Source organism: Trachurus trachurus (assembly GCF_905171665.1).
Source record: "Trachurus trachurus genome assembly, chromosome: 5".
Taxonomy (NCBI): domain Eukaryota; kingdom Metazoa; phylum Chordata; class Actinopteri; order Carangiformes; family Carangidae; genus Trachurus; species Trachurus trachurus.
The window spans coordinates 1,674,465-1,746,553 of record NC_139896.1 but is presented as its reverse complement, the minus strand read 5'-3'; the positions used below and the strand labels follow the sequence as shown (position 1 = coordinate 1,746,553).

Genomic DNA, 72,089 nt, shown 5'->3' with positions numbered 1-72,089 from the left:
GTTTTCGTTTTTCCACTGAGGTCGGCCGATCTTGCCGCCTCCAAAAGACCCAGACTTCCTGTAAAAGGGGATCAGACTCCTGCAGTGAACGAATGTCTGAAGGAGAGTGGGACGGAAGGGCAGATATTACAGACTGGATCGCCGGAACCACTCCTGGGTTCGGATGCGCAGCTTGTTGAAGTGCAGCTGGAACTGAGGTACCTGGAAGGACCTGTTCAACCAAGCTAGAGCCTGAGACATACTGCCGAGAAAGTGCATCCGCATTCCTATTACTGCGGCCAGATCGATATTTGAGTTCGAAATCGAAAGCAGCAAGTTGCGCAGCCCACCGATGCTCAGTGGCTCCCAGTTTGGCAGATTGCAGATGGCTCAACGGGTTGTTATCAGTGAAAATGACACATTTATGACCCAACAGATATTCACGAAACTTTTCTGTCATGGCCCATTTAAGGGCAAGAAACTCCAGTTTCATAGAACTGTAGTTAGACATGTTCCGCTCGGTTGGACGGAGACCTCGGCTGGCATAGGCTATTGGCCTAATGCTACCCTCTTGGTCTTGGGACAAGACAGCTCCTAGACCACTGTGGCTAGCGTCAATCTCCAGGATGAAGGGGCGGGAGAAGTCTGCATAAGCTAAGACCGGGGCCGACACCAGCTTCGCCCTCAAAGCATCAAAGCTCTCCTCACACTGAGGTGTCCATACAGAACAAAGATCTTGCTTCTGTCCCCTCTTGCACCGTGTTCCGGCTACCTCGGCCACTAGCTTATGCAGCGGGGCTGCCAACTTCGCAAAACCCTCAACGAAGCGCCTGTAGTAGCTTGCAAAGCCCAAAAACGAACGCAGCTCTGATGCATGGCGGGGACGCTGCCACTTGGCGACCGCCTCAATCTTTGCAGGGTCAGTAGAAACACCGTTCCCAGAGATGACATGCCCAAGATAGCCGACCTCTTTCTGAAAGAAAGCACACTTCCCGAGTTTGGCCTTTAAGCCTTCATTCTGCAGGCGACTCAAGACGACTTCCAAGCGCTGCAGATGTTGGGCAATGGAGGATGAAAACACAACAATGTCGTCAAGATATAGAAGAAGAGACTGACACTGTTGGTCTCCAAACATTCTTTGCATTACTCGCTGGAAAGTACTTGGGGCATTACACAACCCGAATGGCATCCGATTCCATTCAAAGAGGCCAAAGGGTGTGCAAAAGGCTGTTTTCGGTTTGTCCTGCTCCGTTACCGGGACTTGATTATACCCACTGGCCAAATCCATGGTCGAAAACCAACAAGCACCAGAGAGGGCATCAAGACTTTCCTCTATACGAGGGAGGGGGAAAGCATCTTTCCTCGTTTTGCTGTTAAGGAGGCGATAGTCCACACACATGCGTAGGCTGTTGTCTTTTTTTCTGACCAAGACAATTGGAGAAGCGTAGGGACTACTGCTCTCCCTGATCACGTTGGCCTCCAACAGCTGATTAATGTGGGCCTTGGCCTCCTCGTACTCTGATGGCGGAATGCGTCTGTATCTCTGTCGCACAGGAATGTTATCAAGCACTGGTATGTCGTGAGAAATGAGCGTGGTGCAGCCCAGATCACCATCATGTGCCGAAAAGACAGAGCTGTACTTGTGCAAGAGAGACCGCACCTCGGCTTGGTCCTGTTCCGTCAAAGCTGACAAATCCACCTCCTCTAACCCACTCTGCACAGGGCCACCAGCCGTACAAGAAGAAACTGTGGCCGTGGTCGACCTCACCTCTGTGACCCCAGTGGGTAAACTCACGACTTGGGTACGGCTGAGAGTACCCAGGCTAGTGCGTGGGTAGAGGAGAACTGCAGTAGTCCCTACATTGACTACAGGGATGTAAGCGGTACCACTGACAACTTGGACAAGACAAGGAGAAGCAAGAAGCCCCGCTGGAAGTCCAGACGCCTGGGGTTCAAAAAGCACAGCTGAACTAGACGGCTGTTCTGGACAAGTGCTGGCAATGAACTGAAGGACCCCACCAGGCAAGCGCACTGCCTGTGGGCCTCGGACCTTGGCTGTACCAAGGACGTCTGTTGACCGTGAAGTAGTGGATTGGTGACATTGTTGCAGGGCCTCAAGAACTGAACCAGGGGCCTGGTTAACTACAGGCAAGCTGAACAGTCTAGCACCATGTGCCCCAAAGAGCTCCCGGTAACACCGCTGGATGACATTCATCCCCAAGATCCCAGGGACAGAAGCCGACGCACCAGGCGGATCTCGTACCACCAATATCCCACACCCATGAAATACCTTGTCACACAGTGTCACGTCCAGCTCAAGGTAACCAATGTATGGGATTGCCAAGCCGTTAGCCGCTCGGAGTTGGAGCCAATGACAAGACTGAAGGCGGTCATGGCCCCAAGGTGCAAAATGCTCTGAAAAGAAGCTCTCCGTTATAGTGGACACCATGGATCCAGTGTCTATCAAGCATGGGACCGTAATGCCACCCATCAAGAGGTCCAGGTGAGGACAAGTTGACATTAATTTACCCACAGTCCCTCCTTTTGAGCCCATCGGTTCCCCACCTGAGCTGTGGCTCAGCAACTCAGTGGGTTTCAGTTTTCCGACCCAGAAGAAGGAGAAGGTCTGGTCACATGACCTCGGCCGAAGGCAGAACTAGCACGAGCATGAGGATGGGCTTGCCGGCTATGACACTGGCTAACATGGTGCCCTGGTTGATGACACCTACGACATACTACTGGACCCGCATGACCCTGGCGAGGTGGCAACGAAGAGGTCTGCAGTGAGACCACCGTCTGAGTGAGCTGATTGAGCTGCTCCTGCTGTCGTTTTAGCAGTTCCTTCAGCTCACCCAGTTCGGGGTTCTGTGAAGTGGCCAAAGGTGGATGGGGGCTGCCCTGTACGCCATACTGCAGACCGTACATGGCTGGGAGTGAATGGCTACGCTCCCTGACGCCACCTGGGAGTCCCTCTCTTTCCCAGCGGATAGCTTCTGCACGCACGTCTATCAGAGTGGCTTGAGGTTGACGACGGACCAACTGTTTCAGCTCCCTACGAAGGGCACCATCAAGAACGTGTTCCACAAATTGGTCACGAAGCAGAACTGCTGAGTTAAGAAGACCATCAGGGGCCCGCTGCTTTACCTGCTCCATAAGGGCCATCAGAGCCAAGGAAAATTCTTGCAAGGTCTCGCCTTCCTGCTGAGTCCTAGCAAAGAAAGCCTGCTGCAAAGCTATATATGAACGGGTGCAACCATACAACTCTTTCAATATGGCAAGGATCTGTTCAGGGTCTGCTTGCTCAGCGCTGGTGCGATATTTAATCTCATCTCTGGCCTCTCCCTCTAGATGATCAAAGATAAAGAGGGCCTGATCAGCAGTTGCCAACCGTCGAGAACGCATGCAGGCTTGAACTTCTTCCGCCCAATCCGTTACATTTATGCCAGTCTTTCCATTAAAGGTTGGGCACCTACGGTCACGAGGCACTACCACTAATCGCTCTGTTATTGTAGTGCTGGCATTGGCCAATGGAGTGGTACTCACCGGAGCAGGAGGAGTCGGAGCAGTACTCGGGCCGGCCTGTGAAGCATCCCTTTCCCTGCAGAGCCGCTCATTGTCTGCCTTCAGCTGCATGACCAGTTCTTTGAGCTGTTGCAGTTCCTCCTCCATGGCACCGGAGGGTGAGCTGCAGGAAAACCTGCTAGAGAAATTTAGAAATCTGGTGTTTAGAGCTGGGCTACCTACTGCTGTTCTGTCTCTATAACCAACTAAACACACACAAAAAAAAAGAAACACAAGCTCTAAAAAAAAAAAAAGAACACTAAAGCTCTCACTGGATGCTACAGATGCAGCAAACCCTCAAGAAAAAAAAAAAGGAAAAAGAAAGAACAAAGGAAAAAAAAGGAATTCACGTCTGGCTTCAAAATGTCATCCTGCCAACAACGCCAAGTTGTGGCAATGCTACGAGGGAAAAACTTTGAGAGAGAGCCAACAACGCCACCTAGGGGAATTCCACCCCCAGGAATTCTAAACCTATAGCTACAATTCTATAACACCAAAGGACACACAGGTTTAACAGACACTGGCTCAGACGTGATTCCAAAAAAAATACAAGTTTTTATTATTAACTATTGTTTTTCTTTTTCTTTTTTTCAGAGTACAGGTTCACAATAAAATCAATGGACAAAACAACATTGTACAATATATGATAGGGCCATATAAAAGCGTTGCTTAGGTTGTCAATAAAGTGCTAGGGTACAGGGCTGGGGGCTCACCGGGCGAAGATGACTGCTGAGGGAGAGGGGAAGGGTCCTTATGCTACACCACACGTGAAAACCACACAAATAGTCCACCACAAAGTGCACTACTGTACAGGAAAGTGAAGGGAAACGCCACCACCGGGATCAGCCAGTCTCTTGCACCAGTGGCTCCGCCAGCACCTGTCCAAAAGAAAGAGAGACAACTATTAGGCCAGGCAATAAAAGATGGGGAACCTGCACAATACAATATACACATACACACACACACACACAAGCTCTTTAGGCTCCACTCACACAACCCCTGATTTGATTAATTCAGAAATTAAACAAAAGAAACAAACTTTACAGATCCAGAAACGGGGTTCACTGCAGGCAAAAGGCCTGCACACACACACAGAAAAACAAAAAGAAAATACAATAAAATACTAAATAACAAAAGAAACTTTGGAAAATAATGAATAATCAAAATAACCCAGACAGAACAGCAGTAGGACGCCCATACGAGGCGTAGGGGCCCGCGTCAGCTGATAGTTGGCGGGGCGTGGAGGCTTCAGGGCTCCGACACAGGAGGACACACACAGCAACAGACAGCTTTAACTGTTAACAATCAAAGGTGCAAGGTCATGGTTAATAGCAGCTAGAAAAAGGCACATGTACCACAAGCACAAAAAAAACAAATGAGACGGCCTACCGTAGGAACTGAATGCTGTGTACAAAGCCAACTTCAAGGCCACGCTTGGCTCACCTCCGACTTCGGCCGACAAAACCACTGCAAAGTCAATAATTTATCAGCCATGCTACTACACAAATGCGCCGTGCAATGCAACCAACAAACATACCTCAATTTAACCAAGGAAGCGAATGCCGTGCTGCTCACAGAACGCTGTGTGGCTCACGGGGCTGCGCGCACACACACTGCCAGGACAACTCTCCCCTCACTCAATCTCCAGCCAGAAGACAGGCCGACCGCTGCAAACAGAGCCTGTCAGCTACCATACAATTGCACGCCAAGAACCAATGCTGTTGCAAAACTTACCTGAGGGTATGAAAATGCACTGGCCTGTTGCCTTGCTACACGAACGCCACCACAGCCACACCACCGACGCCAAGTCTACTACTGAGAGCGAAGGAGTCCGCACACCTGCATCCAATGTTCCAATTGTCCCCCCGGCGCCGCCCCGTAATCAACGTAAAGGAGGACGGCGACGCACGGTGAGCAGAAAGCAGGAGGAGGGGGTACTACACCCCAAATACAAAACGGGGGTACTACACCCCAAATACAAAAAAAAGAAAAACATAAATAAGCAACCTGCTCTACCACATTAGCTTAGCTGCTGCTGTTAGCTCTGTCCCTGCCGGCTAGCAGTTAGCAGCAGCAGCAGCAAAGCTAAACCCTGACTAATTACAAAAACATGCACATAGAAATAATAATGTTTGTTCACTAATTAGCCTAGTTTTATAGACTTAACAAACCTCAGATTAGTCTAAATGGTTTTGGCAGCCCGTACACATGGTATGCTACCTACGCCGGTGGCTAGCGTTACCAGCTAGCTAGCTGCTTGCTAGAATGCTACTGAGTGAAGTTGAAAACCGACTTCCGTTGTGGTGTGACGCAATGGATCATGGGAAAATAAAGTGGTGAATAGAATAACTTATAACTCTTAGTTAGTGTAACTTAACTAGTATAACAGTATTGGCCGGCGTGCATGTGGCAACGACTCCAGCAGCTGGTCACTGGACCTGAGCACAGATACAGATGAAGGATGGACATCCTTCTGTTTTATGATTTAGTAGCCTACAAAATGAACGGAAACACCTTAAACTGCAAGAAAACACTTCAACACACCAATAGCCTTTGATCACACAACAGCACATGATGTCATTATACGCACGGCTTTTTACTGGATTTAAAGGTCTGAGATGGAAACGCACTTGAACCAACATTTCTCACATTAATATTTTCATAGATATTTAGATAATTCGATCAACAAGTGGGTGGAAACATGGTTTGTGTGTCTGTGGGTTTAGATGTGACGGCCTCGGCCCTGCAGGCTCGATGCAGCTGGGTGTGTCTCTGCACTCACATTATGACACACACACATGTAAAGATCATCACGGCTGCTGTTACAATCAGTTAAATCATTACATGAACTGATCATTAGGAAATGACTGAAACCAGGGAAAGTTCCTTTACTCATCATGTGACATTTAGGCTATAGCCTAGATGTAAACATGTTAGATAACATCCTGAACATGTCTACATGGACTAACATCATACTGACAGGCTTCATAGATAACATATGTCTACAATATAACTATTTACATTATAAATCATATCTTTGTGCTCATAATTAGTTGGTTTAAATTCCAAAGACTCTGATCTGATCTGATGAAGTTCAGCTCATTTACACTAACAGATGTTTAAACCTTCAGTTCCTCGGTAAAACACTGCCACTATTTTTTAATGAATGTTATCGAGACAAGATGATTATTATTATGGTTATTATTATTATTATTATCATTATTATATTACATTATATATATTATATCTGTTGGGGAGGATTCATTCTATCAATCACTATTATAATACTATTATTAAAGGTCCAGTGTGTAAAATGTAAAACGGTGGCCTCCGAGGACCAAACAACTAGTTTACTGTGAGGACTGGGAGTATTTCAGGAGCGATGAGGTGAAGATCTAAACCATTTTACCACATGTCTGCTGTTTTCTCCTCCTTCTTTTCTTCTTTTTTTTCTTTATGAACATGAAACTCTTGAAACCTGCTCTCTGGTTGGCTGGATTTTCCCTTCAGGCTGCCGTACAAACATGGCGGCGCAAGATGGCGACGCTTTCTAAAGCAAGACCCTTGTTATATGTACACTGCAAAAACTCAAAATCTTACCAAGAATATGTATCTTATTTCTAGTCAAAACAAATCTCATTCTACTTAAAATAAGACTCATCACATTTAAAAAGTAGCTTGTTTTTAGACACTTTTTACTTCTTTCAAGCAGATTTTCACTTGAAATAAGTAGAAAAATCTGATAGTGGAGCAAGTTTTTCTTCCTTAGTACAAGCACAAAAAACCTCCTTTCACTGGCAGATTTTTCTACTTATTTCAAGTGAAAATTTGTTTGAAACAAATGGAAATTATCTAAATCTATTCTTATTTTAAGTGAAAAGAGTTTAGTTTTGACTAGAAATTAGATATTTTGACAAGATATAAGACAAATATTCTTGGAATGATTTTGAGTTTTTGCAGTGTAGATATAAAAGAAGAATTATAAGGCTACGGAAACCAAACAGGTTTTATTTTATAGCGATTATAAACTGATACTAATATATTCATGGGGAGTAGATTCAGATTTTAACCATAAACCTTGATTATTATTACAGACTGGACCTTTAAATAGTCGTAGCTACATCTAAATGAGAAGTTTAAAGTCATTTATTCTTTAAAACCTGCAGTTTCTTTCTTTCTTTCTGTCTGATGAACCTGAACGCAGCATTCACCCTCACATCTGCTACAGACTGTGTGTGTGTGTGTGTGTGTGTGTGTGTGTGTGTGTGTGTGTGTGTGTGTGTGTGTGTGTGTGTGTGTGTGTGTGTGTGTGTGTGTGTGTGTGTGTGTGTGTGTGTGTGTGTGTGTGTGTGTGTTTAGACCAGGAGCTCTGACGAGGTGACAAAACCTCACTCCAGAAGACGGATAATGTTTGTCCAGTAGGAAAAGCCTAAAACACACACACACACACATGTGCAAACACACACAGGTCACACACACACAAAGAGCAGAGCAGATGGAGGGATGAACGGACAGAGAGAGAGAACAAGTGGAAACAGAGAGAGAGAAGTTGACAAGCACAGACACACACACTGAAACTGTGACGCATCACCGCTGTGTGTGTGTGTGTGTGTGTGTGTGTGTGTGTGTGTGTGTGTGTGTGTGTGTGTGTGTGTGTGTGTGTGTGTGTGTGTGTGTGTGTGTGTGTGTGTGAAGCAGTCACACGAGCTGCGCATGTGTGACTGCAGCGTGACGTAGTTGTGTTGTGACAGGGTGATTACTATGGTCTGTTGATTACACAACAACCAACAGCCTGGAGGCAACAAACCACACACACACAGACACACACACACACACACACACTAGGATGAACTGTCACACACAGACCTATGGGTGTGTGTGTGTGTGTGTGTGTGTTCTACAGTATGAGTGTATCAGACAGTGACAGCAGCGACAGACAGACACAAGACGTCATTTCACACATTAAACCAGTTAAAAACCAACCAAGCCTCTTTTCTACGCCTTTTCTCAAAATTGCATAATGCAATACACATTTTACATTTTCAAGCAGCATAGCTACACTAAAAGAACGTTGTCTCTTGCAAGTAACATCTCATCTGACCCCTCTCACGTGTTATTGGAGGAATATCAGCTTCTGCCATCAAACAGAAGGTTTAGAGACTGAACAGACTGAGGAACTCTTCTCTCCCTCAGTCTGTCAAACTGTTAAATCAGAGTTTGGGCTCTAAGTCGACTAGACCCTAGGGTTCATGTACAGACTGAGCACTGGCTGTTGCACCAAAGACACTTTGTAATGTTGGATTTATGTTGTGAATGGAGTTAGGAGGTAGTTTGTGTTTTTCTTTAAATGTGACGTTTGAGGGTAACATTTATGCTTTCTGTCAATGTTATGCTTTTGGTATTTTGTTATTAGTTGTGTGAAACCTTGGACGTCATGGGACGCAAGACAAATTTCAGAGTGATCTGACAATAAAGTATAATCTTATCTTATCTTAATATAATGCACTTTGTGTTTTTGCATGTAGCCACTCACCTCTGAAACATCCCAGAAAGACATTACTATCCCATCACAGAGAGAAACTAACACTTTGTCCTTGTTGTGATGATTTCTTTACTAAAATAAACGGTGGAGCAGAGCAGTGGTGATGTCCAAAATATCTCTGACCGTTTATTTTAGGATGTTTCAGAGTTGGGCTATCTGAGGTGAGAGGCTACATGCAAAAACACAGAGTTTATACTCAGTATAACTGTACAGTTTATGAGTTCAGTGGTGTCTCTAAGGATTCCAGTCATGTACCAGAGATATCTGATTGTTTTCTGAGTGTTTGTTGTGGTTGAAAGAATTGCCCCCATGGGTTAGCGTTGTCGCTATCCCTAGCGCCGGCCGGGTAGCCATGGTAACTCCGGTTTGCCTGCATCAGGATTTAAAATAAAGGAGGAAAAGTGCATCCCATAAGTAAAAAAAAAAAAAAAAAAAAAGGTCTCCAGCTCTTTTTCCTCCTTCTCCTTCCTCCTCCTCCTTCTTTTTCTTCCTCCCCCTCCTCTTTCCTTCCACTCCTCCTCTTCCTTTTCTTTCTCCTCTTCCCCATTGCCCAGCTCTTTTTCCTGCTTCTCCTCTTCCTCCTCCTCCTTCTTCCTCCTTCTTTTCCTCCTCCTTCCTTCTCCTCCTCTTCCTTATCTTTCTCCTCTTCTTCACTGCCCAACTCTTTTTCCTCCTCTTCTTCCTCACCCTCCCTCCTCCTCCTCCTCCTCCTCCTCCTCCTCCTCCTCCCCCTCCTCCTCCTTCTCCCCCCCCCTCCTCCTCCTCCTCCTCCTCCTCCTCCTCCTCCTCCTCCTCCTCCTCACCCATCTGAAACTATACCTTCAGTGGTTCAGATTAAACTCTTCATCACGTCTATAAATCAAAGTTTCCCCCCCAAAGAAAATCTGCTCAGATCTTCATCACTCAGCTCTCAGCTCCTTATTACACATTCATCTAGTGTGTGTGTGTGTGTGTGTGTGTGTGTGTGTGTGATTATGTATAAAACAGACGAGGCTGGAGTTCATTCAACAGCCTCTTGAAGACAGAAAAAAAAGACCTTTCACCCATTATGAGAAAAATCCTCAAGAGCCTTTTATTACCCCACTGCCCCCCTCTTCTTCCTCCCCCCTCCTCTTCCTCCTCCTCCTCCTCCTCCTCCTCCTCCTCCTCCTCCTCCTCCTCCTCCTCCTCCCCCATCATGCATCACTGTAAAGCTCTTTACTGCAGAACTCATTTATCAGAGCAATGAAAGAAACACATCTCACTGTGTGTTTTAGTCTATTCAGCGGCTCATGTCGGGCTGAAAAGGCAAAGTGCAGAATCTGTTGAATTATGAACAACTACCAAGTCTATAACTAATTAGATAAAGGTGGACTGAATTAAATGTAGTTTGTAGTTTGTCTTTCTGACCAATTATGACAGTTTTATGGCAAATACTGCACATTTGCCTTAGTTTTGGTGCAGATACTGCACATTTGCTTTGGTTTTGGTGCAGATACTGCACATTTGCCTTGGTTTTGGTGCAGATACTGCACATTTGCCTTGGTTTTGGTGCAGATACGGCACATTTGCCTTGGTTTTGGTGCAGATACTGCACATTTGCCTTAGTTTTGGTGCAGATACTGCACATTTGCCTTTTGTTTTGGTGCAGATACTGCACATTTGCCTTAGTTTTGGTGCAGATACTGCACATTTGCCTTGGTTTTGGTGCAGATACTGCACATTTGCCTTGGTTTTGGTGCAGATATGGCACATTTGCCTTAGTTTTGGTGCAGATACTGCACTTTGCCTTGGTGGTTTTGGTGCAGATACTGCACATTTGCCTCGGTTTTGGTGCAGATACTGCACATTTGCCTCGGTTTTGGTGCAGATACGGCACATTTGCCTTGGTTTTGGTGCAGATACTGCACATTTGCCTTGGTTTTGGTGCAGATACTGCACATTTGCCTTGGTTTTGGTGCAGATACTGCACATTTGCCTTGGTTTTGTCGCAGATACTGCACTTTGCCTTGGTTTTACTCCAGTGGAATCCTCGAGTAAATTATAGGATGTAGGGAGTACAGTTACTCTTTGCAGATATTGCACTTTGCCTTGGTTTCACAGTGCTTTTTTGGATGGACAGCAAAATAAAAAGCCGAATAACTTTGGAAATGTTAGCAGTAGCCTACCAATATCAAATTCTACCAGACTGAAGAGAATATGCCTTTACACTTTTGATTGTTCAAAATGCAGATACTGCACATTGCCTTAGCATTGCTCTGAGCTCTGTGAACACGCAGCATCGAGATGCAGCAGAAACTCATTACAACCAGTCAGTGACACTGACAGCAGCTGGAGGAGCGAGCAGCTGCAGTCACACCTTCCTTCCTCGCCCTTTTACTGCACCGCGGTCTGCAGCAGAGTCACAGCCCAACAGGTCTGAACACGACGAGTTCAGCTCCAGGTAAAAAACCCTCACAGGTGGAAACAAAAAAGAAAAACACTTAACACGGAAGCTGGAGGAGTTTAAATGGAAGAGTGGAAAACTTCAACTGACACAGTGAGAAAAACCTGCCTCATTTAAATTAAACTATGTCACATGATCCCAGTGTTTTTGCCGGCTGACGCTCCACACACACTCATCCTCAGCTGATCACACACACACACACAGGTTGTTGGTGTTAAACTTAAAGGTCAGAGGGATTTAACACAAAGACAATAACAACAACCTGGAAAAAAGCCTTAAATCCTCTGTGAGCAACATGAACTCTGACATTTACAGAACAACGATGTAAACTGGACTCTCTCTGCATGTTCAATACGTGGCCTCATCTGTTTATTACTAATGATGAGACCTAATCAATGATCAATACAAACCACTGAGCCTCTACTGCCCCCTAGAGGCTGGTGGTGGACAGACAGCTCTGTGCAGCTCTGGGAGATTTGCATATTATTATTTCCCTCACACTGGTTTTCTGCTGACCTTCACATCAGTTTATTCTAACAAACTATTTAAAGGTTAAGCTTGATACTATTAATATCTGTGGAAACTTTAGGATCCCTATGAGAGTTATAAATAAATATATGCAGGTTTGAACTAAGTCATAGATAGATAGATAGATAGATAGATAGATAGATAGATAGATAGATAGATAGATAGATAGATAGATAGATAGATAGATAGATAGATAGATAGATAGATAGATAGATAGATAGATAGATAGATAGATAGATAGATAGATAGATAGATAGATATAAGCCGGTGCATATTCTCATTTGTCCAGGTCATAGTATTTCAAAGGAGGTTAAATGGAAAGCAACTGGACTTAGTTATTTGTCTAGGAAGACGTTTCACCTCTCATCCAAGAGGCTTCATCAGTTCATGTAGCAGCTGACCAGGCTGGGACTGGTCCAACTATCTGGTGTGGAGACTCACTATTTAACCTCTTGTGTGGGCGTTTCACAAGGGTGATGATGTCACTGGTTCCCTTTTGTGCTCCAAGTGCCAACGACAGTCGTTGGAGTGACGGTCGTTGGTGCGAAGTTGGTTTCGACTTCGTTAGTGCCCTATTGTGTTCTAACAACAGTCGTCCCAGCCTGGTCAGATGCTACATGAACTGATGAAGCCTCTTGGATGAGAGGTGAAACGTCTTCCTAGACAAATAACTAGTCCGCAGTTGCTTTCGATTTAACCTCCTTTGAAATAGATAGATATACTTTATTGATCCCAATCAGCAGCAGCATTACACAAACACACAGACACACAGTGATGATAACAACATATAGTATAAGAATATAAAGAATAAGAATATAAACTATACATAATAAAATAGTAAAATATAAAGAACAAACTATACTATAGCAATAGCAAATAAAATAAAATGTGATGTACAAAAGTATATACAACAACAAATTGGCAGCCTTGATTTTAGTGCAAGAAGAAAATGTGCAATGTGTGTAACTGTGTGTAGAAAAGTAAGGTGCGTAGTGACGGTAAGTTACGACCAGAGTTTTTCAGCTGTTATTATACAGTGTGATGGCATGTGGCAGGAAAGATTTCCTGCATCTGTCCCTTCGACAGCGGAGCTGAAGCAGCCTGTGCGAGAAGCTGCTCCGCTGTCTGACCACTGTGTGATGGAGAGGGTGCTGGTCATAATAGAAATACTGTGGAAAAACCTTTACAGAAATCAAAGACAAAATAAAATTCTTTCTAAAACTCTGAACCACTGTCACATCAAAACATGTTTCTATTCTGAATTTATTTTATTTTGGATCCAAAATATGAAAAGAACATTTGTGTTGGATGTAAACCTCCAGCTGTGGCTTCACTTTATTTCAACAGCTGCTGGTTTCTGGAAGTAACCGAGGCCACAGAACATAAAGATTTAAATACGTCAACTGAGTGAAGTCAGACGTTAACATCAGGTCCAATATAAATCTGGAAGATTAATAACTACTGTACTTTAAAATAAGAGTCAGTAAAAAGCTGACAGGATGCAGCTGCAGACTCAGTCCACAGCTCGACGGCGCCACCTGCTGGACTGAGGTGGACAAGAGAACAACAACATGTTGTTGTCCAACAGAGACAATAAACTGTTTAATTCATGTGAAATATAATTTTATCCATCTGTGAAACTTTAAGGTTTAAACAAACCTTTGACATTTCTCTGTAGAACCAAAGTTGCATCATTCACAAAAGCAGGACACCTGAAGCTGGTTATTTATTTACTTTAGTTAGTTTCCTTTTCTTTCTTTTTCTTTTTCTTATGTATCTTATTTCATTTAAATTCATTAAATTAAATCTTAGGAAATATTTTAAGATCTTTGTAATAGAAACCTGGGCACTTTAATATGTTTTACCGTATTTTGTATCTGTAAATGACGTAGTTTTGCTTTTTTCACTGACACCTTTTTCAAATACGTTACACTTACAGTAACTTAGTCATTTTAAAGGGATAGTTCAACATTTTGGCAAATTGGCCCATTGCCTTAAAGGACAATTCCAGGCGAATTCAACTCGGGGGTGTATTTTCATATCATTTTAGGTCTAAAAGAATGAATCTGAAGATTTTCAGTTTAATTGCTCCTGTTTAGCGGTAGTTGCATCTGTCCCCGCATCCCCACGGCAGCAATGAATGGGAGTGGATGTAAGTTCCGCTGTTTAGGCTGTTTCCAGCCCTCAAAGCCGCAATTTTTTTCCACAGACAGCGTCAGATGGCGACTCAAACATGCACCCAGAAGTTTATTTACTTCAAGCAAGCCGACATGTTTGTAAAACTAGATCTAATTCAAAGTCTCCCGGAGTCCCGCGCGAGACCCAGTTGCAGTGCCCGGTGTATTCAGGTGCAGTGGGAAAAGCTACCGTTTGTGTCATAAACACAGGAATATCAACTCTTGACTTGCTTCAAGTAAAAAAAACTTCTCGGCGCATGTTTGAGTCTCCATCTGACGCTGTCTGTGGAAAAAAATTGCGGCTTTGAGGGATGGAAACAGCCTAAACAGCGGAACTTACATCCACTCCCATTCATTGCTGCCGTGGCGACGCAGGGACAGACGCAACTACCGCAAAACAGGAGCAATTAAACTGAAAATCTTCAGATTCCTTCTTTTAGACCTAAAATGATATGAAAATACACCCCCTAGTTGAATTCGCCTGGAATTGTCCTTTAATCTCTATAGTCTAAATGCAGAGACTGTTTTATGAAAAACTGTCCCTGAAGGCAACGTGCATCAGTGGTTTTGCATGAATTTCCCTCTAAAACAACTCGTTAACGTTACCAATTTTTGTCACGTAACGTTGTGTTATTATCTCATAGCGTGGTGAATGTGCAGCTCACAACTTGTCCACCAGAGCGTTGTGGAGTTGTTGGATTGTGTATTTGATGAGTTTGATGATGAGGGAAACCAAGAAATCCCATAATGAGCCTCTGTAGCGTAGCTCTGAGCAGCTCACAGCTCTGCTCCGCCGTTCTAAAAACAGCTTGCACCGACAATTAAAGGTAACGAACCTACTGCTATGACTATAGGGATTATGGCAATGGGCCAATTTGCCAAAATGTTGAACTATCCCTTTAAATGTGGTAATTGCGTGTCTGTTCACTGTCTATTTGTGTCATTTTCTGTATCAGGTTTTCCTCTGCATTTCAGATTGTGTCTGTTGTGTTTTACCTGTTCAGACTGCAGATGGAAACTAGCAGCTAGAGCTAAATCTGGTGCAACCAACTCCTCATTTCTTGCAAATGTTTATGTCATTGCACAACTTAGTCCCTTAATTAACTAAACTAAAACTCATCAGTGTGTTTTTATTGCTGACAAATGTTTGAGTTGTGATTGTTGTTTCTGTTTTATAATGATCAGCTGTTTTCATTCATGTAATCTAAAGATCCACTTTAACTAATGATGTTTCCAACAACACCATGTGTGTGTGTGTGTGTGTGTGTGTGTGTGTGTGTGTGTGTGTGTGTGTGTGTGTGTGTGTGTGTGTGTGTGTGTGTGTGTGTGTGTGTGTGTGTGTGTGTGTGTGTGTGTGTGACAGAGGACAACAGATGAAAGTGATGTTACCTCATTATCTTTATTGCAACATTGTTTACAGTACAATAACTGCCAGCAACATATTAAAATATATAGAGATACAAGAAAATAGACATGAATCGATCGAAGGACAAAAAGGTTTAAAAGCACTTTGAAAATGATTACATTTATATTTTTAATTGGACTAAACCTTTAATTATTTCTATTTACATTATACAAACTAGATATGCATATAGAATATAAAGGGTATACATTTATATACAGTATTTATAAACGCTGGCTGATGCTGTCAGTATATTTAATATTTAATATGTTACTCGTTACTTTAATGGTTTTAAACACAGAGAGACGACGGCCACTAACACAGGGCTCAGGAGGTAGACAGGGCCGATTCGGGTTCGATTCCCCTGCTATTCCACACTGCATGGCAAAGAGGAAACGTGCACACATACTGTAACACACTCGGCTGTGTGTGTGTAGCTATGTGTGTGTGTTTGTGTGTGTGCACGAGAGCTGAACAGCGCTGAATGCATAGACGGAGCGCTGCTGTGTGAATGGGTGAATGTGGCTTCTAGTGAGTCCGTGACAGTGAACGCATCATGTTGAGTTCAGGTTGATGTTTTTGTGCATATATATTGTGCAGGTTTTTGTGTGTGCTTGTGTGTGTGTGCAGTGTGTGTAGTGTGTGCACCTTTTTTTTTTGTATGAAACTCACTTGATGCTTTTTTTTTGCAGACATGCAGCCAGATGTTAAGAGACTAGAGAGAGAAACAGGAACACTGTAAAAACTCAAAATCTTACCAAGAATATTTGTCTTATTTCTAGTCAAAATGTCATTTCTAGTCAAAACAAATCTCATTATACTTAAAATAAGACTCATCACATTAAAAAGCAGCTTGTTTTTAGACACTTTTTACTTTTTTCAAGCAGATTTTCACTTGAAATAAGTAGAAAAATCTGATAGTTTTTCTTTCTCATTACAAGCACAAAAAACTTCCTTTCACTGGCAGATTTTTTTTTACTAATTTCAAGTGAAAATTAGTTTGAAACAAGTGAAAATGATCTAAAAACAAGTTAATTTTTAGGTGATGAGTCTTATTTTAAGTGGAAAGAGTTTAGTTTTGACTAAAACTGAGACATTTTGACAAGAAATAAGACAAATATTCTTGGAAAGACTTTGAGTTTTTGCAGTGAAGTCGGGGACAGATTAAACCGACAGCAGCAGACACAGAGCGGAGCAGCTCCAGTTTGTTCCTTCTGCATAAAGAAACGACCACCAACACCACACTACTGGATCAAAACTGGATCAAACTGGATCAAAGCGACCCCATTAATGGACATTTAGAGGTTTGTTGTGTGACGGACTGAGAGGACAAACACTCAGCTACAGCGTCTCACTGTGTCTGCTGTTATATTAGATAAGATATAAAAACAGTGAGTACAGCAGCTCCCAGTTAGTTATAAACGACTCTATCACTGATGATGATGGTGATGATGAAGAAACACCACTGACTAGAACAGACAGGTGTCATTATAATAAAAAAAACAAAAAAACATAAAAAACGAACAATCATCGAGAGGTTTTGCATCTTAATATTTCATCACTGGATCAGATTCAACTGATACACTTAATAATGAATAAACCATAGACATGCACTGCAAAAACTCAACATCCTACCAAGAATATTTGTCTTATTTCTAGTCAAAATGTCATTTCTAGTCAAAATAAATCTAATTCTACTTAAAATAAGACTCATCACATTAGAAAGCAGCTTGTTTTTAGACACTTTTTACTTTTTTCAAGCAAATTTTCCACTTTAAATAAGTAGAAAAATCTGATAGTGGAGCAAGTTTTTCTTTCTTGTTACGAGCACAAAAAAACTTGCTTCCACTGGCAGATTTTTCTACTTATTTGAAGTGGAAAATTTGCTTGAAAAAAGTGAAAATGATCTAAAAACAAGTTAATGTTTAGGTGATGAGTCTTATTTTATGTGGACATAGATTAGTTTTGACTAAAATTGAGTCATTTTGACAAGAAATAAGACAAATATTCTTGGAAAGATTTTGAGTTTTTGCAGTGTGAAGTTCAAAACAAACAACAGTTAATAATTATATATCATCAATGGCAGGAGGAGACTTAGGAGTATTGATTGATTGGTTGATTGATACTTCTGATCAGTTTAAGGTTCAATAACAACACGAGAGGCTCAGAGCTACGATCAATCAAACACCGAGGAGCCACGGAGAAATTCTTCTGTTTTAATGTTTAACAACGACGACGGCACGGAAAAAACACTTTAAACAGAAAACCTCCAGGAGAACGAGCAGCTACAGAGGAGGAGGAGGAGGAGGAGGAGGAGGAGGAAGAAGAGGAGGAGAGGAAGAGGAGGAGGAGGGAGGAGGAAGGAGGAGAGGAGAGAAAAGGAGGAAGAGGATGGGTGAGGAAGAGAAGAGGAGAGGAGAGGAGAGGAGAGGAGAGGAGAGGAGAGGAGGAGGAGGGAGGAAGAGGAGGAAGAGGAGGATGAAGGCTCACAGTAACGACTCAGTTCAAGTAAAGGTTGTAGTTGTAGATAGAAGAACATCCACGTCACCACCGACACATCTCTAATTTATTGATCATCTACATTAATCGATCAGTTTTTAGTCTTTAAATGTGAGAATCTCTTTTAGCTATTATTATATAATAATAATAATAATAATAGTAATAATGATGATAATAATAGCGATGATGTAATCAGTAACCGGCTGCAGCAGCTACAGGAGAAGAACCAGTTGTGCTTCTTGTTCCAAAGGAAAGTGCTATTGCTAACCACCATGACAACACACACACACCCTGTTGTTGTTGTTTTGGTTCTGTCTCTGAAACAACGTCAGATCTTCCTCCAGGTGGGCGATGATGAAGAGGAGGAGGAGGAGGAGGAGGAGGAGGAGGAGGAGGAGGAGGAGGAGGAGGAGGAGGAGGAGGGAACCAGGTCACTCAGTAAAAACAAACATCTGGAAACATCTGTGCTTCTGTTTTTCTCAGTTACTCAAATAAAGGGATAGTTCAACACCACGTTCACCATAATCCCTATTAGAGCTGCAACTAACCATTATTTTCATCTGTCCATTATTTTAAAGGATTAATCGATTAGTTGTTTGGTCAATAAAATGTTAAAAAATGTTTAAAAAAAAACATCAATCAGTGTTTCTCAAATTTGTTTTGTCCACAAACCAAAGAGAGACTCAGTTTATTGTCATAAAGGAACAAAGAAACCAGAAATATTATATATAATATAATTTGACATAATTTGATTGAAATGCTGTTTTTGGGTGGAAGAGGAACTTCTATCTGTGGAATGTTGCACTCGTATGTGTCAGCTGATCTCTTGTTTTACAACAGTCTGTTGACTGGAAGTGTAAAAATACATGTAATGACCAGCTATCGTCCAAAAGCCATGCCGTTAACATTAAAAACACACTCTTTTTTGTAGTAAAATAAGAGGAAAAGGTAAAAAAAAAAAAAAAAAAAAAAGAATTCCCAATAATTAAAATGGAAAAAACTGAAATTGAGAAAAAATAAAACTTTAAAACGTTTAATTAATTGGTTGCAATTGCAGTGTGAAGAGGACTTCTTTCAAACAATTTAGTAAAAATGCTCCAGAATAAGATCTCCAACCCTCTGACCTCTAAAGGTAACAAACCTACTGCTATGACTTTAGGGATTATGGCGATAGGAGAATATGCCCAAAATGTTGAACTATCCCTTTAATCACGATACTAATAATAATCATTATAATAACATACAGGGCTCCAGACAACTGCCACTACATGGGGACATTTTGCCCCTAAAATTTGAGAATCTTTATCTACTTCCTCATGTGCAACCAGGTCATTCGTCGTTTTTCTTTTTGTTTTTTTTAACACTGGTTAAATGTAGAAGCAGCAACTCAAAGAATCTGGACTCGGTCTCTATCATCACAGGCGTCAGACCGACGTGTGTGAGGATCATTAATGAGAAGTAAGTAAGTTGATTTACAGAGTGTGCCCCTAAATTTTCTGTTTGTGCTCAGACTGATCTGAGGACAGGTGAGGACAGGTGAGGAGGACAGGTGTATAAAGACAAGTGCTGCTCTTCATCTCCGTCCACAAGGCACAGCCTCCATCTTCATCTTCGTCTTCGTCTTAATCTTCGTCTTCATACACCGGAGCTCAGTGAGTTCCCTCTACTGGCAGGAAGTAGGCTACAGTATGATGATGTCATGTGTCATGTGACCAGAGGGGGGAGGAGGGGGGGACTCTGCTCTCTGGTTGGACACGATGGGACGTCGTCAACATGAAAACATGAAAAACCAAAAAACAACGACACAGACTCTAAGTAACAATATAAAACCTGAAGAAGGAGAGGAAAGAGGAGGAAGAGGAGGAGGAGGAAGAGGAAAAGGAGGCGGGGCTTAGTGACCGCTGCTGGCTTTACTGGTGCCTGACGTCCAATCAATGATGATAAAGCTCAGACTCATTATCATAAACAGGAAGCCGATCCCAGCGAAGCAGGCGGCCTGAGAGAGAAGAGCAACAGACATCCAACATTAGCTCATTTATCAGGTTTATATTGATCATCAATACTGTAATGAACCATATTAAAGGAATACGCCAACTTTTTTTTTTCATTTCTTGCATCACTCCTGAGTCCATGACCAGCAGATAGACACCATCCTTTTGACTGTGCGTGCAGTAACAAGGGAGATAGAGCCGTATCGCCGTAATTAGCTTAGCTCAAACACTGGAAGTGTATGGGTAGTGTTAGCCTGCCTCCACCTAAAGGCGCTAATTAGCTTAGCTCAAACGCTGGAGGTGTATAGGTACTGTTAGCCTGCCTCCACCTAAAGGCGCTAATTAGCTTAGCTCAAACACTGGAAGTGTATGGGTAGTGTTAGCCTGCCTCCACCTAAAGGCGCTAATTAGCTTAGCTCAAACACTGGAAGTGTATAGGTAGTGTTAGCCTGCCTCCACCTAAAGTCATCAGAGAAACTCTTCAGCAACTCTAAACGGAAACCGGCGGGCCGATCTCCGTCTCAGAGCTGACAAAACTCTCCGGTAAGGCATCTTGAGCCGTCAAATGCCGCTAACGGGACGAGATCGGTCAAAACGGAGGGTTCAAGCAAAGACGGTTTATTTTGGTTCAAGCTAGCTACATCGAGGGTAGGTTAGCTTCCTATTTCAAAGTAAAAGCACAAATTCTATCGTCATGGTTTTCTGTATGTAAAGGGCAACGGGTGTTTTATTTTGTTAAAGTAACCGGAAGTGCGTTGGTCACAACGGCTAGCTTGAGTAGCGCTGAATTCGTCCCAACAAAATTGTAAACAGCTGGTATTTAGACAAATTAACGACACACTGCTGATCTAAACGGCTACTTTCTCTCCTAAACATGTTTGAAATGTCGATTAAGTGATATATTTACAGAGTTTATAGCTAAAATGAAATCAGCTTCTGACTGCTGGTTTCGGCTCGGGTAGGAAGCAGGCTAACACTACCCATACACTTCCAGCGTTTGAGCTAAGCTAATTAGCGACTTTAGGTGGAGGCAGGCTAACACTACCTATACACTTCCGGTGTTTGAGCTAAGCTAATTAGCGACTTTAGGTGGAGGCAGGCTAACACTACCCATACACTTCCAGCGTTTGAGCTAAGCTAATTAGCGACTTTAGGTGGAGGCAGGCTAACACTACCCATACACTTCCAGCGTTTGAGCTAAGCTAATTAGCGACTTTAGGTGGAGGCAGGCTAACACTACCCATACACTTCCAGCGTTTGAGCTAAGCTAATTAGCGACTTTAGGTGGAGGCAGGCTAACACTACCTATACACTTCCAGTGTTTGAGCTAAGCTAATTACGGCGATACGGCTCTATCTCCCTTGTTACTGCACGCACAGTCGAAAGGATGGTGTCTATCTGCTGGTCATGGACTCGGGAGTGAGGCAAGACACGACTAAAAATGTTGGCGTATCCCTTTAAATATACAAATCTGATATTTTACATGTGAGTAACTCCAGTCTCCTGTTCCTCAAACACGTCTCTTCCTTATATAATGTTGATATAATCTTTGTGTTTTGTTCCTCTTTTAGATTTGAGTTATTTTTAAAATCTCATCAACATCCGGTTGAAATGTCTAAACTACAACTAAGACTAAATAAAAACTAAACTAAAACTGATTCATCACTTGTTGAACTCACTAAAACTAAACTGAAAAAAAAAAAAGAAAACTGAAAAACTAAATAAAAATAAAAACCCATGAACATTTTAAAACTATAATAACCTTGATGCACTGAAAATATCTGTCAATTATTAGTTAATAATTTTCTAATGACTGTTGGTCATGTGACCAATACTACAGTATAGTTTTGGCCACAGTGTCTTAAACGTCACTGCACATTGAAGCCACATTTTAACTAAGATAAAATAAAATAAAACTTAAACTAAACACAATTCTACTAAAGTGAATATATTATTATATTGACTTTGTTAACTTAAATTCTCATGTTGCTGTCGTCGTGTGGTTCTTCTCACCATGATCTTGGGCGCCGAGCGAAGCGGCTCGTCCTCTTTGGGAACGATACGGATGTAGAAAACAGCCGGAAAGATGAAGATGAGACAAGGAGCAGACGTGGCACCTGGAAAATACACAAACACAGTCATATAAATATAAAAATATAAATAGGCCTACATGACGTCATAAATCCGTCATATTTAGTTTTTTTCCACCACAAGAAATGAAAATGATTAATTGAGACTTTTGAACTTCATGTTTGACTCAGTTAAAGTAAAACCACACCGCTCAAGAATTAGATCTCACTCCTGATGTGTAATTACTAATCATTATTTTATATAATAATGTGACATATTAGGAGTTAAAATGCAGAACAACAGGACCAACTCTGTGTAAACTCTGTTACACTGCAAAAACTCAAATATTTTACCAAGAATATTTGTCTTATTTCTAGTCAAAATGTCTAATTTCTAGTCAAAACTAACCTCATTCTACTTAAAATAAGACTCATCACATTAAAAAGCAGCTTGTTTTTAGACACTTTTTACTTCTTTCAAGCAGATTTTCACTTGAAATAAGTAGAAAAATCTGATAGTGGAGCAAGTTTTTCTTTCTTATTACAAGCACATAAAACTTGCTTTCACTGGCAGATTTTTCTACTTATTTCAAGTGAAAATTTGTTTGAAACAAATGAAAATTATCAAAATACAAGTTGATTTTTAGGTGATGAGTCTTATTTTAAGTGGAAAGAGATTAGTTTTGACAAGAAATTTGACATTTTGACAAGAAATAAGACAATATTCTTGGAAAGATGTAGAGTTTTTGCAGTGTATACGTATGTTCGCTGATCTGTCATAACGAGCTTGAACGCACCAATGACCCCGAAGATGCCCAGGATGTTGGGGGCGAAGATGACGAGCAGGTTGATGAAGGTGAGCAGCACGATGGCGATGGCGATGTGGCGAGGCCAGTTGAAGGTTTTGTTGGGAAACCACATCTGTTGGATCGCTCTGCGCACCTGTTCAACACAACAACAACAACAACAACAACACAACAACAGTTTAATAACAGTTAAATTGATAAAACAGTGCGTGACCTTTGACCTCGGGTGTCGGGGCGGTGACTCACGGGGAAGAGCACGATGGGCACGGTGAGCGTGACGGCCGTCAGCACGGCCACGCGCACACACAGGATGAGTGTGTCGTAGGGATCAACACGACTGTAGGTGTGAAGAAGCTCCGCCTCCACTTCACCTGCACAGTGGAGACACCAGGTGAAGAACCATCATCAGCTGCTCTACAACATACTGATTATTTTTTCTTTTTTTAGAGTATTTTATTTTCAGCATTTTTCAAGATATGCATGAAAACACAAACGCAGAACTCCAAACCCCTCCCCAACCCACCCACCAACAAACTGAGAGAGAGAGTTAGAGAGAGAAAAATAAATAAATAAATAAAAAAGAGAAATAATGACAGGAAAAAAAAGGAAAAAGTGGAGAGGCAAGGTAGACAAAAGCTTGTAAATCTACAACCCGTCCATCATAGAGGCTGACCATGTGTCCATATACGCCAGATAAGGTTGCCACATCTCTGTAAAAGTATTATAGTCTAAACATACTGATTATTGATAATAACACATAGTAATGATTCGTTTAATTCATGAATATCAGCATTATGCTGCTACATGGAGGTTAAAGGACGATTCCAGGTAAAAATCAACCTGGGCTCTAGTTTCTAATATTTCAGCTCTAACTGTTCGTTCACAATAAAAGCTTCCAAAGAGGCAAAATATTTTTAGCCATTTTGGTCACTCTTCACGTGACTGACGTCAAAGTTCGATCACCCTGGTCATTTAAGCCGAAGGACGTCTCTATTCTGACTGCTTGCTGCCGAACCGTTAATTACCATGAAGTTAACCGAGACTCAACTTCTCGTCTGGTGACGCTTTGGAAGCTTTGGAAGAGCGGCTGTAAGAGCCATTTTGTGTTTTATTTTGGCAGGTTTGGATTTGGTAACTTCCGCTGACGCAGGAAGTGACGTCAGGCACTACGGGTCACGAGGGTTTTATTTTGATTGAGATGAACAAGGGACAGGTGTTGCTGATGGGGAATAACACAGTTCTTTGACTGTGACATGCTGTGCCGTGCATGAAAGCGAGATGTTTAGTTTGAATTGTGTATAAGAACAAAATAAATCCTTTTGTGGTTAACAGTGAAACTTCGTTTGGACAATGGTTTCATCGCACCCATGCACGCGTCAGTTTATAAGCTCTGTCAGCAACGGCGGTGAGAGGAAGAGAAAGGCCACTACAGCAGCTGACAGCAGGTGATGCTTTGGTCACTCAGGTCGCCGGCTCTCATTGAAAATGAATGAACTTCTGGTGTTTTTGAAGCTTTAGAAGCTTTTGGTGTGAACATACAGAAACAGAAAATGAATCTTCAGCTTTTCTTTCTACTGTCTCTTGTTCTGCAGTAGTTCTGTCTGTCCCTGCATCGCTACAGCAGCGTAGAGTGGGAGCAGACGGATCTCAGGCTGTTTACATCCCATAAAACAGACAACGTCAGATGTCTTCAAACACACGCTGAGGGGTTTGTTCACTTCAAGACAGACGACATGTTCAAGTTGAGGGCTATAACTATGTTTACAGGACTGAAGCTCCCGTTTGTTTTTTCCAATTCCAGCTCCGTTTACAAACATGTCGTCTTTCTTGAAGCGAACAAACCCCTCGGTTTATGTTTGAAGACATCTGACGTTATCTGTTTTATGGGATGTAAACAGCCTAAACAGCCTCAGATCTGTCTGCTCTCATTCTATGCTGCTGCGGTGATGCAGGGACAGACACAACTACAGTAGAAAGAAAATCTACACATTCATTCTGTTAGAGCTGAAATAGTAGAAACTAGATCCCCAGGTTGAATTTGACTGGAATTGTCCTTTAATTATGAAACCTTTTTAAATAATAACGGTGCTGTTCTACAGTTTGACCACTAGAGGGCAGAGGAGCTTCATGATGCTTCTGACTCTGAGGTGATGGTCACATGACCACATGGTCACATGGTCACACCATGTCTGGCAATACAAACCTGCTCTGGTTGTGTTTCATTCTACACTATGAGACTGATAATGAAATAAAATAAGAAATACAACTGTATGAATCTAATAAAGAGCAACAGGAGGCTTAGATAGATAGATAGATAGATAGATAGATAGATAGATAGATAGATAGATAGATAGATAGATAGATAGATAGATAGATAGATAGAACGATAGATAGAACGATAGATAGAACGATAGATAGATAGATAGATAGATAGATAGATAGATAGATAGATAGATAGATAGATAGATAGATAGATAGATAGATAGATAGATAGATAGATAGATAGATAGATAGATAGATAGATAGATAGATAGATAGATAGGTAGATAGATAGATAGATAGAACGATAGATAGAACAATAGATAGATAGATAGATAGATAGACAGATAGATAGATAGAACGATAGAACGATAGATAGATAGAACGATAGAACGATAGAACGATAGATAGATAGATAGATAGATAGATAGATAGATAGATAGATAGATAGATAGAACGATAGATAGATAGATAGATAGATAGATAGAACGATAGATAGATAGATAGATAGATAGATAGATAGATAGATAGATAGATAGATAGAACGATAGATAGAACGATAGATAGATAGATAGATAGATAGATAGATAGATAGATAGATAGATAGATAGATAGATAGATAGATAGATAGATAGATAGATAGAACGATAGATAGAACGATAGAACGATAGATAGAACGATAGATAGAACGATAGATAGATAGATAGATAGATAGATAGAACGATAGATAGAACGATAGATAGATAGATAGATAGAACGATAGATAGAACGATAGAACGATAGATAGAATGATAGATAGATAGATAGATAGATAGATAGATAGATAGATAGAACGATAGATAGACAGATAGATAGATAGATAGATAGATAGATAGATAGATAGATAGATAGATAGATAGATAGATAGATAGATAGATAGATAGATAGATAGATAGATAGAACGATAGATAGATAGATAGAACGATAGATAGATAGAACGATAGATAGATAGAACGATAGATAGAACGATAGATAGATAGATAGATAGATAGATAGATAGATAGATAGATAGATAGATAGATAGAGTAATAGAGTGATAGAGTGATAGATAGATAGATAGATAGATAGATAGATAGATAGATAGATAGATAGATAGATAGATAGATAGATAGATAGAACGATAGATAGAACAATAGATAGATAGATAGATAGATAGACAGATAGATAGATAGAACGATAGATAGATAGAACGATAGAACGATAGAACGATAGATAGATAGATAGATAGATAGATAGATAGATAGATAGATAGATAGATAGATAGATAGATAGATAGATAGAACGATAGATAGAACGATAGATAGATAGATAGATAGATAGATAGATAGATAGATAGATAGAACGATAGATAGAACGATAGATAGAACGATAGAACGATAGATAGAACGATAGATAGAACGATAGATAGAACGATAGATAGATAGATAGATAGATAGATAGATAGATAGATAGATAGATAGATAGATAGAACGATAGATAGAACGATAGATAGATAGATAGAACGATAGATAGAACGATAGAACGATAGATAGAACGATAGATAGATAGATAGATAGATAGATAGAACGATAGATAGACAGATAGATAGATAGATAGATAGAACGATAGATAGATAGATAGATAGATAGATAGATAGATAGATAGATAGATAGATAGAACGATAGATAGATAGATAGATAGATAGATAGATAGATAGATAGAACGATAGATAGATAGAACGATAGATAGAACGATAGATAGATAGATAGATAGATAGATAGATAGATAGATAGATAGATAGATAGATAGATAGATAGATAGATAGATAGATAGATAGAGTGATAGATAGATAGAGTGATAGATAGATAGATAGATAGATAGATAGATAGATGATCTCACCGTAGAAGGTCAGGTATCCAAACAGAGCAGCCAGGAAGTACATGACGTACATGACGGTGATGGAGATGTTGGCCACGTGCTGCATCTTCTTCTTGGACGGACTGAAAACACAACATGTTACCATGTGATGTCACAACCACACACACAACCACACACACAACCACACACACAACCACACACACAACCACACACACACATATAACAGAACACATCTTGGAGCCCAGTTACCGTAGTTACAGTAAATTACTGATACAGCATCAACACTCAGCAGCGAGGTGACAGACCGACACATGCAGCAGCAGCAGCCGATACAGGTCACACACAGTGGAGCAGTCGGTGCATGTGCAGGATGTGACGAGCCGAGCACAAAGCACGCGCACGCACACACACACACACACGCACAACCACACACACACACACACAGACACACACACACGCACAACCACACACACACTATGGCAAGCGGATTTAACATTTAAAAGCTAAGTTTGACTCTCCAGAATTAACATTGTAGATATCAACAACGTCTTTCTGACTGGTCCTAACTACATTTTGAATAGTTGGATTTTTCATTCAAGATATCTGTAATTCAGTTTTGCCGTGTCAAAAAGAACATTTCAGATCCACAACTACGTTCTTCCTAGGACAAATGACGTCACTGTAACCATTCATGTGTATGGGGTTTGTCATTACAGATCTCTACAATTCAGTTGCAGATATCCACTATGTGAATTACAGATATCTACAACGTCATTTCACCTAGTCAAAACTTAATTACAGATATCTGAACAGGGACATGTAGATATCTTTAATTGAGGTGAATTAAAGATATCTAGAACTGGAATTATGACTAGTCAGAATCAAATTGTAGATATCTCAAACTGGAATTAGTACTAGTCGTAGTTCAGTTACAGATATCTGTAATTCACATAGTGGATATCTGCAACTGAATTGTAGATATCTGTAATGACAAACCCCATACACATGAATGGTTACAGTGACGTCATTTGTCCTATAGGAAGAACATAGTTGCGGAGATCGGAAATGTTCTTTTTGACAAGAGGTAAAACTGAATTACAGATATCTGCAACACATATCCAGTCTGGCTTTTAAAGGGATAGTTCACTCAAAATTGAAATTTCCCTCATTATCTCCTCCCCCTCATGTGGACTAAGGGCTGGGAGAAGTTTCAGAGTCCTCCGTGGCTTCTCTGAGTTACAGGGGGTCTCGGCGTAGCAGTGCATGTCCATATGACGGTTGCAAATGGATACCAACTGTCTTCGAAAAACAAAAAGACACACCAAAAAACATCCAAATACCTCCATGCTGCTCGTATGTAATGTCCCTCTGGTATTGAAGCCCCGAAATGCGAAATTGTCCCGAAAGAAATTAAATAAGTCTATATTTCAAGCTTGTTTGTAGCGGAAGCTTCTCTTCCTGGTCCGTCCAAATTTGATGAACCGGGAAGAGGAGCTTCCGCTACAAAACAAGCTGGAAATATAGACTTTTCTGGACAATTTCCCATTTCGGGGCTTCAATACAAGACAGACATTACATACGAGCAGCATGGAGGTATTTGGATGTTTTTTGGTGTGTCTTTTTGTTACGAAGACAGTTGGTATCCATTTGCAACCGTTATATGGACATGCACTGCTACGCCGAGACCCCCTGTAACTCAGAGAAGCCACGGAGGACTCTGAAACTTCTCCCAGCCCTTAGGAAATTTCAATTTTGGGTGAACTATCCCTTTAAATGTTAAAATGGCTTGCCATACACACACACAGACACAGACACACACACACTCTCGTCCGGCAGGTGAACATACTTGCGCAGCTCAGTGTAGATGGGCAGAACCTCGGGGTGGCACACAAAGGCGAAGGCCAGGATGGGGATGGTGTAGGCCGTCTGAAAATCAATCCCAACAGGTCACCATGGATACACAAGCGCCATCCCAGACGCCCCAGCACCAACCAACCAACCAACTACTCAACCAAACAACCTACACAACCTACACAACCTACACACACACAGACACACACACACACAGCAGCTAACTGTTGGCCTGAGTGCAGCTGGCAGCCGAGTCAGAGACACTCACATGTTTAATAAAGGTTGTTAATAAAGACTGGACTGTGTGTGTTCACTGTAATGTCACACACACACACACACACACACACACACACACACACACACACACACACACACACACACACACACTGATTTACAGCCTCTGTCCCACTGTGAGGCTTCGGACTGAGGATAAAGGCACTTAGAGAAATGTCAGGTCTTTCCCACTTCACTCTTTTACCCACAGAGGTCAAACTCACTCAGGGTTCCCACTCTCTGCTCTGATTCACTTCAGACAGACATTAGTTAGTTATCTCACCTAAAACACTAAGTTTGATGATGTTGGTCATGATTTATCTTTATTTTTATTTTAAAGCACAATGCCAAGACTTTTACGTTTTGCTTTTGAGAAATGAACAGGTGCATCTTTAAAGAGGAACTCTGTAGTATTTCCACCTTAACTCAGCTCCATGTATGGTCAGACTCCAAGGAAGCTGCTGTATTGTGTGAAATGCATTTAAATTATATTTTCTATTTAATTTTATTATGTAAATACAAAGTTATTATATTTATCTGACTGTTTACGTTAAAGCCCCTGTACAGACTTTTCATGTAGTGTTGAGTCTGGCGCCCCCTGTGGACACAAGCGGCAGAATGAAGACTGCATTTCCCACTGTCATGAAGACGTTTGTGTAGATTTGTTTTGGAAACGTCGGAAAGAAGACAGGACTTGCTTCTTTTTTTATTTTTTATTTATTTAGCAGCGTAATGTATCTATTGGTATGGTTTGGTCAGTGGTCCGACCCGACCATGCCTTCCAGAGGTCTAGAATTAGACGACTTAGAAATAGCGTAACTTCACCCTGATGGGCTCATTTGCTGTTGTAGGTAACAGACACACATCAGCAGAAACCACAGACTTTAGCGTATCCAGTTAAAAGCTCCGTACCGGGGCTTTAACTAATGAAGAAGCCATGTGTGGCAACATAGAACATTAAGGACGTGATGCAACGTAATCGAATTGAATCGAGTGGCCAGTGAAGATGCACCACTTTTATTTTGTACATGATGGTTTCTCTGTTTGTTCCTCTCTCTGCCCCAGAAGTCTGATTTAAAGATGTGCAGACTGAACCTCTGACTCATCTATGAAATCATCTCTCTCATGTTTAGAAATTATGACAAATTTATCATAGAACAACTTAAAAACATGTAGTTTTTGTGTTTAACCCAGGGCCACTGCAGCTCTGAGCTGCTCCTCTATCCGTCACTCAGCAGAGGAGACGACAGCTCCAACACTGGAAACACTCAGCAACTCAAAGTCCAGTTTTCTTTAGGAAAGAATAAATCCTAAGTGGGGTCTGAAAAAGTCAAACTGAGCTCTGGTAGCAGACGTCATGATGTGATAAAATAATTTTCCAGGACAACTCGAGCTTCTTTTTTTAGAAAATACCAACTCCTACCTATCGAGAAAGTGAAAGTGAAAGTCTATCCAACAGGAAACAAGATCTTCCAGTTTCCTTTCATCATTTCTTTATTCTTACTTCAGATGTTCATTCATATCAAACGAGGCTCAGTAACAACAGTTTCTTCTTGACGTCCTCTCCAACATCCAGTCACCAGTTTAATATCACTTTTAGAGGCCAATGTCTTCTCATCTTATCTGCAAAAAGAATCTGAAGGAATCTGAACTGTCCACATGAACTCTCCAATAATCTGCCTCTATCCCTTCTCTTACTCTGGTCCTATTTTCTCTTATTGAACTCTGTACAAGCCAACAAGGGCTTTGTTCCCTCCTTTGCACAGTGTTCAATGCAATTTGTGCTAAATTAATAAACTAAACTAAAAACCTAAAACATTTTCTCATTTTCCATGTTTTTTTCCTGACTGGAATAAGTTGGTCAACCACTTTCCCGGTTTTCCAGGACGAATGGGAACCCTGTCCATGACCTCAGTGTCACAGAGAGAGAACACTGCAAAAACTCAAAATCCTTCCAAGAATATTTGTCTTATTTCTTGTCAAAATGTCTCATTTCTAGTCTAAACTAATCTCTTTCCACTTAAAATAAGACTCATCACATAAAAAATGAACTTGTTTTTAGATCATTTTCACTTGTTTCAAACTCATTTTCAATTGAAATAAGTAGAAAAATCTGCCAGTGAAAGAATTTTTTTTGTGCTTGTAATAAGGAAGAAAAACTTGCTCCACTATCAGATTTTTCTACTTATTTCAATTGAAAATCTGCTTGAAAGAAGTAAAAAGTGTTAAAAACAAGCTGCTTTTTTATGTATAACTAGGTATATGTATAAATATACTTATTTTAGGTATAATGAGATTTGTTTTGACTAGAAATTTCATTTTGCAAACAAATTTTCAATTGAAATAAGTAGAAAAATCTGCCAATGAAAGACATTTTTTTGTGCTTGTAATAAGAAAGAAAAACTTTAGCTCCTTTATCAGATTTTTCTACTTATTTCAAGTGAAAATATGTTTGAAAGAAGTAAAAAGTGTTAAAAACAAGCTGCTTTTAATGTGATGAGTCTTATTTTAAGTAGAAAGAGATTGTTTTGACTATAAATGACATTTTGACAAGAAATAAGACAAATATTCTTGGTAAGATTTAGAGTTTTTGCAGAGAAGGAGTGGTTGAGATCGGAGGTTCAGAGCAGCAGGTGTGTGATCTCCATGCTGTCATGCTGAGGACGACTGTGACGTGTCGGTGTCGGTGTCGGTTGCCATGACAGTGAGACAGACTGAGGTGACGTGCAGGTGACAGGTGTTGAGCTGACTCACCTGGGAGTTGAGGTTGGCCATCTTGGGGATGCAGGCCGGGTCGACCTCGCCGCCCGGGTCCACGGCGCTGACGTTGAGAGGAGGAACGACGGCCGGAGACGTTCCGTTGAACGAAAAGTCCACGAAGGGACACGGGAGGTTGAACTTCTTGTAGATCACCTGGACGGAGAGAGAAGAAGGACAGAGAAGAGACGTCACACAGAGACACAGGCACACAGAGACACAGCTAGGAAACAGAGAGAGAGATGGAGAGGGAGAGTATGGTGGCCCGGAGGTGCAAATCACAACAGCAAATCAGAAAACACAACGACAAAAGAGAAAACACAACACACACTGCAAAAACTCAAAATCTTACCAAGAATATTTGTCTTATTTCTAGTCAAAAACAAATCTCATTCTACTTAAAATAAGACTCATCACATTTAAAAAGCAGCTTGTTTTTAGACACTTTTTACTTCTTTCAAGCAGATTTTCACTTGAAATAAGTAGAAAAATCTGATAGTGGTGCAAGTTTTTCTTTCTTATTACAAGCACAAAAGACTTGTGAAAATGTGAAAATGATCTAAAAACAAGTTAATTTTTAGGTGATGAGTCTTATTTAAAGTGGAAGGAGATTAGTTTTGACTAGAAATGAGACATTTTGACAAGAAACAAGACAAATATTCTCGGAAAGATTTTGAGTTTTTGCAGTGCAAAAAGAGAAAACACAATGGCAAAAGAGAAAACACAACGGCAAATTAGCCTACTAAACACTACAATAAAACAAAACATTGTATTTTCTCTTTTGCTGTTGTATTTTCTCTTTCTGTGTGTTGTGTTTTCTCTTTTCAAGTCAAAGAACTTTATTTTTCCGTTAAGAACTTCATTTGTGGAAAAGCGTCAGTGGACATTTAAACAAGATAAATACATATAGATAAATACAAATGTAAAGGTTTTTGTGTTATGTTTTCTGTTTTGTTGTTGTGTTTTCTTGTTTGCTGTTGTGATTTGCACACCGTAATTTCACCGTAAGCGTAGGAGAGAGACATAGAGGCAGAGCAGAGCAGAGCAGAGCAGAGAGAGCGTGGATTACAGCTCACAGACAAATCTAGGTCAGAGAGAGATGGAGCTGCAGAAAACACCGAGCGACGAGGCCACGAGCACAGAGAGAGAGAGAGAGGGAGAGGGAATACTAAAGAGGTGGTGGGAAGATGAAAAAATAAACATTTTTCTGTAACAAGCTGATCCCAGAGCAGCTGAACGCGCTGGCTTCATGTTCCTGCCAGAAAAGAGGCGAGAAAGAAAGAAGCTGCGTGATGTGTGAGAGACTTACTGAGGCCAGGAAGAAGACCATGCAGCTGAGGGAGAAGCCACTGGTGTAGCCCAGGTAGCCTGAAACACACACACACACAGAGTAACACACACACACACACACACACACACACACACACACACACACACACACACACAGAGAAACACACAGCTTCATCACACAGAAACAGCAGATTAACATTATCTACACTCCACTGCACTGCAAAAATTCTAAATCTTTCCAAGAATCTTTGTCTCATTTCTAGTCAAAACAAATCTCATTATACCTAGAATAAGTATATTTATACATATAGTCTACATATACATAGTTATACATAAAAAAGTAGCTTGTTTTTAACACGTTTTACTTATTTCAAGCAGATTTTCAATTGAAATAAGTAGAAAAATCTGAATCTGAAAGAAAGACAAAGTAGAAGTAGAAGTAGTAAAAGAGGCTTTAATGCTCCTGTCAGTTTGTCCTTCTGTTACAGCACATTATCCCATAATAGTCATTTTGATTATTTCCTTGTTATATGAAATATAACACAAAGTCAACAACAACTGTATATAAAACACATTATGTGTATAATAGTATAGAACAGCCAGACTCACCGAGCTGCTTCATCAGAGCCAGAGGTAAAATGATTCCTATGGACACGATGATGACCAGGTAGTTTCCATTCAGGTACCACTCACTGCACACAGACACACACACAGACACACACACACACACACACACAGACAGACACACACACACACAAACACACACACACAAACACACACACACACACACACACACACACACACACATAGACACACAGAGAGAGAGAGAGACACACAATCAGATGTATTGATTTTATATCAGTTGCTTAAACACTCCACTCATCGTGTCAGGTATCGATCACAAGACGAGTGAGTGAACAGACACACACCTGCTTTTATTATTATTATACAGATAAACACAAAGAAACAGATTAAACCCAAAAACTCTAGAGAATCATCTGAGATAAATGCAGAGCAAATATTCAATTCAATTCAATTCAATTCAATTCAAATGTACTATTCAAAATATAGAAGGAAATATTAAGAAATGTAGGTTAATTAACCTAAATATCAAAATGTTTCACAGACTCTTTGATGAGACGAGATGAAAAATCAACCATATATTTAAAAAAAACCAACAACCAATGTTGCCAGTGAAGTTCATCACCATAGTAGTGATATAGTAAATACAGATTATAGAGAGTTTTTTCTTGATTATTCTTAAAAACTAGAGTGAAAATCCAAAACTCTTCTACATTTATATAGTAATCCAATAACTCATGTATTAATCTGATCTCTAGCCTGAGTTGTACGTGTCATGTTTGTATATTTCAGGACCAGGATATTATTATTACAACATTAGAGTAGGGTAGATAAAAAGAGTAACTAATGATGAAGTAATAGTTAGTTCCTCATTACTTCCTCAGTAACTACTCTAATGTTGTGTACCTTATTGTAAAGTGTTTAGGTTTGGTTTATTTATTTAGCACACATTTATATTCGATGGTGCAAGGAGGGAATGAAGCCGATTGGCTCGTACATAAGCTCCACCCCTGTCACAAATTACAACAAAACAAACTTCTATGGCTAACAAATAAACATAGGAGATAAAGTGCGTAGATAATCAACATTATATGAGCAAAATGAGCAAAAATGAGAAAAAAAGAAGAGATAAAGAACAAAGTGACCAGTAACAAATAGACACAATAAAAATAAGGTACAAAAAATTAAGAAAAGTTAAGATGTATTTTTAGCTGCTTTTTAAAGAGTGAACAGGAAGATTTGGTAGCCTAGAAATCTCTTTGCTCCGTAGGTGGGTCTAGAAACGAGCCATAGGAACTTTTTGAGTCTCGAACACCGTTTGTGTTGACCAATCACAGCGCTCTATCTGTTTAGAGAGTCGTTGGGCGGCTTAACGCCATGACGACATACTTGCGACGGTGAAAAACATGACAAGAAGATGGCTTTGGCAAAGGAATCGTTTGAATCGGCGTTGGCATCAACTTTGAAAGAATTAAACTTGTCATTTTCTTTAAAAGTTGAGCCAGAAACTGCACTGAAGTCGTTCATTTGGAAGAAGGATGTAGTTGGTGTTTTGCCGCCGGGATATGGGAAAAGTTTAATCTACCGACGTCATCCTGCTCTTTGCTCTGATTGGTCGTAGCGCTACCCTATTGGTGCAGAGGCAGTTTGAAAGACAGCCTTCACCCTAGAGCACTGGATTGAGCCGTTTACATCACATTTTAATGATATAGTCTGGCTTGTCAGGCTAAAGATATGGATCTTAGCGAAGGAAAAGTGTTACTTTATAATATTTTCCCATGAACTCCATTTTTACCGACCAAAAGAGACGACGGTCATGTGACCACGGTGACACAACACACACACACAACACACACACACACACACACACACACACACACACCACATGTTACCAAGAAACAAACCTGAGCTATTTTTAGTGTTTTATACCAGAGTCAGCTGATTGATTTCATCAGGTGAGAGACACAACATCTGCTACACACACACACACACACACACACACACACACACACACACACACACTGTATGTTCACACATCGCTAAAAAGAGGCGGCTCATCCCCCCTGTTGTCGTCCTGTCCTCCAGCCATCTGGACCTAATCTCTCACTGATACACACACACACTACGCTGCAATATTTTTGCCAAAGCTACACAAACACACACAGGTGCACAATCACCAATAATCACAAACTCTGATAAGAAAAAAAAATTGATAAGAAAACATGTACAGAGTTGTTTTAGAGGGAAATTCATGCAAAACCGCTGATGCACGTTGCCTTCAGGGACAGTTTTTCATCAACAGTCTCTGTATTTCCTTCTAAAACAACTCTGTGTGGTAACGTTGTGTTATTATCTCATAGCGTGGTGAATGTGCAGCTCACAACTTGTCCACCAGAGCGTTGTGGAGTTGTTGGATTGTGTATTTGATGAGTTTGATGAGGGAAATCAAGAAATCCCATAATGAGCCTCCGTAGCGTAGCTCTGAGCAGCTCACAGTTCTGCTCTGCCGTTCTAAAAACAGCTTGCACCGACAATTAAAGGTAACGAACCTACTGCTATGACTATAGGGATTATGGTGATGGACCAATTTGACAACATGTTGAACTATCCCGCAGTATGCAGTAGCCTATACAAGTTTCCCAGAATGCATTTCGCGGCAACCGGTAGCAGTAGCTGTAAAACAGGCTAAAAGCTGTTTTATTTCCCGCTCTAGCGCTGTTATTATGTAACTTTATTAAGTTTTAATATGTTTTCATGCGAGAAAGTAACTTTTAAGATCCCAAATATACGGCCAGTTTATCCAAACGACGGCTGATTAGAAGTTTGTTTCGATGTTTTTCGGAGAAGTGAAGCTCCAGCAGCCGGTCTGCAGAGCTGCTCGGCCGGCCAACCTCCGTCGTCATCCCAGGGGGAGAAAACGATCGCTAATTAACTTACCCGCAGGTTTTTAGAGGTTTACCACCGGCTGGTTAAGTTATTTTTAGGAGATAAATGTTGGTCTCATTGATTAAATCTAACACCTGTATCAGTAGCATTAGTTAGTCTGAATGTAAAGTGAAGCTTCCTGTGTGTATTGGACAGAAGAGCAGCGCTGCCTCAGGGCTCTGGAGCCTACGGACACAAACCACCACATTTACATCAAGAAATACATGTTTTACAATGAACCGATCAATCGCATTATGTTTTATTTTATTAAACTCTATAACATGGTTACGGTCCACGGCAAAGATACTTCACTACTCTAAACCGTCTTTGGTTACGGTTAGACGTTGGGGAGCATTGCATTGTGGGATACAGTAGGCGATGTAGACTGGTCAGATACTGGAGATATTTTCCGAATCAATACGACGTCCGGGAATTTTTCTCATACTGTAGATTTAGCTTTTGTTTGCATACTGCAAACTGCATTTTGGCCAAATCAGTACGTACTAGCAGTATAGTATGTGGTTTCGAATACAGCCAGCGTGTGCCCTCCTCCTCCTCTTATCTTCCTCTTCTTCTTCTTCCTCCTCCTCCTCTTCTCCTCTTCTCTCTCTGACAGTAACTGGGCCGAGGGTTGAAGGTCAAAGGGTCCAACATGCTGTTTGTTTGTCCACCTGCAGCACTGAACTCCTATGGTTTCACGTCCTCCTCCTCCTCCTCTTCTTCCTCCTCCTCCTCCTCCTCCTCCTCCTCCTCCTCCTCCTCCTCCTCCTCTTCTTCCTCCTCCTCCTCTTCCTCTTCCTCCTCCTCCTCCTCTGCCTCACAGAACTGACGGGATATTTATTTTACTCTGCTGTTATTTTGGGTTTTTTTTTTGAACATGAGTAGATTAAGTTTTAATCTTCAGAGGACGACGGAGTCACTGGAGCAGATTTATTTATTTACAGCTTCACTCACTGTTGACTGATGTGTTGCAGACGGAGCAGCACCACCAAAAACGAGCTCTGAGTTGTAAAAAATGAATTGAACGGCGTCGAACTCGGAAATTACAGGTGGGAAACTCGGGTATCATATATCATAATCAAAACATGGCGGCCCTCATCTTAAACGGTTAGAATTTAGACATTTTAAGTTCTTTGTTGAGGTTTGAATGCATATTTTTGTGTATTATTGCAGTAGCCTATATGAAATACGTTTATATTGAGCTGTGATTGTTGTATGGTGTGAAATTGTGTTTCCTCGTATGTGACGGAAATAACGTGTAACTGTTAAGGCTGTAACATTATATGTGACCTCATCTGCAGCGTCTCCTCTCCTCCAAAATAAACATCATTTACTGCTGCATTGATTTTTACTATTCAGTGATGAGCCACAATATGCCAAACTTCCTTCAGGTATCCATGTTTTTTTTTCTCCCGAGTTCCTGCAGCGTGAACGCAATGATGTGTGTGTGTGTGTGTGTGTGTGTGTGTGTGTGTGTGTGTGTGTGTGTGTGTGTGTGTGTGTGTGTGTGTGTGTGTGTGTGTGTGTGTGTGTGTGTGTGTGTGTGATGGACACTCACCCTGCAGGATTGTCCACCTTCAGAAAGGCTTGGATCACCAGAGGAAACTCATACTTCACTATGTACAAGTAGCTGGACATGGCTGTGGACGGAGGAGACACACACACATACACACACATACACACACACACACACACACACACATACGCACACACATACAGGTGCTGTTACTGACACAGTGTGTGTGCATGTGTGTGTGTAGACAGACGTTGGTGTGTGAACTCACCTCCAATGTTCTGCAGTGTGATGGCGATACCGGCCGCCATCTTACCCGGGGTCCCGAAGGCTCTGTAGCCGAGCTGCTCGTAGGCTCGAATCCCTGGTGGGCAGGGAAATATAATATAATTTAACATAACATAACATAACATAACATAACATAACATAACATAACATAACATAACATAACATAATATAACATAATATAACATAGCATAACATAATATAACATAATATAACATACCATAACATAACATAATATAACATAACATAACATAACATAACATAATATAACATAATATAACATAGCATAACATAATATAACATAATATAACATAACATAACATAACATAACATAATATAACATAATATAACATAGCATACCATAACATAACATAATATAACATAACATAACATAATATAACATAATATAACATAGCATAACATAATATAACATAATATAACATAACATAACATAACATAACATAACATAACATAACAACATAACATAACAACATAACATAACATAACATAACATAACAAGACTATATAGAAGTATATACATGAGGACGTGTTTATCACTTTTGTCATGTGAACATAAACCCAACCTGTGTTTATGTATGTACAGTTTATCTATCTCATGACTGTCCATTTGGTTTTCCAATTCAGATTTTTTAAGTTCTCATCAGATATCATATCATATCATATCATACAAGAATGTTACGGCCGATAGGGGTTCGGCCTTGTGCATGTGTCTGTCTCTCTCTCCCTTCTCCCCCACAGCTCCACCCAGGCCTCAATCAGCACAACAAGGTTCACCTGGGCTGCTGATCTTAAGAACCCTGCAGCGTGGGGACTGCTGGGCTTGCCTGCCTCCCAGCTTGGCTTTTGTTTGTTTTAGTTTGTCTACTTGTTTATATCACTCTTGTGTTTTATATTAAATCTACTTTTAGTTAATTTAGTGTCTTTGTGTTTGTGTTGGGGTCATTGCTTGGGTCCATTGTTATGCCCCTCTGGGCCAACGAAGTTCTGGGGCGTAACAATTGGGGGCTCGTCCGGGATCGAACAACCATGAGGTGAAGTAAAGGTTTGTAGCTGTTGTGTGATGTAGTATAGATGGTTTGTGATTTAACTGCCTGCCTGTGTTTACTTGAGAGCTCCCTGTAAGGTAGTCGTCGGGCAGTGAGAGACTCTTACCACTTTGTTGTTTTGCCTTTCTTATTTTTGGTGGTGAAACCTGGGTGTGGGTATGTTTTCTGTGTGGCTGTGGACCTTGCCTTGGTCCATTGTTCACTAGCAGAGTTCAACGTTTAAGAGCAGGTGAAGATGATGAAGATGATGAAGACGAGGTTGACGTACCTACGATACCTGACGACTTCAGCAGTAAATGGATGGAATAAGACGAGAGCACGGCCACCACGGTGAGCAGTGTCCTGAAACAACACAACAACACAACAACAACACGTGTTAGTGTCAGACTTCATCAACACACTGCATGGGCTCTTCACTCTACTAGATTGATAGAACGATAGAACGATAGAACGATAGATAGATAGATAGATAGATAGATAGATAGATAGATAGATAGATAGATAGATAGATAGAACGATAGATAGATAGAACGGATGGATGGATGGATGGATGGATGGATGGATGGATGGATGGATGGATGGATGGATGGATGGATGGATGGATGGATAGATAGATAGATAGATAGATAGATAGATAGATAGATAGATAGATAGATAGATAGATAGATAGATAGATAGATAGATAGATAGATAGAGCTCTTCACTCTCAGCTGTTTGTGCAGCTGCAGCAGAGACGATCGCCTGTTCGATGCTGCAGCAGAGACCACAATCATCCCTGTGGTTCCTCCTTCAGACTGGACTGGTGCTCCAGCTGAGCTTCAAACTGCCCCCCCTGCCCTTCCATGTGCCCCCCTGCCCCCCCCCCCCTGCCCCAGCTGTTGCGTGCAGATCCTCTCAGCCTTTAATCTGTCAGCGATCAGCTCCTCGTCCTGTTTAATCTCAGCTGGATCTTCATTGTTCCAGCAGCAGCAGCAGCAGTAATCTTCCTCTCAGTCTCTTTCTACTGCTGTTCTCACTGGAATAATCATTATCTGAGATTATTAATTAGGTCTAATCATCTACTTTGAACACGTATTTATTAGAAATGAGACAGGTCTAACTCACTGTTTCTGCTCCTGGGTGAAAACACTAAAATACTGGAGTTACATCTTATTTAAAAATACAAAAGCTTCTGTAGAAGGAGCTTGAACTCGACCTGGTTTCCCTCCTTCTGGGTTTTTCCACTGTAACTGATACATATCAGGAAAAAAAAAAGTATAATTAAATGTTGTGACATCTTGTGCCAGTAAAAATATTCTTCAGCTCTGGATTTAAAGATGAATCCTCCTCAGGACAATACTGGATTATAAACCTCTGGACTTTCTGACCCGTCTCCAGCTCTACAGAACTAACGCCTCTTTAAAGAATATGGTGTGTATGTTGAATATAATAAGTATAGCCTACATGAATTTATACCTAAATTAGAAATACAACTAGAAAATTTCCTCTGGGGGGCCACTATTGCCGGGCATACCATCTCTGTCAACATGGGAATCAAACTCACAATCTTAAGGTCAAGACAGAGCTCTGATAGGTAACTTCATGTGATCACAGCTCCTCCATGTGTGTGTGTGTGTGTTTATAAACATGTTAACGAGCTCGAGGTGGATTGTTTATGAACCTTAACGAGCTCTGGCCTGAGGCTCAGAGGTTACCACGGCAACTTGAGGTGGTTGCCATGGCGATAGGGGCCCCCCAGGCTGAGGCAGACAGAAACGTGGAGAAAAAGAGTGATTTTCTGCCTCTGCACTGGTCCCACATTTGGGATTATTCTGACAAAACGGTAACTCCTATCAGAAAAAACCCCAGACCATCATCACTGTAAGGACTTCCTGAACGATTTGGTGTGATTCTGGTGTTTCTACAGTAAATATTTTGCAGAAACGTGCCATTTTAAAACAGGGGTCCGTTCTGCTTCTGTCTTCTATCTTTGTATTGGAGTCAATGAGGAGCAGAGACAGACGTGGCCGCACTTAGAGGCTGATAATTCAAATTATGTAAGTCTCTCTGATATTTTGAGCACATTGTGAGAGACAGAACAAGTTTGTCTACTAATTTGGAAAAAATCATGTGTGTAGAGTGTAAACTGTGGCCGGGAGGAGTGTGGAAAGAAAGAAAATCTGGAATTTTTTTGGGCTTTCTTCCACTCTAACCGATGATGTCACACACTCTGACACGAACATTCCGTGCAATACACACCCATTATAATCTCATCATTTCTCCAAAAATGATCATCGTCATTGAACAGGGATTGATCAAAAACTATATCACCTATCAAAACGTGGAATAATACGCCAATACACAAGACTTGTGTCTACTGTTTAAAGTTGAAATGGAGTCTCTAGGTGAAAGTATGCCTGAGCAGTAGACAACAGTAGGCAGTATGAAAAGTCCAATGATTTGTTCATTTTTTGACCTTCTCCCATTCATTCTCTATGAGAACTTTTTCGCATTTTTTTGCGACTTATGTCATGGGATTAAATAAATTCATACTTCTTGCCACTCCTTTCGAATATGGACTATATATATGTGTGTGTGTGTGTGTGTGTTTTTGGTTTTTATGACAAACCTGGAGACAAGCAGCGGTTTTTTCTACTCTTGTTTGTCAGAAATGTTGTTTAACCAGCTCAACATCCACATGTGAATGAAGCAGTGACTCTGAGCTACTACATCATGTTGTTGTTCTAACTCCTCGTCTGTATCTGCAGCTCCGTTTATTTATACTTTATATTCTAAAATAGTTTATTCATGTTTGTACTGCGGGAGTTTTGTGAATGGACTGACTCCCTGTGACCCAGTTCACCTCAGTCCAACTATTTCTGTTCTCTCTTCTCTTTTGTTGTTACTGTTGGCCACATTAACTTTCTCTCTCTCTCCCACACACACACACACACACACACACACACACACACACACACACACACACACACACACACACACACACACACACACACACACACACACACATACACACACACACACACACAAACACACTCTTTCTTTCAGCTCTCAGCCTTCGACTCTTGGCTGTGGACAGAAAGCAGCAGAAAAGCAGCAGAAAGCAGCAGAAAGCAGCAGAAAGCAGCGCTGACCTGTGGAGGACTGGGAGCTCTGGTCTGCTGACTCTCAGACACACACACTGGCACACTCTGCTCACAGTTTTACATCCACCCCCCCCCCCTCCCCCCCACCCCCACTGGATTCCTCCCAGAGCCACAAGCTGCTGCAGCTCTGTGTGTGTTCGACATGAGCTGATAGAATAAATCATTTGCTACGTTCAATTAACACTCAACACAGGTTTTAACCAACTGCTTACATCTAAAAAAGCGAATCCTTGGACCGAAGCTTCTTGTAACAACACCTGAAACACGTTGTGACCAGACAGACCTTACTGTAAAGGAATAGTTGAAGTGAAATTCAGTCATTATTGCCTCCCCCTCATGCTGATGAATACTTTGGAGTAGTTTTTTATTCCTCAAAGGTAATCTATTATGAGAGTAATAGGGTCCGACACAAAAACGTCCATAAAACTACACAAAAACCATTTAATATTCCTCCACACTGCTCGTCCACTGCAATCCAAGTGTCCTGAAGGGATACAGTCCAGAGTTTACTGGAAACAATGTCATTTAGAACATTTTTACAGCCTAAATATGACATAGTTTCGGGTAAACTCTGGACTATCTCCCTTCAGGACACTTGGATTGCAGTGGACAAGCAGTGTGGAGGAATATTAAATGGTTGTTGTGTAGTTTTATGGACGTTTTTGTGCCAGGCCCTATTACTCTCATATAAAGTTTTGGTTGGACTAGGAACCGGCCCCCCGGGTCTCCAGATGATCTTTGAGGAATAAAACACTACTCCGGAGTGTTCATGAATTTCATTTTTTGGTGAACTATTCCTTTACAGTAAGGTCTGAACTAGGAACCGGCCCCCCGGGTCTCCAGATGACCTTTGAGGAATAAAACACTACTCCGGAGTGTTCATGAATTTCATTTTTTGGTGAACTATTCCTTTAAACAGGTTCTCTGCTTTGCACTTTGTTTGCGATTCTTCAACACAGTTGTTGCAAAACATTAACACACACACACACAGTTTCCTACATTAGACACTTCACTCAGAACATGAAATACTGTGAGGTGTTTCACGTCAGGTGTTGTGTGTCTTATCTTGCTTGTGTGTAGAGTTTTGACACAATGAGCCAAAGTATGTAAGCAACCAGCAAAAACTGTGAGTGCACACGTCACACGACTGGATACTGGATGAACTACAGACCATAAACACACCTATTGTTCTGATAATCCCTCACAACCAGCCACACACGCTGCACTCTGGAGAACTTCTGCACAGCTTCAGATGTTTGTACAGATTCTTTTTCTATCTCAATTTACTCTTCTATTTATTCTATTTTTAGTATCTTATATATAATATTGGGATGTATAATTAGTGTCATCATGCAAAAGTTTGTCCTAACCCTAATCTTATATTGCTTTTTTATGGTTTTTATATTTCTAATTGTGTGTCTTATGCTGCAACTGGATGCTTGAATTTCCCTTAAGATCAATAAAGAATCTATCCATCTATGGCTTTTTATTGATGAAGCTCTAATTAAATAATTACAGCTTTCTATTGTTTGTTTTTGGACTTTACCGCACCTTTTGTTTTTTATTACATTAGATTAGATTAGATTAGATTAGATAGAACTTTATTCATCCCAAAGGAAACTCTTATGCCAGGTCGCTCCAAAAGGAAATGTGCAAATTAAATACAATTACAAAGGAAAAATAAAATACAAAGAGGAACAATGTCTAAGAATAAGACAGAAATATATAATAAAATATATCCTATCCTACAATGTCTAAAACAATAAAAAATATACAAGACTAGTGCAAAAACGTTGATTATGTATGCACTTTATCTCCTTTTTTTATGTTTATTTGTTAGCCATAGAAATTTGTCTTGTTGTAATTTATTATAGGGGAGGAACTTATGTACAAGTCAACCAGCTTTGTTCCCTCCGTGCACCATTGAATTTAAATGTGTGCTAAATAAATAAACTCTAAACTCTAAAAAGGAACGGCCTAAACATAATGAATGTGTATTTGAATTGTGAATACACGTGAATTGTCACTGTTTTTTTTTATGTTGGCATAAAATTAATAAATCTATTTATATCTGTAGTGAAATCCTGAATCCCTGCAGCAGAGCAGAGGATGAGATGAGAATAAACCGCCTGTAACAGAATCATTGTGTAACAGCTCGTCGGCTCGTTTGCTTCTGGCTGTTTTTCTGTTGTTGTTGTTGTTTACCGAGCGTTGGTTTTTTAGGTCTCGTCTCCCCTTCAGGAACAAGACCCGCGGTCCAGACTGAACCAGACTGAACCAGACTGGTGCTGGTTCTGGTGCTGGTTCTGGTTCTGGACCAGTTCTGCAGTCCAATGTGGAGCAGAGAGAAACCGCCAGCAGCCTAATAATCCGCCGCCAAATATGTCACTGACCCGGCTGCCTGTGTGTGTGTTTGTTTCCCAGAAGCTCCTCTATTGTTTCACAGCAGATCTTACACACACACACACACACATACACAAACAGCCTTTCATCTTCTATCACACATATATAAACACACACACACAGAGAGACACACACTCTGCTCCACTTCATCACGTACTGTTGCTGCCGTGCACGTGATCAGAGTGAGATGTGGATTAATCAGCTTCGCGGTTCGTTTCATTTCATTTCAGCGTCTGTCGAAGTGTCAGAGACAAACACACACATACACTCAGACACACACACACACACACACACACGGTCACACAACTCAGCTCAAATTAAGGAGCTTTTTCTAACACGAGGGAAAATCCTCCAGACATGACCGACCGACCGCCCTGAAACACCAGTTCACACGGAGGAACGTTCAGGAACAGGAACAACACAGCCTAGTCCAGTCATTTTATGAGAAAAGGTTAAACAAATTGCAACAGAAGCAAACTCAACTGATTTTGTATCCTCAACATGTCCTGAGTGAGGGGAAAAAAAGAAAGTTTAGAAAAACACCCAAACATATCCCATTTATACGCATATAAAACACTTTTTTCACATGAATAGGGTAACATTTTTAACCTTTAGATATCTCCATGAAAATTACTGAGTTGATTACTTACATTAAGACAAACAAAAAATGTGTTACAAGTTTTTTGAAATTCTTTGTTAACATGAGCAAATTTGCAGAGCAGATCATACATTTGCATAAATTCCACCGTTTAGGCTACTACCCATGAGCATTAATAGAGACGGAGCATGTCATACCTGCTCTACTAAGGATGTGGCTGTCTTGAAAAATTGCAGTCATCTTGAAATTTAAAGTGGTCAACTTGTTGGTTGACCGATGGAGTCAACTCATTCCAATTTGAAACGGCACATATGAAAAAAGTGGAATTTATGCACATTTATGCAAATTTGCTCATAGAATTTCAAAAAACTTGTAATACATTTTTTGTTTGTCTTAATGTAAGTAATCAACTCAGTAATTTTCATGGAGATATCTAAAGGTTAAAAATTTTACCCTATTCACGTGAAAAAAATGTTTTATATGCGTATAAATGGGATATGTTTGGGTCTTTTTCTAAACTTTCCCCTAATGGGATTCTTCGGGGCTTTTTTTCCCTCATGCATCCTTAGTAGAGCAGGTATGACATGCTCCGTCTCGATTAATGCTCATGGGCCTAAATTGGTTCCATTCCTTAAGTTTTTTAACTGTAATATGTTAACAAGATTGAACAAGACATTTTCACCTGCTCTACCCAATGTTTAGATCAGGTGTTGTATGTATGCAAACTAGCCATACTTGGATTATGCACTGTTGGCTCATGTCATACCTGCTCTACTAAGGATGTGGCTGTCGTGAAAAATTGCAGTCGTCTTGAAATTTAAAGTGGTCAACTTGTCGGTTGACCGATGGAGTCAACTCATTCCAATTTTCATGCCGGTACCACCACAGCAACTTCATATATACATGTGCCGTCCAAACGGTGGAATTTATGCACATTTATGCAAATTTGCTCATGTTAACAAAGAATTTCAAAAAAACTTGTAATACATTTTTTGTTTGTCTTAATGTAAGTAATCAACTCAGTAATTTTCATGGAGATATCTAAAGGTTAAAAATTTTACCCTATTCACGTGAAAAAAAAAAAAAGTTTTTATATGCATATAAATGGGATATGTTTGGGTGTTTTTCTAAACTTTCCCCTAATGGGATTCTTCTGGGCTTTTTTTTCCCTCACTCAGGACATGTTGAGGATACAAAATCAGTTGAGTTTGCTTCTGTTGCAATTCGTTTAACGTTGACCCCTTTTTTTGGCCTAAAATGACTGGACTATTGAAATTTAAAGTGGTCAACTTAAGCAATATTACCCTCGAGGGTGTGCTTTAACGTCATTTGAGCACGACGGTGATGCGGTCAGGACCGAGGCGCTTGCGCCGAGGTCCGCAAGCATCACCGAAGTGCTCAAATTACGTTTAAGCACACCCTCGAGGGTAATATTGCGATTATACAACAATTACCAACAAAATAAAGCGTATAATTAAATAAATATTCATGTTGATGGACATTTTGCTCTCAAAATTTAAAGTTTTTTGCGAGTGTGCTTCCCGTTTCCATGGAAATAAATGGGGTCTGACTAATAACTGAAACACAATCAGTCACGTCAGTAGACTCCTATGTGTAATGGAACCTAGTTCACCTCTACAGCAAATAGTCCGAACCTTAGTAACGACCTAGCAACAGAAATGATTTTCTAGTCCCAGATGAGTGAACTCTGAGCTGACGTTCATGTTTTAACGCGGTCTCGGACTTTCCCGAACTAAATCAACACTGCACAAACTCGCCCAAGTTATAACAAAGATGCCGTTTTTTTCCTTTCACAGATGTAGCTTCTACAACCGCAAACTCTGCATGTAAATGAAGTTATAGCGCCGTGTCGCCGACACAGCTGATAGAGAAAGCCAAACGATCACTCCAGATTATTTAAAAGCCCCAAAGGCGCAAGCAAGAGAGAGGGAGAGAGAGAAACATACAGGTAATCACCTCCGTTTTATCCAATGAAATATTCAGCTCCAGGCCATATTTAAAAAAAAAACATATTCACCGCGATCACAACGAGTGTCTCTCCGACTTTGTAACGTTACACACATGGGAGGGAGACAATCCTCTCGGCTGTAACGGGGAAGTTTACAATATATTAACAAAAAATAAAATAACATAATTGTTCTATAAATGTGACTTTGGCAGCTGACAGGAACAACCTACAGGAGGTCAATGTAGTTTGTGATTTATTTTCACGAGTAATAAAATAAAAGGGGGAAAAATCCATGTTGCCATGGAGATGTATAAACAACATGACATGGCGAAGTAATATTTTCAGTGATGAGTCAGCCGTGCTGTAATGCTGATTTGAGCACGTTCTAAATGTCTTATTGACCAATCAGATTGCTTGGTCGGAACTACTTGTTGTATAATTGTCGGTTGACCGATGGAGTCAACTCATTCCAATTTTCATGCCGGTACCACCACAGCACCTTCATATATACATGTGCCGTCAAAACGGTAGAATTTATGCAAATGTATACACATTATGCAAATTTGCTCATGTTAACAAAGAATTTCAAAAAACTTGTAACACATTTTTTGTTTGTCTTAATGTAAGTAATCAACTCAGTAATTTTCATGGAGATATCTAAAGGTTAAAAATGTTACTCTATTCATGTGAAAACATTTTTTTATATGCGTATAAATGGGATATGTTTGGATGTTTTTCTAAACTTTCCCTTAATGGTATTCTTCTGGGCTTTTTTTCCCTCACTCATGACATGCCAAAGATACAAAATCAGATGAGTTTGCTTCTGTTGCAGTTTGTTTAACGTTGACCCCTTTTTTGGCTTGAAATGACTGGACTAATAACATCGTCTGACTGGAAACATGAAAGTGTCTCTTCTGTTCCAGGAAACGTTCGGCTACAGAAACACTGTTTCATCCTCCTCATCGACTGAAACTGTGTGTTGTTGTTTTAATTCCAGGACGCTCAGTCCACTGACCTTCACTGGCCGAGGGGGGAGAGAGGGAGGGGAGGGGCTTAACACCGATGCCCTTTAATGTACTCGCACAAAAACACAAAAACACAGTGAGTGGAGAGAGGGAGAGAGTCAGAGGGAGGAGGAGGAGGAGGAGGAGGAGGAGGAGGAGGAGGAGAGATGTGATGCAGAGCAAAGCAAAGAAACAAAGCAACATGAACCTAACTATGTGTCTATTTCTGTTTATTCTTATTCATTCTTTATAGCTTAAAGGGATAGTTCACCCAAAATTGAAATTTCTCCTCCCCCTCATGTGGACTAAGGGCTGGGAGAAGTTTCAGAGTCCTCCGTGGCTTCTCTGAGTTACAGGGGGTCTCGGCGTAGCAGTGCATGTCCATATAACGGTTGCAAATGGATACCAACTGTCTTCGTAACAAAAAGACACACCAAAAAAACATCCAAATACCTCCATGCTGCTCGTATGTAATGTCCATTGTATTGAAGCCCCGACATGAGAAAAAGCCGACATGTTTGTAAAACTAGATCTAATTCAAAGTCTGGCGGAGTCGAGACCCAAGTTGACGCTCGGTGTGTTCAGGTGCAGTGGGAAGCTCCCGTTTGTGTCATAAACACAGGAATATCAACTCTGGACTTGCTTCAAGTAAATAAACTTCTGGGTGCATGTTTGAGTCGCCATCTGACGCTGTCTGTGGCTTTGAGGGATGGAAACAGCCTAAGCAGCAGAACTTCAATCAGCTGCCGTGGCGACGCGGGGACAGACACAACTACCGCAAAACAAGAGGAATTCATTAAAGCAGCAACAGTGAGTCGATGCTGCTTCAGATAAAGATAAAGACTGGTACAGGCTGGTAGCACAGAGTTGAGTCTCCTCTGCTGCTTCTCTTCTCTCTGGTTTAACTCTTAAAGGTCAAAAGGCTCCGGTGGATCTGCATCAGACCGAGGATGAACATAATACATACTATACATACATAATGAGACAGACACAGAGAAGCTGTGACGTCATGATCCTGCTGCTGCTGCTGCTGACGAGGAGGAGGAAGAGGATTTAAATCTGAACTCTGTGTCTTCTCAACGAAGCCGGTGAGAAATGAATCCATGGAGCGGTGGATAAGGTTACTTATCATCTACCATGTTACCATGTGTATATCTGTGTCGTCTTATCTGTTGTTGCAGCAGTTTTCAATGTTTGTTCATTCATGATCTTGTGTGTGAAAAGCAGAAACCAAACTCTACTCTCTGTCTTCCTTAAAAACGAACAATGTCATGCAAAAGTTGCTGACAACACAGAGGTCTCATTCTCCATCTCCTGGGTTTCCGCACCAACTTTCTGCATCAACATGAGAGAGTAGAGTTCAGTTTCTGCTTTTCTTTACTTTGCTCATCAATCATCAAGATCATCAATGAACAAACATTTGTAGATGAGAGAAGCACAGCCAACATCTGTCATCAACAAGAGATTAGGGATGGGATGATTCACGATATCATCGTCAATCACGATGAAAGACACTCACGATTATTGAATCGTGGGGAATTTTGAATATTTGAATAATCCTCATGATCCTGAATTTATTGTCCGTTTTGTAACTGGCAACTCTTTTTTATTTTTTGTATAATAGCCTGATAAAGTTTATAAGCAGGTTCTAGGTATTCAAACATGGCATTGCCTTGGTCGCTGATAGCTTTGCATGTTTACAATTATGTGTAGCTATTAGTCATACTAGCTATATTTCCTGCTCGTCCCAATCAAAAAGATTACGGCACGTGTCTATTTCCTTTATTATCATAAGACGAGAGCTGGGACACCGGGTCGGAAATCCTACAGAGTTAAGGTGGTAATACTACAGAGTTAAGGTGGAAATACTACAGAGTTAAGGTGGAAATACTAAAGAGTTAAGGTGGAAATACTACAGAGTTCCTCTTTAAGGCGACTGAGCCTCATGTACACAGCAGCACACACACACACACTGGACCACAGCAGCGAATCAAACCCACGGAGAACACGACGTGGTTATCTGTAATTTCACTCACTCTCATTCACAGCACAAGTGAGAGGTTTCTAGTTCTAGTGTGTTATTAAACTGAGCCTCGCGCCCTGTGTCATCAGTGTGTGTGTGTGTGTGTGTGTGTGTGTGTGTGTGTGTGTGTGTGTGTGTGTGTGTGTGTGTGTGTGTGTGTGTGTGTGTGTGTGTGTGTGTGTGTGCTGTGATTCGAGCCAATTACCAAACAATTAGCAGGTTTATTTCTGTGAGATTGCAGACGGGGAAGAAACTGACTCATCAACATCTGTGAGCTGAGATCCAACCTGCAGCGTCAGTGTGTGTGTATGTGTGTGTGTGTGTGTGTGTGTGTGTGTGTGTGTGTGTGTGTGTGTGTGTGTGTGTGTGTGTGTGAGGACTCACAGGAAGAGGACGACCCCGGTGTTGGCCATGGCGTAGGCCAGACCCAGGATGCCGCTGCCCATGATGGCGTTGCCCAGGTTGAACACCGACATCCCGAACGAGGTTTTCCCTTCAAACTGGAAGGAGTTAAAACACGTGTTAAAGGGATAGTTCACCCAAAATTGACATTGCACTCATGATCTCCTCCCCCTCATGTGGACTAAGGGCTGGGAGAAGTTTCAGAGTCCTCCGTGGCTTCTCTGAGTTACAGGGGGTCTCGGCGTAGCAGTGCATGTCCATATGACGGTTGCAAATGGATACCAACTGTCTTCATAACAAAAAGACACACCAAAAAACATCCAAATACCTCCATGCTGCTCATATGTAATGTCCCTCTGGTATTGAAGCCCCGACATGAGAAATTGTCCCGAAAAAAATCAAATAAGTCTATATTTCAAGCTTGTTTTGTAGAGGAAGCTCCTCTTCCCAGTTCATCAAATTTGGACGAACTGGGAAGAGGAGCTTTGAGAAGCTTCCTCTGGGGTGAACTATCCCTTTAAATCCTCTGATTGAACCTGAATGCATCACACACGCACACACACACAAACACACACACAGCTAACTAACGTCTGAGTGACCTTACATCTGTGAAGCGCGGCGTCTTCTTGTCGTCCACGCCGGAGAGGAACTCCTGGCTGCCGGGCAGGTTGGAGCCGCTGTTGTCGGTTCTGTGAGGACTGAGGAGAACACACACTGATGTTAGGACAGGAGGAAACACACACACACACACACACACACACACACACACACACACACACACACACACACACACACACACACACACACACAACTAACACACACACACACACACACACACACACAACTAACACACACACACACACACACACACACAACTAACATTTAGCACCACTGAACTGAACAGGACTAAAAACAAAAAGCTTTTCTTCTAAGTGATGTCAAATTTGTCCAGAAACACAGTGTTGCATTGTAGAACAGTAAATTACATTTATTCCGCATTTGAGTCCACATTTATTTTCTTGTATATAGTCAGATTGTATATGAAAAAATACCAGTTACACCACTTGACACTGTCTTAAAGGGATAGTTCAACATTTTGTCAAATTGGCCCATTGCCATAATCCCTATAGTCATAGCAGTAGGTTTGTTACCTTTAATTGTCGGTGCAAGCTGTTTTTAGAACGGCGGAGCAGAGCCGTGAGTTGTTTTAGAGGGAAATTCATGCAAAACCACTGATGCGTGTTGCCTTCAGGGACAGTTTTTCATCAACAGTCTCTGTATTTCCCTCTAAAACAACTCTGTGTGGTAACGTTGTGTTATTATCTCATAGTGTGGTGAATGTGCAGCTCACAACTTGTCCACCAGAGCGTTGTGGAGTTGTTGGATTTGATGAGTTTGATGATGAGGGAAACCAAGAAATCCCATAATGAGCCTCCGTAGCGTAGCTCTGAGCAGCTCACGGCTCTGCTCCGCCGTTCTAAAAACAGCTTGCACCGACAATTAAAGGTAACGAACCTACTGCTATGACTATAGGGATTATGGCAATGGGCCAATTTGACTAAATGTTGAACTATCCCTTTAAATCACACCATTGACCCATATATATGTGTGTTTCCATACATACCTGGCATCGTTCTGAGCACTGTTAGGAACAGTTTCCCTACAGTCCGTCCGTCAGCCAATGAGAGCACAGAGCAGAAACACACACACAACAGCCTGAGTCGTCACATAACGAAGTGAATAACTGGTTCCTTCACAGAGCCGTTAATGAAACCATCTATAACAGGGAACCAGAGGAACTGCAGCAGCTCTGACAGGATGAGTAGAGGCTGAGAGCAGCAGGTAGAGGGTCAGTTTGGCTCAGAGGAACTTCAGCAGCCAATGACCACACAGTCACTACAGGACAATCAAGTCTTTTTATTGATATATAAACACAGACAGAGAGAGAGTGTACGAAGTAAGTAAATAGAAATAATCCAATCAAGTCCCATCCTTACAACAATGTTACTGTTATTCAACAGCCTATATTATATAACTGCTCAAAAAAATAAAGGGAACACTTAAACAACACATCTTAGATCTCAATTAATGAAATATTGCAGTTTAAATTTCAATATATAGTAGAGTGTGTTGAGAACAACATAACATAAAAATTATCAATGTAAATCAAAATTATCATCCCAGGTTGATTTCACATGGGTGTGATATACTTGGAGTTACAATGTGTTGTTTAAGTTTTCCCTTTATTTTTTTGAGCAGTGTAGTATTGATTGATCTTGCATACAAAACACAAATTTATACATATATAGCCTATTACATGCATCACTTACAAATTAAAATGACAAATAGAAAATAAATTGAAATTAAATGGATGACAGGAGAGAGAGAGAAGTTTTAAATTTGCCACTAATGACTGATTGGTGGAAGAGAAAGAGGATGGCAGACTGTGACTGGTTGAATTATGAGAATAAGGGTGGAGCGAGAGGATAGCGGGAAAACAGGGAAAGGGCTTTGAGGCTTAAAGGGATAGTTCTTCCTGTCTGAACTTTCACAAACCACACATTTACATATAAATTACACACATCACTTACACATTAAAATTACAAATAGAAAATGAATTGAAATGAATGAATGAAACAGTAGTCTAATGGTTCATGGTGTTGATGATGTGGTTGCGTGTCTGAATTGAGCTTTAAGCATCAGTGAACTCTGAGCGAGAGGCTTCAATGGTCACGATACATCAGAGAGAGTAACCATGGTGACGAGGCGGCGGCGCCATGACGACATCATCACTGTCATTGAGGTGGTTCCTCTCTCTGATGTATCGTGACCATTGAAGCCTCTCGCTCAGAGTTCACTGATGCTTAAAGCTCAATTCAGACACGCAACCACATCATCAACACCATGAACCACATTACTGTTTCATTCATTCATCTGGTTTGTTTTCATTTCAATCCATTTTCTATTTCATTTTTAATTTGTAAATGATATGTGTAATTTATATGTAAATGTGTGGTTTGTATCCAAGCATAGGCGTCATTTACGCTGGGGACGTTGGGGACATGTCCCCACCACTTTTTGTCAAGAACAATTTTGTCCCCACCACAAAATTAACTTAACATTATCCTAATTAAGAATGACGAAAAAACGTTGATAAACTATGACAAAATAGGCAGCTGAAGCAGTGTGCACGGCGCAGAGCTTCTACCAGAGCCAAGTCAACTCGCAACAATGTAGCTTCGATTAAAGTAGTTATAACAGCCCGGAGCGGGCGCTGCGCGCGTCCTCGCAGCTTGGCTGGTTACACAGGGAGCAGCTTCTCCTGCTCTCCTCGCCGGGAAAACATCGACCACGTCTGTACTCGATGTTCCACACACACACAGGTCTGCCTCTAGCTCTGTATGTATGGATGTGTGTGTGTCTCGTGTGCAGACGCAACTGACAAATATTTCTAGACGGACAAGCAACAACTTCATTACCGGTAATCATCATTTTATTTTGAAAATTGACCGGATTCTCTCGCCTTTTCTGTGCCCGACTTCCTGTCTGGTACGATGCGTCTATCCAGCTTGACAACGGCGCTCACGGCTCGCGTGAAAAATAGGACAGACGCCGAAATCAAGGGCGGCAGCGCGCGATCCTCCACGCGGGGTTGATTGTACCGGATGAGACGGCACCCGGTATATGCTTAATGTTTGGGTGCAAAGTCACTGTTAACGAAATCAACATCTAATCTGTCCCTTCAAAATAAAGTTAGTGACGTGTCTGTTGGGAGCAGCTGCTGACAGAAGTGCAGCTGACAGTGACAGTTCCTCATCACTAAACCTGAGCCACCATCCGATCCTCCCTCACTCACGTCGTGACAAAGTCTTTTGGACATAGGCTATATTGTATATTGTGTGTTTTTCCTCTCTATAACCGTCTCGTTTCAGTTTTTGCTGGTTGGCAATCATCTGGTGCGCATCTGCTGTTTCTCACTCACTCTCGATGCGCATAGCCTAGATGTTATAAAAAAATAAAAAGGAAAAAACACAGATGCGCAAATTGAAATGACGTAGGCTACTGTAGTGTAGTCCAACAATTCAATGGCCACAGCTGATCACCAGCTTGTCATGCCCCACCTGTCACGTCTCTAAACACAGCTACGGGCTTCTTCTTTTTTTTCTTTTTTTTTTTTGCTGCGGTCCGGCAGAGAATTAAAAAAAAAAAATTGCATGCATTGTCCCCACCACTTTTCAAAGTAAACTGACGCCCTTGTATCCAAGATCAATCAATAATGAAACTAAGTGAAAGTTCAGACAGGAAGACTATCCCTTTAAGCCTCGAAGCCCTTTCCCTGTTTTCGCGCTATCCTCTCGCTGCAAAAACTCAAAATCTTTCCAAGAATATTTGTCCTTTTTCTTGTCAAAATGTCTCATTTCTAGTCAAAACTAATCTCTTTCCACTTAAAATAAGACTCATCACCTAAAAATGAACTTGTTTTCATATAATTTTCACTTGTTTCAAACTAATTTTCACTTGAAATAAGTAGAAAAATCTGCCAGTGAAAGCAAGTTTTTTTGTGCTTGTAATAAGAAAGAAAAACTTGCTCCACTATCAGATTTTTCTACTTATTTCAAGTGAAAATCTGCTTGAAAGAAGTAAAAAGTGTCTAAAAACAAGCTGCTTTTTAATGTGATGAGTCTTATTTGAAGTAGAATGAGATTTGTTTTGACTAGAAATGAGACATTTTGACTAGAAATAAGACAAATATTCTTGGTAAGATTTTGAGTTTTTGCAGTGCACCCTTATTCTCATAATTCAACCAATCACAGTCTGCCATCCTCTTTCTCTTCTACCAATCAGTCATTAGCGTCAAATTTAAAACTTCTCTCTCTCTCTCTCCTGTCATCCATTTCATTTCAATTTATTTTCTATTTGTCATTATAATTTGTAAGTGATGCATGTAATTTATATGTAAATTTGTGTTTTGTATGCAAGATCAATCAATACTATATAATATACTGTAGGCTGTTGAATAACAGTAACATTGTTGTAAGGACGGGACTCGGTTGGATTATTTCTATTTACTTACTTTGTGCACACACTCTCTCTGTCTGTGTTTATATATCAATAAAAAGACTTGAAACATGTCTGACAGAGAGACTCACACACTCAGTGGTTTTATGTCACAACACAACACGTGACGCACTGCTGATGTCACATACTTCCTTTTTTTTGTTTTGTTTTGTTTTGTTTTGCCGGGTTTGGGCCAAAAATATACATAAATGTCTTTGTTTGGGTTCAGGTTTTAATTCCCAGGCCCGTTGAGACCTCTATTCCATGGTTTTTGGTGTTTTTCTCAGGTAACCTCCTCCTTCTTCAGGGTCAGATTTCTGACCTTGGGACTGTTACCATGGGAACACAAACGACCAAAAAGGAAGAAAAATGCAGCAATCAATCAATCAATCAATCAATCAATCAATCAATCAATCAATCAAGCTGCTGCTGCTGAACCAGAACAAAGTAAATGAGCCACAGGTCTGGGAAACCCTTTAATTTACAGGCCGTTAATTACACACTAATGTCTAGAAATAACAAGAAATTGCGTCATAATGTCTAGAAAACGGTCAGTTTCATAGTAGCCTAATGTCTAGAAATTTTGCCAAGAAATAACGAATGATTACGTAGAAATAGTCCAGAACTATCGGCCAATTAAGCTGCGTTCACACCGGACCTTTTATTTTTGTCGCTGTCGCTCGTGTCGCTCCAAAAAAAACGCTCTGTCACTCAGCTGCAGTCGCTCATCAGTTTGAAACAGTTCAACAGATCGCTCTGATGACGTCATTCCAGCAATTCCAGTGAATTTCACCTCGCTCCGAGTTGCTCTTCTCTTCCCGTTTGTATCGGTCCAGCACGGCTCAGTTGCTCGTTTGCATTGACTTAACATGTAAACTCGTCACCAGCGACAACAATAAAAGGTCCGGTGTGAACACACCTTTACAAAGGACTTGGTGGAGAAAAATTCTGGCCTTTTCCAAAAAATAAAAAAGCATGAGAAGCATGTTTAATCTTTTTCCTTTATGAAAAACATGACATTACTATGAAACTGACTGTTATTTCTAGACATTATCAGCTAATTAACGGCCTGTAAAAATTAAAGGGTTACTGGTTGTTGTTGTTCCCAGATAACCTCCTCCTTCTTCTTCAGGGTAAGATTTCTGACCAATGAGAGAACAGTTGGCATTTGTCTACAACTTTGGACCGGTTGGGTCTGTCACCATGGGAACACACACGACCCAAAAGAAAAATGCAGCAGTTTTCATCATTTTAACCTCTGGATGAAAACAAAGCAACAACGAGCCACAGGTCTGAATACGGCCTCAGACTGTTTCAGATAGAATAAAGACTGACGTTAAAGGGATAGTATCATTTTTTTTAAAGTGGGGTTGTATGATCTCCAAATAGCCCCTAAGTACTTTAATTGCAGTAGAAGACTCTCTGCACTCCTCCCGTTAGCAACGCCAGCCCATAATAGCCCTGCCCAGAGATTTACAACATACAGTGTTGTGAACAGACCCAAAGAAACGGCCTATTTTCACGGCCTAAAAGAGGTTTTACCTGAAAAAAAAAACACAGTTCCATTGTTCACTATAATATAATTTTTCCAGCCCTTCAAAGTTCAGGAAAAACACAGTTTTTATTTGGATCTAACCAACTGCTGATCGGTGGGCGCTAACCCTGGGCGGAGGGATACGTGAGTTGGTTAGGTCCAAATAAAAACTGTGTTTTTCCTGCACTTTGAAGGGCGGGAAAAAATTATATTATAGTGAACAATGGAACTGTGTATTTTTTTTCAGGTAAAACCTCTTTTAGGCCGCGAAAATAGGCCGTTTCTTTGGGTCTGTTCACAACACTGTATGTTGTAAATCTCTGGGCAGGGCTATTATGGGCTGGCGTTGCTAACGGGAGGAGTGCAGAGAGTCTTCTACTGCAATTAAAGTACTTAGGGGCTATTTGTAGATCATACAACCCCACTTTTAAAAAATGCTACTGTCCCTTTAAATACACAACCATGATGACAAACACGTAGAAGAAGTCAGAGCGACTCACTTGTCTCCATCGTCAGCTGGAGGAGTTTTGGCCGAGGCTGTGATCTCCTCTCCGGCCTCGTGGCCTTTCCCGTTGGGGATGGAGATGACCTCAGCGGGAGTCGACTCCACGGTCTCTGCTGGTTGATCTTCACTCATGGTGCTGTATGTGTGTGTGTATGTGTGTGTATGTGTGTGTATGTGGTGTTTATGTATCTGTGTTTGTATCTGAGTTTTTATTCTCCTCCTGGGATCTGTGGAAGAAAAGATATGGACAGTTAGAAACAACATTTCACTTCACTGAGGGCGCAGCAGGTCAGACAGGAGCAACGACCCTGTGGTTGATTATTGATTCTAAACTGTGAGGTTCATTAAGAGTGAGGACACGATGGCTGGAGGTCAAAGGTCAATGCTTCATGGACCTAACACAACTCAGAAGGTCTGATCTGAACCTTTCTGTCTTTCCTGGTGTGAATACGCCCTAAACCAGCAGCAACACCCGGCCCAGACTGAACCAGAACAACATCTGGTTTACACAATTCAATTCAATTCAACTTTATTTTTCCGTTTTTTTCATTTGTGGAAAAGCGTCAGTGCAAGTTTAAACAAGATAAATACATATAGATAAATACAAATATGAAACAAATGTTAAAAAAAGAGAGAATGACGCACACACACACACACACACATACGCACTAGCTAGCACACACAAGCCAGACCAGGTCAGCTGTTCAGTATCTGATCGATGATGGTACAAAACTTGTCATGACTCTCTTCGTTTTAAAAGTGAGGGATCTGTAAATACACCGGTTGATTTAAAGGGGACATATCACGCACCTTTTCCACAAATTAAAATACGATACGATACGATACAATACGATACGATACGATACAATACGATACGATACGATACGATCAGATCAGCCAATTCCATCTCAGTCTTCAAGAAAAGGTTAAAGGTGCAACTTCTTAACTCATATGTATCATCGTAATCTGGGTATGTCTGTTTTATGTCTTTGTCTATTGTGAGTTATTGATCTGTCTTGTGATTGTATGTTATGCTTTGTTTGGTAATATGTATTGTTTCATTGTCTCTGTCTATTCTGTGATGTATGTCTTGTCTTGTTTTCTATCATGATTTGACATATGTATGAATATGTAATACGTTAGTATTACGTTTGAGGCTCCCGCCATAAGCTTTAAATAGCTTCTTGGGAGACCTGGCGCTCCACACATCTGCTTCTGTTCTTTCCTGCTCTGTCTACTGTCTACTAATGTCATGTGTGTTGTGCGAAATAAATACTGATACTGGTAAATACTGATACTGGTGATACGATACGATACGATATGATACGTATATATAAATAGTTCCAAGGTGTCTTAAAGACATGTCTGTGACATGCTTCGTCAAAATTCCCCAAGGATCAAACTTCACAGCTCTTTTCATCCTCTCTAAACAGCTCTGTTCAGAACAGCTGGTTTCAGTGCCTGTCCCTTTAAATGCAAATGACTGCTCATCAGGCCCCGCCCCTTCTACTGGTACCAGGTAGCGGTGGGGTTATGCAAATTTGAAAGCTAGTTACATCACCAGAAGACAAGACAGGATTTCAACCTCAGGAACCTGAAAATGACAGATTTATTTGTCAACTTTCACATTTTGGGGCCGAAGACAAACACCCAGATATCTGTTAAAGAGCCTTCAGAAAGTGATATTTCCATAATATGTCCCCTTTAAAGGGACAACGAGGAGTTTTGAAAAGCGAAGTGTTTTTTTAACACTACATTTCCCATGAGCCTCCACGCACGGTGAAATTCTTGGAAAATAACTATAAAGACAAAACGATATATTTATCGAAAATGGACCCATTAACAACCCACTGCACCACACGCTGGCTGTTCAGGCTGTTTACATCCCATAAAAACAGACAACGTCAGATGTCTTCAAACATACACCGAGGGTTTTGTTCACTTCAAGAAAGACGACATGTTTGTAAACGGAGCTGTGATACAAAGTCTATAGATCAATTATTTTATTTAGACCTTAAAGCAGATATCAGTGGAATGTTTTTGTTAATATAAGTCCTAAATAGTCCTATTTTCCGTCAGCAATCACTTACATGAAGTATTTCAGCCTAAACACGAGTCTCTCCGTCACTCTGCTCTGCTGTAACCCGAGGAGAAAATTTTCCTTGTGGGATACAAGTGTTATCCAATGAGGAGAGAGAACGGCATGAAGGGCTGTGTGTGCAGCCAAGGGATGCGCGTGAATGTGGTGACGTAGCACGAGGACCAATTGATGCCTGACAAGGGCAGGGGCTGCTAACTCATGGTGCGTTCAAAGAAACTCGTACTTTGTGTTTTTCCTTCCTGTGAAGTCATACCAGTTCGATCTGGTACGAGTTCACGGGTCGGAAGTTACGAGTGGCCGTTATAGGGAACTTTCACAGACAACAGGATGGTAAAAACACGAGCTACGGGTTACCTGGAACGCTACCAAGTCGTAGTTGTGACTTGAAGCTGTAACTTACGGTTTCAAAAGCCTGCCTTGAACGCAGCATTAGCCGAAACGGCCGTGAAGCTGATATCTGCTTTAAGTTTTAGGAAACTAGAGCCCCAGGTTGAATTTGCCTGGAATAGTCCTTTAAGCATCAATGATGTAGGTTAAAGGGACAACGAGGAGTTTCTATTCGGTTATAAAAAAGTCTCACGTTAATGTGGATGAATCTACGTTACCACTTGTTAATGGTCCATTTTAGATAAATCTATGGTTTTGTCTCTATGGTTATTTTGTTATTATTAGTGGTGGTGGAAATGCTGGTCGAGCCGACCAGCGTTTCTTTACTTTCGGTTTCGTGGCGAGTCATGAGAATAACGCCGCCGAATCTCCGTTTATGGTCCGAACTACGGTGGTATGTGAACCTCTTTGAACCTCTGACTTTAATTCTTGATGAATGAAAACATGAGTCTGTCTTGACCCGGTCAAAGAATTTCACGGTGCGGAGGCTCATAAATGTAGTGTGAAAACACTTCGCTTTTCCAAAACTCCTCGTTGTCCCTTTAAGACGTAGATTAAAGTTGTTGTTCCTCTGTGATGTTGTAAACTTGAGTGGATGAGACCAAGAAACAAGAAAACATGTCCCCCCCCCCCCCCCCTCCCCCTCTGTCAGAGCACATGGCCCCCCGAGTCCAGAGACCGTGAATGAATGAATGAATGAATGAATGAATGAATGAATGAATGAATGAATGAATGAGTGTTTGGCTGCAGCTCCAGAATAATTGACTCGTCAGCAGCCGTCAGCTCCTCATGTCCAGCAGCTCTGACACACTTGGCTCAGCGTCAGAAGAACTCTACTTCCTGGTTTCCTGCTGAGACGTCTTCAGACCAGCTGACCCCCCCCTCCTCCCGTCCCCCCCCCCCCCCCCCACATGCATCAACAGCAGAGCAGCTCCATAATGAAGAGCTCCTTGGGGGGCCACACACACACACAAATAGCTGCACCCCCGGCCGGCGGATAAAAAGAGCAGAACCAGCTCGGACCAGCCACCAACCAGCTCAAACCGTCTTTGTGCCTCCATTTTTCTGCTTGTCACTTTTCTCTCCGTTTCCCTTCTTTTTTTTCTTTTTTTTTTAACAGAGGGGGGGTCAGGGGGGAGGGGGGAGGGGGGTGGAGGTTTCAGGGTTTCAGGGTTTCTGTACGACCACTTGCTGCTCTGCTGGCAGCCAATCAGCTGTCACCGTTCCCTCTGGCTCCTTCTTCCGCTGCACAGACGGCTCCTTTCAGACGTAGTAAACCGCTTTGTGTGGTAATAATATTTAACACATCAGACGTAGTGTTTTTTTGGGGGGGGTTTTGGGGTTTTTTTTTGGCTTTTGTGAAGCAGAAGTTATTTCTAATCTTGAGTAGGCTATAAAGAAAAACTGGCTAATGGCAAAACTCACAGAACTTATTGTCAGCTGAAACACGTTTGAGGTCTGAGATTCTCCCTCTGGCAACAGAAGTAGATTTAACTCTGTACTGGATCATAGTAATATAAATCAGTGCTTCTCTAACTTTTTTTTTTAAATCACAGACCCCCATTGGACAACATTTTGAAGCAAACACCAGAAATACACAAATATTTGTTCTGAGACATTTTTAGTCAATGTATGTTCAGATTAGGCCGAATGGTGTGAATTTTTGGAAGTATTGTAGAGAAATTTCTGGAAAAAAATTGTACAATTTCTCCAAAAACATTTAAACGGTTAAATGGTAAAGATTCTCAAAATGTATTTTTCTTTTAATTCTAGAAAAAAAAAGTGAAAAACAAAAGAAAAGAAAAGAAAAAAGTTAAACATTTTCTAGAAAAAAGTGGTAAAATTTCCAGAAAAAGTTGGGAACCCCCTTGAAACCTCAAGGTCCCCAACTTTGAGAACCACGGATCTAAATGTGATTGAGGATGAACTTCATTTCTTGTTTCTGTCCATTGTATTGTGATTATATGACGAAGCCAGGCAGTTTCTATTTCAGAAGATTCAGAGTGTGAAGCCCGAGTTGTCTTGGACTGTCTTGGACTAAGTTGGAATAGTTTTTCAGGGAAGAGCAACTACTTTACCATATACTTTTATTTTTTCTAAAAAGTGCTTGGAAATTAAGAAAGAATGAATTATTTGTCATCGAAATGTACAATCTATGTGGTTTGGTTTGGTTTGGTTTGGTTTGTATTATGCTGAATATGTTGAATATGTATGAGTATGAAATCTGCCCTATAGGCTGGGCACCTTAATGACACATGAATAACATAAAATTAATTCGTAGTGTGAGATGAATGAGCCCTGGTCTTCATGGACCTAGACCTAGACCTGAACCTGGACCTATAGACCTGGACCTGGACCGGTGCTCCCCACCGCGGCGCTGCGAGCTTCACTGAGCAGCCGGTGCCTCTCTCCTCTCTCTCTCTCGGTGTGTCTCTCTGGCTGAAGCCGGTGCAACGTGGCCGGGCAGCAAAGCAACACAGCACAATGAGACATGTTGTGTGGTTTCCTGGGAACGGGTCGGGGGAACAGTGGAGCTCTTTGTGCCAGGCATCATTATACGGCCGGCCTCGGGGGCCTCTTGGCCGCAGCTCGCCGCGCCACTCGAGAGGCTGAAAAGGTATTTCACTGTGGCTCTAATTGAAAAGACGCCACCTTGAATTCAGCAAATGCCAGTGTCCTGTATTCATGCACGGTTGTAGCTGTAGAGCTGCTGACGACAGCGGAGGCAGAGGACCAATCACGGCACCAATCACTCACACCGTGCACAAATCACGAGGCGGCGTTGAAGGACGACGGAGCTCAGGTCAGAGGAGGAGGAAGCTGCAGAGCTGCTTGGACAGTTGTGGCTTCTACAATTATTATGTTCAATAACAAAGGAAACAAACTCAATCAGCCAGAACCTCCTCCTCCTCCTCGTCCTCCTCCTCCGTCCAAGTTCAGAGCAAACTGAATGTGAAAGAGACAAAGTTTAAAACGCCGTGGGGGAAATTGTTCCTTTAAAAGTAGGACAAGGTTGTTGTTTTTTTTATCCAGCAGGAACTTCAGCTGTTATTTCTGTTCTGGAATGATAATAATAATAACAATACTGATAATAATAATTCAGATTTATATAGGCTAGAGCTTTTCTCAGGCACTTTACATAACCAAGACAAGTACAAGTAACACAGGTTGAGATGAAGTGGAGACAGGACATGTAGGATTTATGGAAAAGTTGAGTTAGCAGGGATGTCAAACTCAGATACACCGTGGGATGAAATTAAAAAATTGGTGCAAGTCGACTGGTTCAGTGTTTATTGAGAACTTAATAGAATTACTTATTGCACATATTGAACCCGAAACTAACAAAGCCTGTACGTTATTGCATATGAAACAACATTAAAGGGATAGTTCACCCAAAATTGAAATTTCACTCATTATCTCCTCCCCCTCATGTGGACTAAGGGCTGGGAGAAGTTTCAGAGTCCTCCGTGGCTTCTCTGAGTTACAGCGGGTCTCGGCGTAGCAGTGCATGTCCATATAACGGTTGCAAATAGATACCAACTGTCTTCATAACAAAAAGACACACCAAAGAACATCCAAATACCTCCATGCTGCTCGTATGTAATGTCCGTCTTGTATTGAAGCCCCGAAATTCTTCCCGGGAAGAGGAGCTTCGAGAAGCTTCCACTACAAAACAAGCTTGAAATGTAGACTTATTTAATTTTTTTCGGGACAATTCCTCATGTCGGGGCTTTTTTATATTTAGGCTACTCATTTTGAAATTTCAATTTTGGGTGGACTATCCCTTTAATCATTAAATAAATAAATAGTTGCATTCATTTCTTGTGGCTCTGTCTGCAGCTTTCCATAGTAAATTTGAGTTTGTGTTGTGTTTTATAGTATGAATGTACATCTACCTGTTATGAGTTGTGTACATGTTTGTTTTATGTAGGTTGTAGCCTATAGGCTATTATGTTTTCATATGCACTTTAAGGTTTTGCCTCCAATGTCGTTGCACTTTTCTACAATGACAATAATGTTCTGAATCTGAATGAATCTTTTAAATGAGTGCATTGAGTCTGAGTTGTGATGTTCAGAGGGTTGACAAAGGCCAATAACACTGATTGTGTTGAGTAAAGAGATTCAAAGAGGTCAAATCCAGAGTGTGGAATATTTAACTGAGGATTACTGGGAGTCACAACTTCCAATAAGACGTGTTGGTTATGTCATTAAACTCTCAAACTACAACTACAAGTTCACAGTGATCAGACTCTGTGATCCTGGCGTCACTGTTGGACGACGGTCAGACTTGGGAAGTGATGATGATGATGATGAGCCACCAACAGTTGGAGGCTACAACCAAGAAACTGAAGGAAGCATGAGGCCGGAGCACAGCAACAATAGAGTTGATGGAAGCCCAGAGAGCAGCAGCAGCAGCAGCAGCAGCAGCAGCAGCAGCTTCAACAGCAGCAGCAGCAGCAGCAGCAGCAGCAACAACAGCAGCAGCAGCAGCAGCAGCAGCAGCAGCAGCAGCAGCAGCAGCAGCTTTAACAGCAGCAGCAGCAGCAGCAGCAGCTTTAACAGCAGCAGCAGCAGCAGCCATTGTGGTGTGAGACAGTGGCAGCGCTGTGCGTCCAGAAGAAAACGATGCTCTGGCAGCAAAACTGAGCAGCTCTGTTGCTCTGCAGACACGATGTCATCCACTAACACACGGGTCTGTCTGCAGCAGCAGCAGCAGCAGCAGCAGCTCTGCTCGCCACCGTCACAACAAGCTCCTTCCATCTGAGATCTGCTGCCAAACTCACATCATTCCTGTCCATCAGAGACTTAGAAACTCTGGTTCACGCCTTCATTTCCTCCTGTTTAGACTATTGGAACTAACCCTTTACACTGGAATCAGTCCAGCAGCAAGAATCCTACTGGTACCAGTAGAAGTGACCATATTCCCCTGCATGGCCCTCTCCTCATCGGCTACCTGCAAAACACTTTTTATATTCTTTTATCATTGTTGTTCTTGTTTTGCACATAATTGTAAAGCTAAATGTGCTCTATAAATAAAACTGACTTGACTTGACAACAGGTTTAATTATGTAGGAAACATGAAGACACTTCATCACCCCGTTGGTTTCCCTCATCAAACTTATCAAATACACAATCCAACAACTCCACAACGCTCTGGTGGACAAGTTGTGAGCTGCACATTCACCACGCTATGAGATAATAACACAACGTTACCACACAGAGTTGTTTTAGAGGGAAATTCATGTAAAACCGCTGATGCGCGTTGCCTTCAGGGACAGTTTTTCATCAACAGTCTCTGTATTTCCCTCTAAAACAACTCTGTGTGGTAACGTTGTGTTATTATCTCATAGCGTGGTGAATGTGCAGCTCACAACTTGTCCACCAGAGCGTTGTGGAGTTGTTGGATTGTGTATTTGATGAGTTTGATGAGGGAAACCAAGAAATCCCATAATGAGCCTCCGTAGCGTAGCTCTGAGCAGCTCACGGCTCTGCTCCGCCGTTCTAAAAACAGCTTGCACCGACAATTAAAGCAGAAGTCAGTGATCCGGTGGTTTTGTCTAACTTCCTGTCAGCAGATGGAGTTAGCAGTCCCCGCCCTCGTCCCTACGTCACCACATTCAGGCGCATCCCTTGGCTGCACACACAGGGAGGACTGCCCCTTTATGCCGTTCTCTCTCCTCATTGGATAAAGGTTGTAGGATACAAGGAAAGTTTTCTCCTGGGCTCAGAGCAGAGCAGAGTGACTGACAGACCCGTGTTTCAGACCAAACACTCTATAGAAGTGATTGCTGTCGGAAGATACAACTATTTAAGACTTATATTAACACAAACATTCACCTTACTTCTGCTTTAAAGGTAACGAACCTACTGCTATGACTAGAGGGATTATGACAATTTGCCAAAATGTTGAACTATCCCTTTAACATGTTCTATTGAACCGAGCCATATCTGACACTTACACCTGCTTTGTTTGTGTGAAACAATGTGCATGCGTAGACGCGGTTGGCTACCAAAGCAGAAGAGGAAGCAGGTAAACAACACACGCTGTCATTGATGTGCGCTATCGACACATTATTGATGACGTACGACTCTCATTGCCAGGGAATAATCTGTTTAGACACATCGTGGATATCCCATTTGTATCTGATTTATTTTCACATATAACGGGGGCCTGAATCTGATCTGACAATATCCAATATCACGCTTTTCTTTTCCCCGTTTTACGTGCAGGGTTTGTGCTCTACAGGTTGAACATCCTGTGTTTCCCATCAGCCTCCACAGCTTCTCTCTTCTCCTGCAACAGGAAACGGAGCTTCTTCTGCTACTGTGAGAATCCACACAAACCAAACACTGAGAACAATAAACAGAGACCTGGGAACGAGGAGGGATTAAGCTCCAGGGATGTGTTTCTCTCTCTGCGCTGATATCCCAACGTGCTCGTCCTCAGGAGGAGCTGCAGCCACATTGTGATGCTGCTGGTGGGAGGAAAGGAGTCTTTTCACAGCAACAGCAGAGGCTGTGTTTATTCAAGGCCTCGTCCAAAACAGCACCTCCGTTTGCCAACACACAGCGAGCGTGTGTGTGTGTGTGTGTGTGTGTGTGTGTGTGTGTGTGTGTGTGTGTGTGTGTGTGTGTGTGTGTGTGTGTGTGTGTGTGTGTGTGTGTGTGTGTGTGTGTGTGTGTGTGTGTGTGTGTGTGACGTCAGCCTACGTCACGCCGCAGGGAGACGGGAAGGACGCGGACGCTTCGCCTCGTTGTTATTCCTCGACTGGAAGCTGGAGGAAAACGAGGCCGTGCATGCTGATTCACCTCTCTGGCTGCTATGCACGATGCACACTGCAGTTGTGTTTCCTCTCTCTGGCTGCTACATGCACGATGCACGCTGCACGCTGCAAAAACTCAAAATCTTACCAAGAATATTTGTCTTATTTCTAGTCAAAAAGTCATTTCTAGTCAAAACAAATCTCATTATACCTAAAATAAGTGTATTTATATGGCGATATGGATCCCCTTGGGTCTGAAATAAAGAAATGAATGAAATGAATGAATATACATACATAGTTATTTATGTTTTTAGACACTTATTTCAAGCCTATTTTCACTTGAAATAAGTAGAAAAATCTGACAGTGGATCAAGTTTTTCTTTCTTATTACAAGCACAAAAAACTTGCTTTCACTGGCAGATTTTCTACTTATTTCAATTGAAAATTAGTTTGAAAAAAGTGAAAATTATCTAAAAACAAGTTAATTTTTAGGTGATGAGTCTTATTTTAAGTGGAAAGAGGTTAGTTTTGACTAGAAATGAGACATTTTGACAAGAAATAAGACAAATATTCTTGGAAAGATTTTGAGTTTTTGTAGTGCAGTTGTGTTTCCTCTCTCTCTAGCTGCTACATGCTACATGCACGCTGCAGTTGTGTTTCCTCTCTCTGGCTGCTACATGCTACATGCACGCTGCAGTTGTGTTTCTTCTCTCTGGCTGCTACATGCTTGATGCACGCTGCAGTTGTGTTTCCTCTCTCTCTGGCTGCTACATGCTACATGCACGCTGCAGTTGTGTTTCCTCTCTCTGGCTGCTACATGCTACATGCACGCTGCAGTTGTGTTTCCTCTCTCTGGCTGCTACATGCTACATGCACGCTGCAGTTGTGTTTCCTCTCTCTCTGGCTGCTACATGCTTGATGCACGCTGCAGTTGTGTTTCCTCTCTCTAGCTGCTACATGCTACATGCACGCTGCAGTTGTGTTTCCTCTCTCTGGCCGCTACATGCTACATGCACGCTGCAGTTGTGTTTCCTCTCTCTAGCTGCTACATGCTACATGCACGCTGCAGTTGTGTTTCCTCTCTCTGGCTGCTACATGCTTGATGCACGCTGCAGTTGTGTTTCCTCTCTCTGGCTGCTACATGCATGATGCACGCTGCAGTTGTGTTTCCTCTCTCTGGCTGCTACATGCATGATGCACGCTGCAGTTGTGTTTCCTCTCTCTAGCTGCTACATGCTACATGCACGCTGCAGTTGTGTTTCCTCTCTCTGACTGCTACATGCTTGATGCACGCTGCAGTTGTGTTTCCTCTCTCTGGCTGCTACATGCTACATGCACGCTGCAGTTGTGTTTCCTCTCTCTGGCTGCTACATGCTTGATGCACGCTGCAGTTGTGTTTCCTCTCTCTGGCTGCTACATGCTACATGCACGCTGCAGTTGTGTTTCCTCTCTCTGACTGCTACATGCTTGATGCACGCTGCAGTTGTGTTTCCTCTCTCTGGCTGCTACATGCTACATGCACGCTGCAGTTGTGTTTCCTCTCTCTGACTGCTACATGCTTGATGCACGCTGCAGTTGTGTTTCCTCTCTCTGGCTGCTACATGCTACATGCACGCTGCAGTTGTGTTTCCTCTCTCTGGCTGCTACATGCTACATGCACGCTGCAGTTGTGTTTCCTCTCTCTAGCTGCTACATGCTTGATGCACGCTGCAGTTGTGTTTCCTCTCTCTGGCTGCTACATGCTTGATGCACGCTGCAGTTGTGTTTCCTCTCTCTGGCTGCTACATGCTTGATGCACGCTGCAGTTGTGTTTCCTCTCTCTGGCTGCTACATGCACGATGCACGCTGCAGTTGTGTTTCCTCTCTCTGGCTGCTACATCCACGATGCACGCTGCAGTTGTGTTTCCTCTCTCTGGCTGCTACATGCATGAAGCACGCTGCAGTTGTGTTTCCTCTCTCTGGCTGCTACATGCACGATGCACGCTGCAGTTGTGTTTCCTCTCTCTGGCTGCTACATGCACGATGCACGCTGCAGTTGTGTTTCCTCTCTCTGGCTGCTACATCCACGATGCACGCTGCAGTTGTGTTTCCTCTCTCTGGCTGCTACATGCTTGATGCACGCTGCAGTTGTGTTTCCTCTCTCTGGCTGCTACATGCTACATGCACGCTGCAGTTGTGTTTCCTCTCTCTGGCTGCTACATGCTTGATGCACGCTGCAGTTGTGTTTCCTCTCTCTGGCTGCTACATGCTACATGCACGCTGCAGTTGTGTTTCCTCTCTCTGGCTGCTACATGCTACATGCACGCTGCAGTTGTGTTTCCTGTCTCTGGCTGCTACATGCTACATGCACGCTGCAGTTGTGTTTCCTCTCTCTGGCTGCTACATGCTACATGCACGCTGCAGTTGTGTTTCCTCTCTCTCTGGCTGCTACATGCTTGATGCACGCTGCAGTTGTGTTTCCTCTCTCTGGCTGCTACATGCTTGATGCACGCTGCAGTTGTGTTTCCTCTCTCTGGCTGCTACATGCTTGATGCACGCTGCAGTTGTGTTTCCTCTCTCTGGCTGCTACATGCTACATGCACGCTGCAGTTGTGTTTCCTCTCTCTGGCTGCTACATGCTTGATGCACGCTGCAGTTGTGTTACTTCTCTCTGGCTGCTACATGCTACATGCACGCTGCAGTTGTGTTTCCTCTCTCTGGCTGCTACATGCTTGATGCACGCTGCAGTTGTGTTTCCTCTGAGCGTGTGTGCAGTAATCTCACACTGTAATTCTGCCGCTGCTGCTTGATGACATTCCCTCAGGCCTCTGGCTCCGTAAGCTTTCCTAATCTCCAATGCAATTAATAAGAAAACAGAAAAACCCATGTGGTCACTCATTAGATGAATCCCACTGTTTTTTCTCCTCTGACACTCGGGCAGAAAGAGAAGAGCTGGAATCTGCAACATGTCAACGAGATTTGAGATTTATTTATTCATTTATTTTGAAATGGGACATACATATTAATGAATATTTCCATGTAAATATGCATGAGGTTGTAGCCGAGGCTGATTTCTCTCTCCAGTCCCACCGGCAGGTTGGTGTTCACAAAAGACAACAACAACAAGATGAATTTTAATTTTTAATTTTTAATTTTAAAAGAAATGAGAATCTGAACAACGTCCTGTTCCTTAGAATCACCTGGGTCAGTGACAAATTCATGTCCTTTTTTTAAAATAAATGAAAATAAATTAGGGCTGCAACTAACGATTATTGTCATTATCGATTAATCTGTCGATTATTTTAAACGATTAATTAATTAGTTGTTTGGTCAATAAAATGCTAAAAAATGTTGAAAAACATCAATCCGTGTTTCCCAAACCACCAGACGACATCCTCAAATGTCTTGTTTTGTCCACAAACCAAAGACAGACTCAGTTTATTGTCATAAAGGAACAAAGAAACCAGAAATATTCACATTGAAGAAGCTGGAATCAGAGAATCTGGACTTTTTTTCTTTAAAAAAAACTACTCACACTGATTATTAGATTATCAGAATAGCTGATGATTAATTTAATAATCGATTATTGTTCGATTAATTGATTCATTGTCTCAGCTCTCAAATAAATAAATAAAAAAATTGGTTCCAAAGCATCATATTTGTTAAAATGTGCATTTTGTTCTCATGTTCATTTGAAATGTTTAGCAAAAGTCAGACTGAATGCCCCTGAAAATGTCAAACAGTGTAACCACACAAGAATGATCAATATCAAATATTTGATCCACCTACAGTGGATTTAAGTAAACTTATAAAAACTATACTTTCTTCTGAAAACATTAAATAGAAATTGATAAATTATGTATTTCTACACTTGAATTTTAAAGAATTTTTGCAACACTGAGCAGCATTTATCTTAAAACCACTGCTTTATTTCTCTCTGTGGCATATGATGTGAAAAAAAAAGTTTTGCATTGCAAACGTTTACGTATTTAAAAGGTCCAGACTTATTTTCCTGTATATAGTCAGATATTTCTGAAACAATACCGGTTACACAACTCGACATTGGGATGCTCATCCTCATTGATCCATCTACATCGTCACATCTGCAGGTCGGCTCAGAGATTTAATAAAACACGTGTTCACTGAAGGAGTTGTACAGAACCAAACATGTGTCGTGTGTTTTTCACTGTCGCAGTAGCGGGGAAAAAAACAAAACAAAAACCGACTGTATCTAAAGCAATTCATCCATCCTCCATTTCTGTCCATGAACAGGAAGAGATTTCCTGCAGATTAAGAGATTACACACGCCCACAACCTCATGATGAGCAGCTAATAGATCTGTCAGCAAACGTCTGATTGTGAAACCGATGGAGCAGGAAGTCAGGATGAAACCTCTCAGGTCCACACACACACACACACACACACACACACACACACTCAGGGTAAAAATAGCAGCAGAGGAGTGAATAGCCTGAGTGTGTAACCCCACGTCATGTCACACAGAGCTGTGTTTAAGTGCTGCTGCTGCTGCATGTGTCAGTG

The 72,089-nt window shown here is 41.4% G+C and overlaps 1 protein-coding gene and 1 long non-coding RNA gene across 2 annotated transcripts; both read right to left on the bottom strand.

The window, feature by feature from the left end:
* Positions 1 to 4,699: 4,699 nt before the first annotated feature.
* Positions 4,700 to 5,455, bottom strand: LOC310985716. Its single transcript, XR_014595365.1, has 4 exons — positions 5,275 to 5,455; positions 5,078 to 5,207; positions 4,930 to 5,007; positions 4,700 to 4,835 (listed from the first exon to the last, which is right to left on the bottom strand). It is a non-coding gene; the product is annotated as an uncharacterized lncRNA (long non-coding RNA).
* Positions 5,456 to 20,004: 14,549 nt separating this feature from the next.
* Positions 20,005 to 58,448, bottom strand: LOC310986468 (sodium-coupled neutral amino acid transporter 3-like; the record flags this gene model as incomplete). The annotated part of the gene is made up of 16 exons (XM_083972398.1): positions 20,005 to 20,109; positions 22,118 to 22,221; positions 22,971 to 23,115; positions 23,226 to 23,350; positions 27,156 to 27,256; positions 28,981 to 29,060; positions 32,013 to 32,171; positions 33,325 to 33,383; positions 33,915 to 33,997; positions 38,371 to 38,452; positions 38,597 to 38,689; positions 39,946 to 40,019; positions 51,202 to 51,317; positions 51,824 to 51,917; positions 52,844 to 52,879; positions 58,312 to 58,448. The coding sequence occupies 16 exons, from the start codon at positions 58,446 to 58,448 to the stop codon at positions 20,005 to 20,007; spliced, it is 1,593 nt and encodes a 530-aa protein (XP_083828524.1).
* Between the last annotated feature and the right edge of the window lie 13,641 nt (positions 58,449 to 72,089).